The 72,089-nt window shown below is 38.4% G+C and overlaps 1 long non-coding RNA gene across 1 annotated transcript; it reads left to right on the top strand.

Annotated features, from left to right (window-relative positions):
- The first annotated feature begins 31,230 nt into the window (after positions 1-31,230).
- LOC107973707 (uncharacterized) lies at positions 31,231-63,824 on the top strand. Its single transcript, XR_001716100.4, has 3 exons — positions 31,231-33,235; positions 35,477-35,687; positions 62,784-63,824. It is a non-coding gene; the product is annotated as an uncharacterized LOC107973707 (long non-coding RNA).
- The last annotated feature ends 8,265 nt before the right edge of the window (positions 63,825-72,089 follow it).

Below are 72,089 nucleotides of genomic sequence, written 5' to 3'. Positions count from 1 at the left end.
TCTTCTCCCAATATATTTGACTAGGAAGCAACTACTTAGTGCTATAACCTGGTTACTTTTGTTGTTCTGTACATCACAACTTGCCTCAGAGCACAACTGCCAATTTTAAAATGTGGCTCCTGGATTGAAGGTCCTAGTGTCAGAGGCGTTCAAACCAGAGAAACTCCATCTTGAATAGGGGCTGGGTAAAATGAGACTGAGACCTACTGGGCTGCATTCCCAGACAGTTAAGACATTCTAAATCACAGGATGAGATAGGAGGTCAGCACAAGATACAGGTCAGAAAGACCTTGCTGATAAAACAGGTTGCAGTAAAGAAGCCAGCTAAAACCCACCAAAACCAACGTGGTGACGAGAGTGACCTCCGGTGATCCTCACTGCTACACTCCCACCAGCGCCATGACAGTTTTTAAATGCCATGGCAATGTCAGGAAGTTACCCTATATGGTCTAAAAAGGGGAGGCATGAATAATCCACCCATTGTTTAGCATATCATCAAGCAATAACCATAAAAATGGGCAACCAGACCCCTCAGGGCTACTCTGTCTATGAAGTAGCCATTCTTTTATTCCTTTACGTTCCTAATAAACTTGCTTTCACTTTCCTCTAGAGACTGGCCCTGAATTCTTTCTTGGGCAAGATTCAAGAATGGTCTCTTGGGGTCTGGATCAGGACCCCTTTCCTGTAACGCTAGGACATCTATTCTGGTCCAGGATCCAATCGCATGCAAACCTCTCTTCCTGGCCAATTACCAGACCTTGCTAGTGGATGGGGCTGGTGCCTGCTTCATTGCTTTCCATTCCACTTGCCTGACCTTCTTTGTTGTGAGTAATCTGGCCTTCATTGTGAATGACACCCAACTACACCAACAGACTTTTCCTACACATGGGAGTGTTATTCTACCCATTCTACAGGTATAGGAAACAGGCTTAGAGAAGTTTTATGGTTTCCTCAAGATTTTAAAGGTTTTTTAAAGCTCTTTTGGAGAAAACTGGAAAGAAGATTATCCTGTTTATAGGCCTACAAATGACATTGAAAACTAAACATGCTCAAAGAAGACATTTATCTCTTTGAAGACACTGAGGTCTCTGATTAACAATTTTTAAAGACTAATCATGAACACTAATAGCTATGCTCCATCATCACTCAGCTAACATATCTGGGCCCCAAGTTTAAATAGTTAACTGTGATCCTTCCCTTGTATAGTATGTGCCTGCTCAATAATGCTTAATTCAAAGTGCTCACCCCTTATATTTGTTTCAATATTGTTTGAGATGGGAACTCAGGAGGGCGATTTTTGTTTTTGATGGTGGTAGATCCTCATCATGGAGTTGTTCTATTGTGTTCTCCATATAACCTGTGGCTTGGGTTTGTTTGCAAGAATAGAGTTTATCAAAAACTGATCCTCCTACTTCTCTTTATAAAGAAGTATTTATAAATAAAGATTCTGCACAGAATATACTGGTCCTCTAGGGCAGTGCCAATTCTTCTAATATAGTAATTATTTGAAGCCTTGTGCCCTGGAGTCAACATGTTCTTGTGGGAATTGCTACAGTTGAGAAAGCAAGATGAGTTTATAGGAAAAATGTGTTAAAATGTAAACATATATTAACAACTTCAAAAAGCTGGAGCACATAGTAACATCCTTAAAATCACTTTTCCCTTATTTCCAGATGCTTATGGCATTTATAAAAGGGATATAAAATCATACAGTAAGAGCACTGTGGGCGGGTACATTATTTACATGTTATCATGTGTTGGCATTTTTTACTCAGGGCCCTGATAATTGAAGATGAAACTGATAAAAATGTAAAGCCATAACTTGTTTTGTTGTTGTTTTTCTTTTTAAGAGACAGGGTCTTGTTCTGTCACCCAGGCTGGTGTGATCAGCGATCGTAGCTCACTGCAACCCCAACCTCCTGAGCTCAAGCAATCCTCTCGCCCCAGCTTCCTGAGTAGCTTGGACTACTGGTGCATGCCATAATGTCCAGTAAATTTTTTTTTTAATTTTGAAGAGTCAGGGTTTTGCTATGTTGTGTAGGCTGAACCAGAACTTTTGAGTCCCCATTTCCTAATTTATGCAATCACTTCACACTGGCACCCCCTCATCATTGCATAAATTGACATCCTTCAAGTGAAATAATTATATATAAGATGTTTCCAACTACCTTCACCTGCAAATAATAGTAAACCTGATGTGTGGATAAAGAATTGTATTTACCACATGTTCCAATTTGCCCAATGGATTGATGGGTATTCAATCATTTTAACCATTTTAAGATTTTGAAGAGTGAACAGTCATTGCATATCTTATAACTTAACCTTTAAAAACTGTCGATTTTGAACTTTACCTTTCAACTTGACTTAATGTGATGTTTTAGAAGCATTCTTCGAAGAATAAAACACTAACTATGCAGAAAAGATTGGGGGATCATCATGGCAGGTGGGAGGCAGAACTAGATTGCAGCTCCAACAGAGCAACATGCCAAGACTTACGTTGTGAATTTTAGCTCCAGATCGACTGCAAGAACAAACCAACAATCTCGAGAAGACCCATAGACCCTCTGAAGGAAGCAGACTGCTCCTGCAGGACTTGGAAGATACCCCAAATACTGTGAGTGCCCCAACTACAGAAGTGGGAAAGGGATACCCTTCTCTTCCGAACACACACCCCTACTGGAGAAACTGTAGGTTTCTCTCTTTGCAGGAGAAGTTTCTGACTTTACCCGAAGCTGAGTGCATTTAGAGAGCTGAGCGAAATACAGGGGTAGAGGAACTAGCAGAAAGGCCCTGGGAGCTCGCTGCGTCCCCAAGCAGTCCATTCCTGTTTGGCACCACAGGGATCCATCAGGAGGGTGGCCAGAGGAGGAAGGGGTAAAACTCCACAGGGAGAAGGAAATCTCTAGCTGAACTTTGTAACAATTTGAACAGGGCAAGAAGCCTCCTGGCCGGAACTCAGGGGAAGGTGCAAATCTGATGTGCGGACTCCACAGGCGGGGGAAGAACCAGCCCTTTTCTTATGCAGCTGGGAGGTGGGTAGCCTGAAGCAAATTTTCAAGCCCGTCTTGCCCTCTGCCTGGAAACAGACTTGGGGTTATTGGTGGGGGTGTGGATGGTGGGAGTGAGACCAGCCCTCTGGTTTGTGTGGGAGCTGGGTAAGGCCTGTGACTGCTGGCTTTCCCCCACTTCCCTGACAACATGCATGACTCAGCAGAGGCAGCCATAATCTTCCTAGGTACACAACTCTTGTGACCTGGGAATCTCACCCCCAATCCCCACAGTAGCCCCAGCAAGACTTGCCTAAGCTCAAGTCTAAGGAGAGCCTGAGCTCAGACACACCTAACCCTGCCCCCAACTGATGGTCCTTCCCTACCCACCCTGGTAGCAGAAGACAAAGGGCATATAATCTTGAGAGTTCTAGGGCTCCGCCCACTGCCTGTCTCTCACCATACTACTACAGCTGATGCTTTCTGGAAAGAACCACCTCCTGGCAGGAGGCCAACCAGCACAAAAATAAATAGAGCATTAAATCACCAAATCTAAGAACTCTCATGGAGTCCATTGCACCCCCCTGCCACCTCCTCCAGAACAGGCATTTGTGTCCATGGCTGAGAGACCCACAGATGGTTCAAATCACAGGACTCTGTGCAGACAACCCCCAGTACCAGCCCAGAGCTGGGTAGACTCTCTGGGTGGCTACACCCAGAAGAGAGACAGCAATCACTGCAGTTCAGCTCACAGGAAGCCACATCCATAGGAAAAGGGGGAGAGTACTATATCAAGGGAACACCCTGTGGGACAAAAGAATCTGCACAACAGCCATCAGCCTTAGACCATTGCTCTGACAGAGCCTGCCCAAATGAGAAGGAACCAGAAAACCAACCCTGGTAATATGACAAAACAAGGCTCTTCAACACCACCAAAATACCACACTATTCACCAGCAGTGGATCCAAACCAAGAAGAAATCTCTGATTTACCTCAAAAAGAATTCAGGAGGTTAGTTATTAAGCTAATCAGAAAGGCACCAGAGAAAGGCAAAGCCCAATGCAAAGAAACAAAAAAAAAAATGATATAAGAAGTGAAGGGAGAAATATTCAAGGAAATAGATAGCTTAAAGAAAAAACAATAAAAAATTCAGGAAAGTTTGGACAATTTTTAGAAATGCAAAATGTTCTGGGAAGTCTCAGCAATAGAATTGAACAAGAAAAAGAAAGAAATTCAGAGCTTGAAGACAAGGTCTTCAAATTAACCCAATCTGACAAAGACAAAGAAAAAGAATAAAAAAATATGAACAAAGCCTCCAAGAAGTCGGGGATTGTGTTAAATGACCAAACCTAAGAATAATCTGTGTTCCTGATGAAGAAGAGAATTCTAACAGCTTGGAAAACATAGTTGGGGGACTAATCAAGGAGTACTTCCCCAGCCTTGCTAGAGACCTAGACATCCGAATACAAGAAGCACAAAGAACACATGGGAAGTTTTTTGCAAAAAGATCATTGCCTAAGCATGTTGTCATCAGGTTATCCAAAGTTAAGATGAAGGAAAGAATCTTAAGAGCTAGGAGATAGAAACACCAGGTAACCTTTAAAGGAAAACCTATCAGATTAACAGTAGATTTCTTGGCAGAAACCTTACAGAACAGAAAGGATTGGGGCCCTATCTTCAGCTTACTCAAACAAAATTATCAGCAAAGAATTTCGTATCTGGTGAAAGTAAACATCATATATGAAGGAAAAATACTGTCATTTTCAGACAAACAAATGCTGAGAGAATTCGACACTACCAAGCCACCACTACAAGAACTGCTAAAAAGGAGCTCTAAATCTTGAAACAAATCCTGGAAACAAATCAAAACAGAACCTCTTTAAAGCATAAATCCCATAGGACCTATAAAAGAAAAATACATGTTAAAAAGCAAAACCAAAAAACCAAAGTACACAGGCAACAAAGAGCATGATGAATGCAATGGTATCTCTCATTTCAATACCAATATTGAATGTAAATGGCCTAAATGCTCCACATAAAAGATACAGAACAACAGAATGGATAAGAACTCACCAACCGACTATCTGCTGCCTTCAGGAGGCTCACCTAACACATAAGGACTCACATAAACTTAAAGGGGTGGAAGAAAGGCATTTCATGCAAATGGACACCAAAAGTGAGCAGGGGTAGCTATTCTTGTGTCAGACACAACAGACTTTAAAGCAACAGCAGTTAAAGGAGACAAAGAGGGACATTATATAATGGTAAAAGGCCTTATCCAACAGGAAAAGATCACAATCTTAAACATATGTGCACCTAACACTGGAGCTCCCAAATTTATAAAACAATTACTAATAGACCTAAGAAATGAGATAGCAACACAATAATACTGGGGGACTTCAGTACTCCACTGACAGCATGAGACAAGTCATCAGGATAGAAAGTCAACAAAGAAACAATGGATTTAAATTGTACCTTGGAACAAATGGACTTAACAGATATGTATAGACCATTTCATCCAACAACTGCAGAATACACATTCTATTCAACAGCACATAGAACTTTCTCCAAGACAGACCATGTATTAGGCCAAATGAGCCTTAATACATTAAAAAAATTGAAATTATATCAAGCACTCTCTCAGAGCACAGTGGAATGAAACTGGAAATCAACTACAAAAGCAACCTTCAAAAACATGGAAATTAAATATTCTGCTCCTGAATGAGCATTGAGTCAAAATCAAGATGGAAATAAAATTTCTTCAAATTGAATGACAATAATGACACAGCCTACCAAAACCTCTGGAATAAAGCAAAGGCAATGCTAAGAGGACAGTTCATAGCCCTAAAAGCCTATATCAACAAGACTGAAAGAGCACAAACTGACATTCTAAGGTCACCCCTCAAAGAACTAGAGAAACAAGAACAAACCAAACCCAGACCCAGCAGAAGAAAGAAAATTACCAAGATCAGAGCACATCTAAATGAAGTTGAAACAAAAACAATACAAAAGATAAATGAAACAAAAAGCTGGCTCTTTGAAAAGATAAATAAAATTGACAGACCATTAACAAGATTAACCAAGAAGAGAGAAAATCCAAATAAACTCACTAAAAAATGAAGCAAGAGATATTATATCTAACACCACTCAAGTATAAAAGATCATTCAAAGCTATTATGAACACCTTTACACACATTACCTAGAAAATCTAGAAGAGATGGATAAATTCCTGGGAAAATACAACCCTCCTTGCTTAAATCAGGAAGAATTAGATAACCTGAACAGACCAATAACAAACAGTGAGATTGAAATAGTAATTAAAAAATTATGGACAAAAAAGTCCAGGACCAGATGGATTCACAGCAGAATTCTACCAGATATTCAAAGAAGAATTGATACCAATGCTTTTGACACTATTCCACATGACAGAGAAAGAAGAAACCCTCCCTAATTCATTCTATGAAGCCAGCATCACCCTAATACCAAAGCCAGGAAAGGACATAACAAAAAAGAAAACCAATATCCTTGATAAACATAGATGCTAAAATTCTTAACAAAATACTACCTAACTGAATCCAATAACATATCAAAAAGATAATTCTCCATGATTAAGTGGGTTTCATACCAGGGATGCAGGGATGGTTTAACATACACAAGTCAATAAATGTGATACACCACATAAACAGAATTAAAAACAAAAATCACATGATCATCTCAATAGATGCAGAAAAAGCATTAGACAAAATCCAGCATCGCTTTATGATTAAAACTCTCAGCAAAATCAGCATACAAGGGACATACCTTAATGTAATAGAAGCCATCTATGGCAAATTCACAACCAACACAATACTGAATGGGGAAAAGCTGAAAGCATTCCCTCTGAGAACTGGAATAAAACAAGGATGCCCACTCTTACCACTCCCTTTCAACATAGTACTGGAACTCCTAGCCAGAGCAATCAGACAAGAGAAAGAAATAAAGGGCATCCAAATTGGTAAAGAGGAAGTCAAACTGACACTGTTTGCTGATATGATCATTTACCTTGAAAACTCCAAAGACTCCTCCAGAAAGCTCCCAGAACTGATAAAAGAATTCAGCAAAGTTTCCAGATACAAGGTTAATCTACACAAATCAATAGCTCTTCTATACACCAACAGCAAGCAGAGAATCAAATCAAGAACTCAACTCCTTTTACAATAGCTGCAAAAAAATAAAAAGTAAAAAAAATTTAGGAATATACTTAACCAAGGAGTCAAGAAACCTCTACAAAGAAAACTATAAAACACTGCTGAAAGAAATCATAGATGACACAAACAAATGGAAACATATCCCATGCTCATGGATGGGTAGAATGAATATTATGAAAATGACCATACTAGCAAAAGCAATCTACAAATCCAATGCAATCCCCATCAAAATATCACCATCATTCTTCACAGAATTAGAAAAGACAATTCTAAAATTCATATGAAACCAAAGAACAACCGACATAGCCAAAACAAGACTAAGCAAAAAGAACAAATCTTGAGGGATCACACTACCTGATTTCAAAGTATACTATACAGGCCATAGTCACCAAAACAGCATGGTACTGGTATAAAAATAGGCACATAGACCAATGGAACAGTATAGGGAAACCAGAAATAAACCCAAGCACTGACAGCTAACCAATCTCTGACAAAGCAAAAAAGAAAAAGAAAAAAAAAACCTTACAATGGGGAAAGGACACCCTTTTCAACAAATGGTGCTGGAATGATTGGCAAGCCACATGTAGGAGAATGAAACCGGATCCTCATCTCTCACCTTACACAAAAATCAACTCAAGATGGATTAAGGACTTAAACCTAAGACCTGAAACTATAAAAATTCTTGATAATAACGTTGGAAAAACCCTTCTAAACATTGGCTTAGACAAGGATTTCATGACCAAGAACCCAAAAGCAAATGCAATAAAAACAAAGATAAATAGCTAGGACCTAATTAAACTAAAGTGCTTTTGCATGGTAAAAGGAACAGTCAGCAGAGTAAACAGAAAACCCACAGAGTGGGAGAAAATCTTCACAATCTATACATCTGACAAAGGACTAATAGCCAGAATCTACAGTGAACTCAAACAAATCAGTAAAAAACCCCAAACAATCCCATTAAAAAGTGGGCTAAGGACATGAATAGACAATTCCCAAAAGAAGATATACAAATGGACATCAAACCTATGAAAAAATGCTCAACATCACTAATGATCAGGGAAATGCAAATCAAAACCACAATGTGATACCCCCTTACTCCTGCAAGAATGGCCATGATAAAAAAATCAAAAAGCAGTAGATGTTGGTGTGGAAGTGGTAAACAGGGAACACTTCTACACTGCTGATGGGAATGTAAACTAGTACAGCCACTATGGAAAACAGTATGCAGATTCCTTAAAGAAGTAAAAGTAGAACTACCATTTGATCCAGCAATCCCACTACTGGGTATCTACCCAGAGGAAAAGGAGTCATTATTTGAAAAAGACACTTGCATACGCATGTTTATAGCAGCACAATTCACAATAGGAAAATCGTAGAACCAATCCAAATGCCCATCAATCAATGAATGGATAAAGAAACTGTGGTATATAAAAATGATGAAATATTATGCAGCCATAGAAAGGAATGAATTCACAGCATTTCGAGTGACCTGGATGAGATTAGAGACTATTATTCTAAGTGAAGTAACACAGGAATGGAAAACCAAATATTGTGTGTTCTCACTGATATGTAAGAGCTAAGCTATGAGGACGCAAAGGTATGAGAATGATACAATGGACTATGGGGTCTTGGGAGGAAGGGTGGAAGTGGGTGAGGGATAAAAGACTACAAATACGGTGCAGTGTATACAGCTCAGGTGATGGGTGCATGTAAATCTTACAAATCACCACTAAAGAACTTAGTCATGTAACCAAATACCTCCTGTACCCCAATAACTTACAGGAAAAAACACTAACCATGCCAAAAAAAAAAAGTTCAACCAGTTTCTTTATAGTTTCTTGTCTGCGTATTTTGGCATTTTTAGAGACACATATACAAGCCTTCTAAACAGTTAAATGTCTGCCCAGACTGTGAAGCTCAAACATGGTTTAAGTGCTCCAGGGATGTGATTACCAAAAATAATAACTAGATCACAATAATTAAAATGAAAAACTAAGCATATGATGGGGGAAATTATGCAAAGAAGGGCAGGGCAGTAAAGCAAATACATCTCTTTTTGTAGATTGGATGTTTTTTGATCTTCATTTCTGTTTTATCAACAGCTGCATATCTTATTAGGGCAATTGAGGCTAAGAAACCCTCTTCAAAATATATTAATTATGTGATGTTGATCAGACAATGAATTATCACAGATTATGCAGCTCTATTACATTCAGTAAAGCTAAGTAGAGCATTTGAATATGTTTCATCACACAAAATGATGTAATAATAATTATTTGGGGATGGCAGTTTTGACATCATTATTAGCTTGAATATAGTCTCATTACCTCCAAGTGGCTCAGCAAAATATTAACTGAGCATCTGTGTGTACATGGCATTGTTCATTGTGGGTGGGTACTTTATACATGTTATCATATGTTGGGGCCTTCTTTGCCCAGGACCTAGTCCATAATAGGTACTCAATAAATGTTTGCTGATCCTGAAGTTGATCAGCCTTTGTCCTTCCTGGTAGAGATGGGAGGAGGGACACTTCTGTGAATTTATGAAGTGCTTTTAGGCGAATAGGGAGTGAGCAGAGAGCTTTTCTTGTATTTACTTCTTAATTGGCTTCAGTTCAAAATAATTTTTATGCCAAAGTGGCATATTTTGGGGTGGCATTTTCCTACCCTTCATGCCTAAGTTTACAACTAACATACCAAAGTTTAAAGGTGAATATAATGGTTAATACTGAGTGTCAACTTTATTGGATTTAAGAATGCAAAGTATTGATCCTGGGTGTGTCTTTGAGGGTGTTGCCAAAGGAGATTAACATTTGAGTCAGTGGGCTAGGGAAGACAGACCCACCCTAAATCTGGTGAGCAAAATCTAATCAGCTGCTAGGAAATATAAAGCAGGCAGAAAATGTGAAAAGGTGAGACTGGCCTAGGCTCCCAGCCTACATCTTTCTCCCATGCTGGATGCTTCCTGCCCTCAAACATCAGCTCCAAGTTCCTCAGTTTTGAGACTCAGACTGGCTCTCCTTGCTCCTCAAGGTTTCAGACAGCCTATTGTGGAATGCTGTGATCAGGTTAGTTAATACTTAATAAACTCCTCTTTTTATATCTATCTATCCTATTAGTTCTGTCCCTCCAGAGAACCCTGACTAATACAGGTTTTGGTACCAGGAGTGGTTCTAGAGGAACAGAATATTAAAGATGGAGTTCTTTTGTCGGTTTTGGGGTTTCTGTAGTTGGGTACTTCATATGATTGGACACCAAAATTCTAAGGCCTCTACTTCTAATAGTATGGAGAATGCTGATAGTACTTGGTGTGAACTGATTAGAGAGTTACACAAAATAAATGCATTTGACACTCCTGATTCACTGCTTGTGAGAGGCAAGGAGTTTAGTGACTCTATACATAATACCTCTGACCATATGTGGAGAATCAAGGAACATAATGGGGCTGGTTGGTTGCTCCTAAGTTCAGTAGATAATGTCATGAAAAAAATGATGAACTCAGGGATTCTATCTCCTGGATTCAGAAGCAGATACTGAGCCTCAAATCTGCTAAGATTGCCCTGAGTGAGAGTCTTATCTCCTATAGAGACAGAGCTGAAGTTGTGGAAAAACATACACAAGCTCTTATCATCCAAGTGGCTGACCTGCAATGAAAAGTGCATGCACAGCCTCGCCAGGTGTCTACTGTTAAAGTGAGGTCATTGATTGGAAAAGAATGACACCCTGCAACTGGGAATGGGGATATATGGGAGGACACTGGTGAAGCTGGGGACACTGAGTTTGTAAACTCTGTTGGACCATTTTTGCCAGAAGAAACAGCTTTCCCATCCCCAGTAATGGCAACATCCCCTCCCCGACCCATGCTGCCATCAGCTTTTCCACTTTTGTCTGAGGAGATAAATCCTGTGTTGCCTGAGGCAAAAGTGTTGTCCTCCCCTGAATCAGTTGCCAGGCAAAATAATGTTGATTCTCCTTAAGAGCCACCCCCAACACTCCTGTTTGCTTCTAAACCTATAACTAAAGTCCCAGTGGGCCCCTAGAGGTGAGATTGAGAGTGTGACCCATGAGGAGGTGTGCTACACTCAAAAAGAACTGCTTGAGTTTTCTAATTTATATAAACAGAAATCTGGAGAACAGGCATGGGAAAGGATATTAAGGGTGTGGGATAATGGTGGAAGGAACATAGAGTTGGATCAGGCTGAATTTATTGATTTTGGCCCACTAAGTAGGGACTCTTCATTTAGTGTTACAGCTCAGGGAGTCAAAAAAGGTTCTAATAGTTTACTTGCTTGGTTAGCTGAAATACAGATTAAAAGATGGCCCACCGTGAGCCAGCTAGAAATGCCTGAGCTTCCTTGGTTTAATGTACAGGAAGGGATCCAAAGGCTTAGGGAGATTGGGATGGTGGAGTGGATTAGTCACTTTAGACCTACTCATCCCAGCTGGGAGCTTGAAGAAGATATACCCTTGACAAATGCCTTGCAAAATAGACTTGTGAGGGCAGCACCTGTATCATTGAAGAGCTTTGTAATTGCTCTTCCCTGTATGTCAGATCTAACAGTGGGAACCACAGTCACTCCACTACAAAATTTAAATATAATGGGAATAATTGGATCCCAAGGTGGCAGGGGCCAAGTGGCAGCACTCAACCATCAAAGGCAAGAGGGGCTTAGCTACTGAAATGGACAGCAGAGGCACAGTGACAATCAGAATAGTCTGACTCCTGTAGAGTTCTGACATTGGCTAATTAATCATGGTGTTCCTAGAAGTAAAATTGATAGGAAGCCCACTGCATTCTTGCTTAATTTATATAAACAGAAAACTTCTAGGTCCAATGGATGAAAAGCTAATTTGAATTATAAAAACAGAGAATCATGGCCCATCAATAAATTTTTGGGCTTGAGCCAGTTTACAGACCCACAACCCTTTGAAAGAAGGGGAGGCTGGGTCACCTTGTGTAAGGACCCCATATTACGGAAATTTATGCAGTGAATCTTTCTCCCATCCTTCCCTAAGGAGACCTCCAGCCTTATACCAGGGTAGCTGTGCATTGGGGAAAGGGAAATGATCAGACATTTCAGGGACTACTGGACACTGGCTCTGAGCTGACATTGATTCCAGAGGACCCAAAATGTCATTGTGGTCCCCAGTTAAAGTAGAGGCTTATGAAGGTCAGGTAATTAATGGAGCTTTAGCTCAGGTCTGATTTACAGTGGGTCCAGTGGGCCCTTGGACTCATCTTTTGGTCATTTCCCTAGTGCCAGAATGCATAATAGGCATAGACATATTAAGTGGCTGGCAGAATCCCTGCACTGGCTCCCTGACTGGTAGGGTGAGGGCTATTATGGTGGGAAAGGCCAAATGGAAGCCATTAAAGCTGCCTCTACTTAGAAAAATAGTAAATTGAAAACAATATTGCATCCCTGGGGGGACTGCAGAGATTAGTGCCACCATCAAGGACTTGAAAGATGCAGGGGTGGTAATTCCCACCACATCCCCATTCAACTCTCCCATGTGGTTTGTGCAGAAAACAGATGGATCTTGGAGAATGACAGTGGGTTATTGTAAGCTTAACCAAGTGGTGACTCCAATTGCAGCTGCTGTACCAGATGTGGTTTCATTGCTTGAACAAATTAACATATTTCCTAGTACCAAATATGCAGCCATTGACTTGGCAAATGCCTATTTCTCCATTCCTGTCCATAAGGCCCACCAGAAGCAATTTGCCTTCAGCTGGAAAGGCCAGCAATATACCTTTACTGTCCTACCTCAGGGATATACCAACTCTCCCGCTTTGTGTCATAATGTTATTTGGAGAGGTCTTCATCACTTTTTGCTTCCACAAGATATTACACTGGTCCCTTACATTGATGACATTATTTTGATTGGATCCAGTGAACGAGAAGTAGCAAACACACTGGACTTATTGGTGAGACATTTGCATGCAGAGGATAGGAAATAAATCTGACTAAAATTCAGGGAACTTCTACCTTAGTAAAATTTCTAGGGGTCCAGTGGTGTGGGGCCTGTCAAGATATTCCTTCTAAGGTAAAGGATAAGTTGCTGCATTTGGCCCCTTCTACAACCAAGGCAGAGGCACAACACCTAGTGGGTCTATTTGGATTTTGGAGGCAACGTGTTCCTCATTTGGGTGTGTTACTCTGCCTCATGTATCAAGTGACCTGAAAGGCTGCCAGTTTTGAGTGGGGCCCAGAACGGGAGAAGGCTCTGCAACAGTTCCAGGCTGCTGTGTAAGCTGTTCTGCTCTGCCACTTGGGCCATATGACCCAGCAGATCCAATGGTGCTGGAGGTCAGTGGCAGATAGGGATGCTGTTTAGAGCCTTTGGCAGGCTCCCATAGGTGAATCACAGTGGAGGCCTCTAGGATTTTGGAGGAAGGCCCTATCAACTTCTGCAGATAACTACTCTCCTTTTGAGATACAGCTCTTGGCCTGTTACTAGGCTTTGGTGGAAACTGAACATTTGACTACAGGTCATCAAGTCACCATGAGACCTGAATTGCCTATCATGAACTTGGTGCTTGCTGACCCATCTGGCCATAAAATGGGTCATGTACAGCAGCATTTCATCATCAAATGGAAGTGATATATACGTGATCAAGCTCAAGAAGGTCGTGAAGGCACAAGTAAGTTACATGAGGAAATGGCTCAAATGCCCGTGGTCTCCACTGCTGCCACCCTGCCTTCTCTTCCCCAGCCCGCACTGATGGCCTCATGGGGAGCTCCCTATGATCAGTTGACAGAGGAGGAGAAGACCAGGGCCAGGTTCACAGATGGCTCTGTATGATATGCAGGCACCACCTAAAAGTGAACAGCTGTAGCACTACGGCCCCTTTCTAGGACATTCCTGAAGGACAATGGCGAAGGGAAATCTTCCCAGTGGGCAGAACTTTGAGCAATGCAACTGGTTGTGCACTTGGCATGGAAGGAGAAATGGCCAGATGTTCAATTATATACTGATTCATGGGCTGTAGCCAATAGTTTGGCTGGATGGTCAGGGTCTTGGAAGAAGCATGATTGGAAAATTGGTGACAAAGAAATCTGGGGAATAGTTATGTGGCTGGTCCTCTCCAACTGGTCAAAAGCTGTGAAGATATTTGTATCTCATGTGAGTGCTCACCAAGGGGTGACCTCAGTAGAGGAGGATTTTAATAATAAAGTGGATAGGATGACCCATTCTGTGGACACCACTCAGCCTCTTACCCCAGCCACCCCTGTTATCGCCCAATGGGCCCATGAACAAAGTGGCCATGGTGGCAGGAATGGAGGATACGCATAGGCTCAGCAACATGGACTTCCACTCACCAAGGCTGACCAGGCTATGGCCACTGCTGAGTGCCCTATTTGCCAGCAGCAGAGACCAACACTGAGACCTTGATATGGCACCACTCCTTGGGGTGATCAGCTAGCTACCTGGCGGCAGATTATATTGGACCTCTTCCATCTTGGAAAGGGCAGAGGTTTGTCCTCACTGGAATAGACACTTACTCCAGATATGGGTTTGCCTATCCTGCAGGCAGTGCTTCTGCCAAGACTACCATCCGTGGACTCATGGAATGCCTTATCCACGGTCATGGTATTTCACAGAGCATTGCCTCTGACCAAGGCACTCACTTTACAGCTAAAGAAGTGAGGCAGTAGGCTCATGCTCATGGAATTCACTGCTCTTACCATGTTCCCCATTATCTTGAAGCAGCTGGATTGATAGAACGGTGGAATGGCCTTTTGAAGTCACAATTACAATGCCAACTTGGTGACAATACTTTGTAGGGCTGCGGCAAAATTCTCTAGAAGGCCATGTATGCTTTGAATCAGCGTCCAATACGTGATACTGTTTCTCCCATAGCCAGGATTCATGGGCCCCGGAATCAAGGGGTGGAAGTGGAAGTGGCACCACTCACAATCACCCCTAGTGACCCACTAGCAACATTTTTGCTTTCTGTTCCCATGACATTATGTTCTGCTGGCCTAGAGGTCTTAGTTCCAGAGAGAGGAATGCTGCCACCAGGAGACGCAACAATGATTTCATTAAACTGGAAGTTACAGTTGCCACCTGGACACTTTATGCTCCTCCTACCTTTAAGTCAACAGGGTAAGAAAACAGTTACAGTATTGAGTGGGGTGATTGACTCAGACTATCAAGATGAAATCACTCTACTACTCCATAACTGAGGTAAGGAAGAGTGTGCGTGGAATACAGGAGATCCATTAGGGCATCTCTTAATGTTACCATGCATGCCCTATGATTAAGGTCAATGGGAAACTACAACAGTCCAATCCAGGCAGGACTGCAAATGGTCCAGATCCTTCAGGAATGAAGGTTTGGGTCACTCCACCAGGAAAAAAACCATGACCTGCTGAGGTGCTTGCTGAAGGCAAAGGGAATACAGAATTGGCAGTAGAAGAAGGTAGTCATCAATGCCAGCTATTACCATGTGACCAGAAACAAGGACTGTAATTATCATGAGTATTCCTCATTCTTTTGTTAAAAACATGTTTGTGCAGGTATACTCTTGTACTAAGAAAATATCTTCATTTTATTTCTTTTATCCTTTACATGTGACAAGATTTATTGAGTTTACATCAGCATTTAAATATCATTAACTTTACGTAATAGTATTTGAGTTGGGGATTGGTGTGTTTCCGGTTGTATGAAAGATAGTTGTATTATAATCTTATTGTTGTCTTTATTTGAAGATTATGTATGATCTGAGGAGATGTGTGTGGGTTCAAGTTGACAAGGGGTAGACTTGTGATGGTTAATACTGACTGTCAACTTGACTGGATTGAAGGATGCAAACTACTGATCCTGGGTGTGTCTGTGAGGGTATTTCCAAAGGAGATTAACATTTGAGCCAGTGGGCTGGGGAAGGCAGATGCACCCTAATCTGGTGGGCACAATCTAATTAGCGCCAGCAAATATAAAGCAGGCAGAAAAATGTGAAAAGCAGAGACTGGCCTAGCCTCCCAGCCTATATCTTTCTCCCATCCTGGATACCTTCTGCCCTCAAACATCAGACTCCAAGTTCTTCTGTTTTGAGACGCAGACTGACTCTCCTTGCTCCTCAAGCTTTCAGACAGCCTATTGTGGGAACTTGTGATCATGTGAGTTCATACTTAATATACTCCCCTTTATATATATTTATATGTCTATCCTATTAATTCTGTCTCTCCAGAGAACCCTAACTAATACAGTGAATAATCCTTGACTAGGGATAATTATACTGCAGATTAGCGGTCAATACCTCAAGAATCCTTACAGGCAACAGACAAAAATCTTTATTTGGCATCTACCATGTTTAAAGTACTGTGTCAGTCCATTTGGGACAAGGGATGGAGTGGTAGAAAGAAATACTCCTTATTACCTAATTTCATGTAAATTTTTCTGCTAGTAGAGTTTGAAGTATCCCACAGACACACTAAATTGAAGATCTCAGGCTATTTTCCCAAAAGTGGCTATCTGAGTTCTCTATCTCAGCAAATCATTTTCCAAGTGTCTGGGCCAAGTGTCTGGGAATTTTCCTAGACTCCCCTCTCTCCTTTATTGCCCATATCCAATTGGTCATCCATCTGAAATTCAAATGATTCCTTCCCTTGAGTGTAGACTGTGCTAATAATGTATTATTTTCAGTCTTCATCAGGTTTTGCCTAATTGTTAAGATAACCTTTTTACTTCTAGCTGTCCTTAGTTTCATACCCATGGTCCTTCCACACTGGGTCAGAGGGAGTTTTTCTCAAAGCCAAGAGCCATTACCCCTCTTAAAGTCTTTCTGAAACTCTTAAAAGCTTATAGTTGCTATGCTTACATTACTTTAGCAGGCAAATTCCATCTAACTCAGATATAAACACTTCATCAATTACTGGGCATTCACTCTTCCTCAGGCCACATGGTCACCAAACTAGGGTGGGCCATACATCCTTGTTTGCCCAGAATGATCCCAATTTATGCCCTCTGTCCCTGAGTAATTATTAGTAATACATCTGAAATGTTTCGATGATAAATTATGTGGCCACCCTAAGTACTATAGACTTGTTAAAAGAGGTTTTTGAGAACTATCCGGTAAGGATAGCCTGGAGACAAATAAACCAGAGTTCTATATCTCTTATCTAAAATTCTTGGATGTGTCATAAATTAGAATTATTCTTATTTTAGAAAGGAAATACAATGCATTATTATGTATTACATAATATCCCCAGCAGGGTCTAAGGAAGTACTCCTTAATCAAGCATATGACTATTGCTGTAGAGAAGTATATGAATGTAGGAACTTTTTTCCCTAAGAGAGCAATATAAAGACTGTTTAGGGCAAGATTTGATGCTAAACAATTATGAAAAACATATTTGGTTTTCAGAACTTTTCAGATTTGGGAATACAGAAATTTTGGACCTGTACTTAGTGGTGGGAGCTAGAAAGGATTATTTGTCCTCTCTAATCTTTGTTTTACTTATTTGTAAAATAATAATAATAATTGTACTTCTAATACAGTTGTTGTGAGAATAAAATGAGATAGTTACATAACTGGGCTTAGTGAAAGGCCTGATACAAAATGCTCAATTAATTGTAGTTATTTTTATGAACTGCATTCTGTTCTTACCTAATCCAAAGGTAGGAATGCCAAATTATCTGAAGGCACACAAAGCAAGTTAAGAAAATGTGATGACTGTGGGATCGGAAGCCTGATGTTTTTCATCTGCCTAACCTAAATTATTTTCCTCAGAAACTGCTTATATCTCTCCACTGCATTATAAATAGAACAAAGGCTTTCTATTCACCATTGTATCTCAAGGGCCTAGTACTCTTTCTGGCACATAAGTAGTATCTCAGTAAATAGTGATTGATTGAGTGAATAAAGCCTATGAGATCCCTACAAAATATCACATTCAAAGATGCTTTGAGCATAGACATATTTGGGAAAGACCAAAATATATCAGGCCACAGTATTTTTCATCATAATACTCAGGAAATTCTACCACACTGTTGTGTTTTTTTTTTTTTGAGACAGAGTCTCACTCTGTCACCCAGGCTGTAGTGCAGTGGCATGATCTCGGCTCACTGCAATCTCCGCCTCCCAGGTTCAAGTGATTCTTCTGCCTCCGCCTCCCGAGTAGCTGGGATTACAGGCACATGCCACCACACCTGGCTAATTTTTGTATTTTTAGTAGAGATGGGGTTTCACCATGTTGGCCAGGCTGGTCTCAAACTCCTGACCTCAGGCGTGATCTGCCCGCCTCAGCCTCCCAAAGTGCTGGGATTACAGGTGTGAGCCACTGCACCTGGCCACACTGTTCCTTTTTGTTTTTGCCACATGAAACCTTTGCATCTATTCCTCCATTTACCTGCCGCACTCCCCAGCAGGGTGTGCTAGTGCTGAAGGGCCCTGGCAGGTCCTATAGGAATGTCCCTGCTTTTAATGCCATCTAAAACAGAGGAGCGAATGCTCTAGGAATTAAGCTCACCCATTACTCGCTGTAGTTTTTAGGAGCTAAAATGTCAATGATTTTTTAAAAAGTCTTATTTTCCTTAATTTCCAAAAAAATAAATTTTCTCAAATTTTCCCTTTCAAATCTGTAAAATGTTTTAAAAATAATTTGGCAAACCAACTTTTATTCTCACTTGAAGACTTTTTCCTTCAATACCTTTAAAATCATCATCATGAACTAAAAGTCATCCCTTACGTGTTCAAAGAACAATGGCGTGACTGGAAATAATATATGCCCTTTTATAATTAAACAAGTGGCTTTAAACACAATTTGGATCTTGCCCATGAGCTGTGTAAATTTTTGCATATAGTAACTTAATAGGATTTAAAACTCCCTAAGGGAAGATATGTTGTGTGTCTTCAATAGTTTACTTATAATTCTTAAAGTCAAAAATTCTGAAAACTCTTAAGTTTTCTCATTTGGTTTTGAAACTTGATTTGAGCTTATTTTATGGCATGAATTAAATGTGAGGCTCTTTTGGCCTTTATCTCATTCATATGAATGTTTACATATTAAGTGGTGGAAATATTAATATGTTTGAACATGAATGCTTCCCAGACCTACTGGGGTGTTACTTAATACAACGTAAATGGGCGGTATTACCTCCATAAAATTAGAAAAATTCTGCATTCTGAAATACATCAGCCCAGTGGGTGTCAGGCTGTGGCCCTATGTTACCATTAGGTTTATTTTGGGAAGTATTATCAATGAGAGAATCATGTGTGCAATTTCCAAATATATTTTTATAACAAGGGCTGGGTCTAAATGTGACTAAGGTTGGAGCTAGCTGCACCATTCTGGATTATTTTCTTGAAGTTTTCTATGTATTAAGGGAATGGTGTACCTGTGTTGAGCCTTGAAATCTGTTCTAAAAGTATTTTGGATGCTCAAACAAAAAAGTTAAGAGCTAAGTTCAGAGATGTGTCCAATATTTATTGGCTTCTGGACTGAATTAACAGAATTAACGTTTACAGTTGATTGTAATTACAGCAATGCTGTATCTTTACATATTTTTCCTTATTGTAGATAGAGTTTATTAGTCCATGTCCTCACGAGATAACCCACCCACTGCAATCCTTTTTCTTTTTTAGTTTTGGAGACATAGTCTCGCTCTGTTGCCCAGCCTGGAGTGCAGTGGTGCAATCTCGGCTCACTGCGACGTCTGCCTCCTGAGTTCAAGCAATTCTCCCACCTCAGCCTCCTGAGTAGTTGGGACTACAGGTGCATGCCACCATGCCTGGCTAATTTTTTTGTATTTTTAGTAGAGACAGGGTTTTACCATGTTGGTCAGGCTGGTCTCAAACTCCTGACCTCAGGAGTTTGCCTGCCTCAGCCTTCCAAAGTGCTGGGATTACAAGCACAAGCCACTGTGCCTAGCCCAGTGCTTTTTCTTATACCAAGATTATCACTGGTAAGAGAAGAAGGATTCAGAGTATTTCAGACCCAATCTAGAGAACTCTTCCTGGCATCATGGTTAAAAGGTGGCAGGGAAGAGAAAGGGGAAAAGAACTAATATAACTGAGCATCTCCAATGGGACATACACTTTGTCTTATCTGCCGCTAACAACATAATCATTTAAAGGAAGAATCATTATCCTTAGTTTACATCTAAAGGAAATGGAGGTTCAGGAATATTGCATAACTTGACCAATTTCCCGGAGACATAAGCTAGAGTGCCTGGACTAGAATCCATGTCTGTATAACTCCAGAGCCCGTGCTCTTCCCAAAGCTCATGCAGCCCTCCCTAGAGAAGAAAAGCAACCCAAAGCCAGAAATAACTGAAACTATCACAACACGGAGGTACTTCTCACTAAAACTTAATTAGCCATTTTTGTCCTTTGCTAAGGATGTAATATTCTAAAAACAGACAGAAATGAAGACTTTTTAGGACACCTACATTGTCAACCATAAGTGCGGCTCTTAGCAACCTCTATCTCAACAATATCCGACACTGCTTCCCTGCCTCTTTGTAAAGCAAGACTAATTTAAAACAAAAACTTAGGGAGAGGAAATGTGATGTGCCAAATCTAATGCATTTTGAAACAGAATGTGGAACACATATGCCTAGGGTTTCCTTAAGAGTTTATATTATAAAGTGTTTATATTTTAGTCTTTGTTTTCTGGCACTTGTTAAATAACAATCAAGCTATAGCTGCTCTAGGAAAATGAGATGGCCAGAAGAGAGTCACATACCAGAAAAAGGAAAGTTAAAAGTATCACCTGTTTTATTTTTCTTGCTCTGCAATTTATGTAGAAATGTGCCTCATGCCAAGAGAGACAAATTATAAAAACATTGCCCCTTATTTAGCAACTCAAGGAGATAGGTTTGTGCATCGCCTTCCCTCCCTTCCCCTGCCACCCAATACACAAACACATCCACTTATACACACACTGCAACAGTTTCTCTTTAGTGCATAGGTTTTCAAAGTTAATTACATCAGAATCACCTGGAGGACTTGCTAGAGGATAGGTTGCTGGACTTGACCCCTCATGTTTCTGATCCAGTGAGTCTGGAGTCTGGGGTGGGACTGAAGAGTTGATATTTTTAACAAATACCTAGGTGCTATAGTCTGAACATTGGTGTCCCCCCAAAATACATATGTTGAAGCCACATCCCCAGGGTAATAGTATTAAGAGGTGGAGTCCTTAGGAGTTGATCAGGGCTCTGCCCTCGTAAATGGGGTTAGTGCCCTTATAAAAGAGGCCAGAGGGAGCTTATTTGTTCCTTGTTGTGTGCGAGGACACAGCAAGAAGGCGTCACCTATGAATTAAAAAATGGTTCCTCACCAGACGTGAAATCTGCTGGTGACTATCTTGGACTTCCCAGCCTCTAGAACTGTTAAGAAATACATTTCTATTGTATATAAACCACCTATGGTATTTTCGTTGTAACAGCTCAAACAGACTAAGTCACCAGGTTGTGCTGATGCTACTAGTCTGGGAATCACACTTTGAGGACAACTGCTTTGGTGAATAGTGTTTAGCTTGCATTGTGCTGAGCCTCAGAGCAGCAATTCTAGACTGGTAATGAGCATCTGAATCACCTGGCAGCTTGTGAATGTGCAATTGCCCCCTTCTTGATTCTTGACCCTGGCTAAACATTAGAATTATCTGGGGTGATATCATGCTCTGATCCACCACAGAACAACTGAGTCAAAATCTTTGAAGGCAGGACTCAGGAAGGGTAATTTTTTTTTTAAATTTCCCCCAGTGATCTTAATACCCATGGAGGAATCATCACCATTGTAGATCAGTTCTGAAAGCACATGAGTGTCCATGGGGGTGTGTATTGAGAAACATGTCCAAACAGTTCTCATGCAATTTGAGAAACAGTGTTTTGGGCTGAGGCTCAAAACTTCCTCAAAGGCTTATCACCACCCCTCTATGACACCAAGGCCCACACTTTCACGTACAATCTTAGGCTTTGCACTTGCTCCTCCCTGCCTAGAAAGCTCATTTTCTCTTCTCAGGCAGTTAAATCCTTCATGTCCTTTAACACTGATCTCAGGGGGCCAGACTTTTTTTTTTAAAATAAGTTTATCCTAATTCTTTTTTTTTTCTTTCCAACTTTTATTTTAGGTTCAAAGGGTACATATGCAGGTTTGTTACATGAGTGAATTGCATGTCATGGGAATTTGGTATACACATAATTTTGTCATCCAGATAATCAGCATAATACCTGGTAGGTAGTTTTTCAATACCCTTCTCCCACCTTCCACCCTAAAATAGGCCCCAATGCCTATTGTTCCCTTCTTTATGTTCATGTGTACTCAATGTTTAGCTGCCACTTATAAGTGAGAATGTGCAGTATTTGGTTTGCTGTTCCTGCATTAATTTGCTCAGGATAATGGCTTCCAGCTCCATCTCATGTCGCTGCAAAGGCCATGATCTTATTCTTTTGTATGGCTGCATGGTAATCCATGGTGTATATATATATATCACATTTCCTTTATCCAGTCCACTTTTCATGGGCATCTAGGTTGATTTCATGTCTTAGCTATTGTGAATAATAGTACTGCAATGAACATCCACGTGCATGTATCTTTATGGTAGAATGATTTATATTCCTTTGGGTATATATCTGGCAATGAGTTTGCTGTGCCTCTTCTGTGCATGATGAAACCCTCTGTTCTCCTTTACCTTTGCACTGATTGTACCACATAGCAGAGTTTCTTTCCGCTTTTCTATAGGTCTCTCCCACTGAGTGCTGAATAGAGGAAGGATCATTTCAGTTATTATTTCACCTACCTTTACTGAATATAATTTTTGACAATATAAGGTGCTCAAGAAAATTAAATAAATTGATATTAATTAAATCCTATAAATAGGGAAACAATCCTATTTTCTTTTTAAAATGTGAATCAAGAAATATGGCTTTCTAGGATAGGATAAGACAGCTTATTCAGATGAAAGAAATGACCTATATTAATAAATAAAGTCAGCAATAGGACATGCAATAATCATGAGAAAAGCCTCATTATTGTTTTCTTGCCTCAAATGAGGTCTGCTCAAACAATATAAAGCCATTACAAAAAAAAGTTTTATAAAAAAGCTACACTTGAATGAATGCCTGCTGCTTTAAATCTTCTCATTGAAGTTTATCCTGAATTTTTAGTTTGTGTTTTCTGAGAGAGTAACCATATGTCCAAACAATTGTTGTTTTCATGGTGTGAAATTCCTTCATACATTCCAAGGATCGATCGCAAAATACTGAAGTGGCAGGTGGGAATCTAGGCTGATATTATTGATCCCTTTGAAAATACTTGGAGTATCAGACACCTTGGGACAAGCTTCAGGCATCACCAGCCTTCAGAACCATTACACATCACAAATTTCTACCTTATTATAACAGTGTAAAGCTGTCTTGCTTAGTAACTTATATTATTACTCCTTATATTGCTGAGTTTGTTTGTGGTTTGTTATAGCAAAGCACAAGTCTTTGAGCTTGGGTTAGAAGACATGGTGAGATATGTTTTGTTACTCTTCAGAGTCTGGAATGTCCTCTGTGCATAGCACAGCGTCTATGTAGTTTATTATGTATTTCTCAATCTGTCATAAAAGGCAAAGCTTTACACAAATTATACAATTTACTCTATATCTGGCTAGGAAAAATAATAAATAAAAAATAATACCCTATAGCTAGGATAAAAATAGTATAGTATAAAAAATAATACTGCATATCTGGCTAGGAAAAAAATGAATACTAAGGAAAAAGGAAAACAAATGTTTTGCTTAGTTCTGTGATTTTTTAAAAAAAGACATATGCTATATAAGCATATGCCTGTTTGCTGCTTTAAAGGACTTGAACATTTCCATATTCCTATATATGGTTTTATTGTCACGCTATTACATACAAATTGTTGAACTAGAATCTGTTGTCAATCTACACTCCTTTAAAAGACTGTATCAAGGGCCATTATTTAATTTTCACGTGAACAGATGCTCATCTGTTTTAGAATTAGACTAAAGATTTTGGACTTGGTCTACAGTGTTCCAGATTGAATGCAAAAATTATCTTTAGACTTTTGAGATAAAAAGGTCCCTATTGAGGAGGATTGATACTTTTCCTAGAAAGATGGGATCAAACATGAAATTTTCCTAGAAACATGAAATCAAACATGGAATTTTCTTAGAAACATGGAATCAAAAAATTGAATTTTCAGGGCAAAACTTGAACATTACTTTGAGAGTATCTCAATCAGGAAGAGCAGGAAGTGCTTTGGTCTCAGACTCTTAGGGTTGCCACCTTCTTGACATTGCTTAACCAGGTACCGTATAGACCTACAGCATCTCTCTTCTATCTTGGTATCCAGTGTCCATGGTATGTGTGATTATTTGTGTTTTATTTTAAAGTATCCCTTTGAACATAATCTGATTATGGACATAAGAAAACAATTCAGTGAGAATTGCACTATCTACTTAAAAATTTTATTTTGTGAGATAAGGCCTAATATATAAATATATGGCAGATTCACTTTTCATTTTTATAGTTATCTCCTAGGTGTTCCTATTCTGTGTCCTGTACCATACACCTCTTCTCTTTCTTCCAAAAAGTTGAAGTATCGCTGGAAATCTAGCTACACTTAGTTTCAAAATCTACTAACATGGTTTGAGAATACACATCATCCCGCTCTATTTTCCACTGGTTAAGAGAGCAGTTCATTTTAAACAAGCACTTCATTCTAGATCTACGGTTCCATGTTTCCATCCAGAAATGGAATCATGGATCAGCGTATGTCAGGGAAAAAAAACCCAACAGCCTGACTCAAGGTACAGCTAGTTTTAGAGCATTCTGCTGGCTCTATTCATTTTACCTACGCCCTTCTGCAGACAGAGTTTTGGATGACTGCACCTTCTTGTGACATTTGGAGGGAACATTTCTTTCTTCTCTGGCATCTTCCTCGAGTCATGCTGCCTGATTTTTTTTCTAGTCCATAGGTCAATTCTGTGATTATGCCATGAAAGTTGCTAGATGCTTATTCTATGTCTAACTCCATGATAAGTGATTTTACTGATGATCTCCCACTAAACATATTGTAAGATAGGTATTATTATTTCAATTTTACATTTGGAAGAAATAAGGTAGAAAGAAATGTAATATATTTTCTGTTGCTCCACAGCTACTAAGGGACGATAGTAGATTTGAAGTTCTCAAGTTTCTGATTCTGAAATCCATGTAAGTTCTTAAACCACAGATTCTAAAATTTGAGCTTGTATAAGAATCACCAGTTTCTGCCCATTTAATGAATCAAGAAGTTGATTTAGGTTAAGGCCCAAACAGCAATTAACAAAGAAACAAACAAACAAAAAAAAAAAAAGAAAGAAAGAAAGAAAGAAAATATCATAGTACTCCTTTGATAGTAAAAGCTAAAACTTTTTGTGTAAAACTTTCTGTGATTTCAGTTATATAGGTATATTTTGGGTTGCGAAGTAAAATGTTTTTATTTTCTTACTATTGATCATGTTCAAAAAGTTTAAAAACCACTTGTCTAGGTATTTTGTTAAAAGTATATATTTTGGTGCCCCTCTCTGTGAGGTTCTCAATCAAAATATACATTTTTAACAATCTTGGTGGTTCTTATACTAGTGTTTCTTGAACAGCACTTTGATAAAATTTGGCTTAAACTATACAATCAAAATGGAAATTGCTCTTCCTCTGTTTTTGCACATACCACCTTCATTTTAGCACTTCTGACATTGAAGTCATATTGTCAGTAGGTTTTTCAAGGCTAGGATTTTCCTTCATATTACAATTTTGGTGCCCAGTTGGGTGTAGGCACATAGTAGGTGCTTAATAAGTAGCTGTTGACTATTTTCTGTTTTCCTTAGTTGACTAGCATTTTCTTTTCTTTTTTTTTTAACTTTAAGTTCAGGGGTACATATGCAGGTTTGTTATACAGGTAAACTCGTGTCATGGGAGTTTGTTGCACAGATTATTTCCTCACCCAGTTTGAGACTTAATATTTGCAATAACGATATTTTTTGAAATCAAAAGCACAATGAGATACTTAAGATATAAAGGACAAAATAAATTTTGTGATTGACACAAGTAAGTTCGGAGAAATAATAATTATTTGGGGTTTCCTTCAATGTCTTATTCTTTGAATCCTGTATACGTTTTGAACAGTTGATTAAAACCTAATGTGGAAACTCAGGTGATATTATGATTGTTGACTTGGGGAGAGCTGGATAAACTTGAATCAACAGAATTTCTTATACAACAATGAGAAATAATTCAAGGCAGAATAGATATACTTTATTTACTTATTACATTCAGTTCATTGTTGTAAAATTAAAAATTATAATTTTTTAAGTTAAAGGATCCAATATGATGACAAAATGTTTTTAGGAAAATCAGATTTTAGTATGGAGAGTGTTGAATAGCCAATATTTTAAGAAAACGGGGCATGGCAATGGATATTAATGATGATCAATTAATTATTGTGTCTGGACAAGGGCTGAAGTGTGGGGATTGCTGATTGGTTGAGAAGTGAGGGTTGAAGTCAGGGGGACAGAGAGATGAAGAAACCTCATTTTTGTGCTGAGTCAGTGAGACGGTTCCTTGGTAGGGGTCTTCAGGCTGGTTGGTGTCAGCCATTCTGCTGGAATTCAGGATCTCAAAAACTCCTTAAGGAATTCTTAAACACAAAGGTCTTATGATTCTAGTGTCAGATATTCTGTCTACAGAAGCAATGGGGTAGAGTGTAGCAGGGGGTCAGCATGCTGACTCTTGGTTTGTTGTTAACCCTCTCGTTGAGGTGATCAAGTCTCCAGAAGATGATTGAGTGCAGACTTGAGAAAGCCTCCATTTAAGAAATGGAAATGGAAGCAGAGTAAGAAGAAACTCAGATGTTCTCAGAGGTGACAGGAGAGCATGGAGAGAAAGTGTTTTGGAGAAAAGGTAAATGTTGAAGAGGTGTAACAGAGAATGGCAGAGGTGTCTGTGAGATAATGGCAGCTGAGCAAAGACCCATGGATTAGGCAACTGAGGAGTCATTGAGGACTTTATGTAGAGAAAGAGCTGGAGGCATGGAAACTAGGTTGCAAGGAATGAAAGTATGAGTGTTATTGAGGCAGCAACTGCAAACCTTTTTTTTTTTTGGAGACAGAGTCTCGCTCTGTCACCCAGGCTGGAGTTCAGTGGCATGATCTCGGCTCACTCCAAGCTCTGCCTCCCAGGTTCAAGCAATTCTCCTGCCTCGGCCTCCCGAGTAGCTGGGACTACAGGCATGTGCTACCATACCTGGCTGATTTTTTGTATTTTTAGTAGAGACAGGGTTTCACCGTGTTGCCCAGGCTGGTCTTGAACTCCTGAGCTCAGGCAATCTGCCCACCTCGGCCTCCCAAAGTGCTAGAATTACAGGCATGAGCCACCGTGCCTGGCCTCAAATGCAGACCTGTTTTTGGAAAAGCTTACTGAATAAGGAAGGAAAAAGATAATATCTGTTACTATTAGCTGATCCTTACTGGGCACTCCAAATACCACTTTTAAAATTTCACTTCTCTGTTCTCTACTTGTATCCTATGCCTCCAGGAAAATGAATGAAATTTATTTATCTTACTGTGTCGTAATTTTTTTTTTTTTTTTACTTATCCTATCTTTATTTATGCCCATCTCCTGCACGAATCTATGAGCTTGCAGGCAAGAATGCTATATTACCTGGCTTTGTATCCTCAGGACCTAACACTGTTCTTGTGTAAACTGTGTGCAGTGTATGTCTATTGAATAAAAGAATGGCTGGAGACTTCTTAGAAGTCTACCCACCCAATTTGCCACAAATTGCATATCTTCAACTCCATCCCTCTGTATGATTTTTCTTCTTTGCCTGTATCTATAAACTATTTCAAAATGCAACTGGCAATTCATTTCCTCCAGAAGTCTTTTCCCAATTAACCTAATGTAAACTAAACAGTAAATTTGCATATCCTCAGTGCATAAATGAGTTGGTATGTATTTTCTTTGTATGAATTTAAATAGTGCTTAATAAAATTCTGTTCTGCAAGTATTTTTAGGTCATAATATGTGTATAAATTTTGTCTTTAAATATAACAAGACATTGTGCATGCTGAGTAAATGTTAACAGGCATGAATAAACTATAAAATACATCTGAATATACAAACATCATAGATCAATATCATAGATCTGCTACTTCGTGACCTACTGGACAGAAGTTTTAACCAAAAACAATGTTTCACCAGTGTTACTCTTTTGGATCACATAAAACAGAATTTTATGAATTGATGACCTTCAAAATGTTGAAATAACGCTCTAAAGATATGTATTTTGCAATTTATGTTAACATTCTGATTTGTCATTTGGCAAAAATGAAATGGCTAGTAGAAGTGTTCTAGTTATTTAATTGTGAAAGATATTGTTTCTTCATCATGGTTATTGTTTGAATTTTATACATTTGGTGAACTCATTCATATCATTTTTATAAATACCTAGCAGGTAACTTATTTGATTGTCATTGGAAATTACAAGCTGACTTAGAGATATTCAAGGGGGAGACAGGAATTCCCATTGGAATGAGGATGCAAAACCCACACTGAAATTGTTGTACATGTAAAAGGAACTAGAGAAGTAGAAAGAAACACGAAACTGTTGTACCGTACAAATGAAGCTGCAGATTTTCTAACAGGCTATAATTTGTATACCTATTATGTTCAGGGCTTACACTGCTATAATATTATATTTACCTGTCTGCTTCACCTACTAAACTGAGAACTTCTCAAGAGCAGTATCTGTGTATTATTCATCTTTTTCCATAATATCTAGCATGAAGCCTGGCATCAAAAATGTCCTCAGTAAGTATTTATGAAACCAAATTAAAAATGTACAGCCACCAGGCCAGGTATCTGTTAACCTTTATGCATCTTCACATTTATTTATTTATTTATTTATGATAATGTAGATTTCTATTTATTGATATGAAAAAATGATCTTCATGCCTTATGGAAGGGGAAAAACAAGGTTTAAAACATTTGGAGAACCCAGTTCACTTGTATATATGTATATGCATACTTTCATAAGTTAAGAATGCATAGAGATATATCTGGAAGGATAATTAATCAGATAGGATTTCATATGATTTTAATTTGTATATCTATATTTTTTATGCATTGTCTGAGTCATAGTGAGCTCAGTTTAACTTTAAAAGAGTGAAGCCATCTTTCAGAATGTGGACAGAATACAAATTAAAGCTAAAAGCCTCAGGTACCAGGCCTGCTGCTTACTAGCTGTGGCAAACTACTTGTCTACATCATCATTTAATTATATGTAAAAAGAGAAAACAAGTAGGTCTGACCTTTTAACACTCTTGGCTGTTTTGAGAAGCAACATGGGTATGATCTTGGTGCACAAACCCAGGCATGCATTACTTTTGTTTGCTCATCCTTGCCTCCTAACATTATGCTTGAGTTCTGGCATCTTATATGGTGTCTTAGCAAAGATATCTTGGGGTTTGCTGTAGGGAAGGCAGGTGGTAGAGTCAATGGTTTGGGGTACACAACTGTTATTGGTGGGGTGTCCATTCTACTGGCCTGCATAGCCTCTTCAGGATCTGAGGAATGTTTTTGCTTCAGGATCACTTTTGGGGTGCCAGGATATTTTACAAGACTGCCAATAGTCCTGTTGCCTATCCAGGCTACCATTTCTTTCTGTTCTGGATCACAGGTAAAATGTTGGGAGTCTGGGCTGGAAACCTCCTCTGCTGTCAGAACCAGCAGCTCTCCTCCCTCCAGTTCGTGATCCAAAAGAATAACTTCCTTCTCTTGGGGAGGGACAGGGAAAGCTTTATGACCCCCAGCCTTCATCCCTGACCCCAACCTCCTGGGCATGTTATCTGTATCACGGAATCCTTTCCAGCCTGCCCTTACTAGCTGGAGGTGATTCCATGGCATAGATAATACATCTGTTAGGCTCACTTAGAGACTCTTAGGTTCCTTCTCTTTTACATCTTATCACAAGAGTCTCCCAAGGCAATGGGTACAGGGCCCTGTGCCTGATAAAGAGTAAGGCAAAAGAAAACAGAAATAAAGGGTGGAAAATAAAACCCAAAGATATCTCAAAATATTTTCTGGAAAGTTATGAAAATGTTATGTTCCTGGGAGGGACACAAACTAACTAGAATACATTTTACAAGGCTTCTCAATAGGCTTCTGAAAGGGAATTAGGTTCTAGAGCTCTACGGTATCTATTGAACATAATACAATTATCTTCTCTCCTGCATCTAGAATGGTATTAACCATGCACTCTCCTTGGGGGAATTGAGAAAATACTTACTAAAATTAGCTCCTAAAGGGACTATTTATCTCTCTGAACTGATTGAGAAAGGCTGCAAGCATGATAACTGTGGTGCATGCAACTGAGGAGACCCTTAAGGGAGTGTAAAAATTGTAGCAAAAATGCCTAGATACCCTACCCCAGGAAGGCGAAGACAGGGAAGGTGTTCTCTGGCAGGTATGAGGTGAAAAGGCAGGAGTCCTGGCTCCTGGAGAACATGATTGTGCCAGTCCTATAGGTGTCTTGACACTGTGGAGAGTAGCAGCTTCTGATAGAGGAAAAACAGAAACAGAAAATGGAAATTCTTTTGGCACCTCTGTTTATGCTTGTCCTACTTGTTGTTTGAATGCCTTATAAATATATGAAAATATACTGAACCCCAAATTGTGACATGCTGACCTGATGTCCTGCATCCTTTAAATAGAACTACATAGATCATGGTCAGGATTACAACGTGGAGAGGTGAGTATGATCAGACAGGTGGCCCAAGTTCATTAACTGTCTACCTCCAACATTTCCTTAGCTCCAGATACTCAATTTGACCATCCATAAAAAGAGATGGTACTATTTACCGTTTAAGGTTGTGGGGAGATTCAAATGAGTTAGAAGAGAGAGCCTAAGACAATATCTGGTATATAATAAGTGCTCACAAAATCACAGGGATTATTACTTCTCTTGGTGTTAATTGCTTCATAATAAGACAATATGCATTCTCTTAAGAAATGAAAAAATAAGAAACTAAAATTGTTTTATCCTGTCCCCCTTTCCAGCCTTGGGAGGACTACTCAGATGATAGGAACCAGTGGTTGAAAAAGAGAGAAACAAGATGAAAGGATTCGTGACTTTTCTGGGAAGTATAAAAAGCTATTTTGTGCCTCTTCTTTATTTAGTTGCCAATAGATTGTTTTATTTGTCTATTTTGTTGTGTGATAAAATGCGATATGGGAGTAATTGTTTTTCTTGTGTGTGCATGCATGTATGTATTTCTATTTTGATGAAGTGCTGACCCTGCTGATTCAGAATACCTTTAAGTTTTACAAAGATTTTATTTTCTCCTGGCTTCCTCTTGCATACGCAAAGGCAGTAATAGAGTATCATTTAAATAATATGCCTTGGTTAGAACACAGCAATGTAGTTAAGAGAAACATTTTAGAGGTTGACCTAAAATACATTAACTTTGAAATAAATATACATCTAGCATAAAGAATGAATTTTACCAAATATACATATCAGTTTTACCAACAGATACCATTTTGGGAAGATACGTATTCTGGTTTAAAAAATATTTTAGTTTGAGTTCAGTTGTATTATAGCTTACATAATACTAATTAGATGCTGGCTCAGAGCTATGTGTTAGTCAAAAATTTTGGCTAGGTTCTCATGAAATATCTGAAAGGCTAAAGAACAATGTAATTATGCATACATTTAAAATTTTGAAAGAAACATCCCATGTGCTACCTGACAGTGAAATTGTCCCTGATGATAAGGAGAAAGGATAAGAAGATGCTGGGGACTGCCCGGTTCGGAGTGGACATACTCAGGCCTAATTCCTTAAATATTCAACTGAACTAGATGATGCTCTATGATCTACAAGCTCTCTGTGCCTTGGTTTCTAATAAAACAAAATGTAGGGAGCATCAATCTCATAAATATTTCTTTTCTTTCTTCTTCTTTTTTTTTTTTATAAACTGAATGGAGATTCCTGTGCAGTAGACTATATCATAAATGCTGGCATTAGAAGATTAGAAAAACTCCTGTCTTATAAACTATTTTATATTGGGTATTTACTATTTATAGCTAATGGATTTCTAAATATATGATTTGACCTGCTACATTTAAACTAAGTAATAAAATACGTGTCAAATAATCCAAGTTAATATCCAAAGTCATGACATTATCAAAGTTACAGTTTTTTCTTAATCTGTCAAGAATTTCAGTGCTAAATTGACCTTAATTTTTTAAAAAAATAATATTTAGGTAACTTTCTGATTACTCAAAATAGTTCAGAACTGTAACTCATGCTCCTGTGTGTGTGTGATTTTTCTGCCTGTGCACTCTATAACTGTGACTTGCTCAAGGGTGCTAAGAAGAGAGAAGCTGATGTGGCTGATGTTGGAAGGTGATGAATTCATCCATGGTAAAAGAAATATCCCTTAAGGCAGGGGTCTCCAACCCCTGGACCATGGACCCACACTGGTCAGATCAGTGGCAGCATCAGATTCTCACAGGAGCATGAACCCTACGGTGAACTCCACATGCAAGGGATCTAGTTGCGTGCTCCCTATGAGAACCTAATGCTTGATGATCCAAGGTAGAACAGTTTCATCCCAAAACCATTCCCCTGCCTCCGTGGAAATATTGTCTTCCACGAAACTAGGCCCTGGTGCCAAAAAGGTTGGGGCCTGCTGCCTTAGGGCATGTCCTGTTACCAGCTTCCAGTTGCCCTTGAAGTGGTCTTCATTATCCTGGCTTTCTCTCCCCAGTCTCTTCTTCCTGCTGGCCTTCCTACGGGCCTGTCCCTCACTGGCTCTGGGTCCTGGGCCTCTACCCAGGCCTGAGTCCATGTGCTCAGAAAAGGTGTGATTTCATCCTTCTGGAGTACTGGTGTTCATGTGACTGTCCTTTGAAAGAACAGGGCAAGAGTCATCTGTTTTCTATTAAACTTTGATGACATTTGATACACACAAGACACTGAGAGAGGGGCAGAGAAACCTGGATGTGCAGATAAAATAGAGACCAAAGTAGTACATCAGGAGAGATGTGAAGATATCCCAGGTGAGTCTGATTCTACTATCATTTTATTTAGATATATGGTAAGATCTATTGCAAGGCAATTTCTTCTCTTTCACCTAGTTCTTTAAAAAACCTTTGTAAAAATGAGACTGTGTCTGATAGTCCTGTTGACTTTTTACACATCAAGGCTTAAATTATAATGACTAATTTTCTTGTCATCTTCAACAAACTCACCATTAACTGAGAGTCCATAGGGTAAACACCAGTGAGTTTTATCTACTTTTCATCAGTGTTGACACATGGTAATAAAATCATTTGTTGAAAAAATTTATGAATGAGTGAATAAAGCACAATCTGAAAGTGCTCACCTGTTCCAAAAGCATTCATTGAAACAATGCTCTCATTCACTGGTAAAAAGTAGCAATGGGACTATTTCTCATGGATACATTTATATTGAATAGTGCTCATAAACTATATATAATATTTGTGATATATATGTACATGCATTTACATCAGATTATGTAAACAAATGAGAACCAAAAGCAAATTTAAATATGTGCAAATATTTACCAAACACCAAAACCATCAAAGCAGAGGCAACTCCAATTCTAAAGAAGACATATGCACAATCAAATATGTCACTTAAAAACGTAAGAAAAGGACAATCTCTTTTCCATTCTCAGAGCTTGATTTAATATCAAGGCAGAGCTCAGCAGTTTGGCCTTTTCTTTAGAGTTGGAATGTGCTTCCCAAACCTTTTTAATTTTAATGTGATTCTGGCTGATAGTCCCTGAAATTCTAACATTCGAGTCCTATAAGCATTATTTTACTCTCGTGGCCCACTGAGCAACCCCAGAAAAAATAATTTTTGGCAACTGATCTTTACAGAAAATGAAGTGATTGCCATTTTTTTCATTTCTCTCTGGATTTCTCAAACAAGCCTGCCAATATTGAGTGAAAGCACTTTGGAAAGTAGTAACTTAGATATCAGAATAAATAAATATTATGGATTCTCCCCTGCAAGTTTTACCCAGTATCCCTGAAAGAAAAAGCTTCCTCTCACCTGTTTTGACTGTACATGTGGCTGTGCTCTCTGGCTTCAGAATTGCTTCTATAGGAAGAAATTAATCATCGATTATTCTACTAAAATAGATGTGAATATTTTCTCTTAATCAAAAAGGTACTATCTGAGCTCAATTACTTTCATGTATATATACATTCTGGTGTGAAGGCTGATCCAGTTTCTTAATAAAGTTGGCGGGAAATAGTCTGAAAACTCTCCAAAGGGAAGAAGTTAAGAAGAGTGAAAAAGGATTATATTATGAGCTTTACCCAAATTTCATAGCAAATGGTTGCCAAGCTCTATGAATCTCACTAAACCCCTTTGGCGTTAAGAGTTTTAGTCAGCACATGCCCAAGCCATTTGCATCCTAGGAAACAAATGTGGAGCACATGTTCTGAAACAAGTTAATGTGAGAGCAGCCTGGACACCAGAGCCAAGAATCTGAATCTTGGCTGGAAACAACAGAGGGTTAAAAAAATTCTACATATAGAAAGATAGCATTTGTCTTTAATGTCTGAGTTCTTTTTTTCTTTTTTTAAACAGTGTGAAATCAGTTTAATGAATGAGAGGAGCATGCCATGTTGCAGTGCTAAGTCATAGCAGTTTGGCTGCCTGTGTTCAACCATGTGACAGGTTTCGTAAACTGGAAAGTACCGTGGTACTTTCAACAGTAACTGAAGCCATAAGGCAAAGTTTCTAGTTTTATTTATGGCTTATTCATCAGGCCAGTGGACCAAATGCTAAAACAAAATAAAACAAAAAGTATTCATAGTTATGGATATGTTACCTGTTCTAATTAACCCCAAAAGTAAGGAAACATTAAAACTTATTCACAAAGACTTTAAGTATGGTATATTTTTCTTAAATTTGATGGAAGGGGTGATGCTAGAATTTTTTCATGACTGATATGACATTTTGTTAGAAGATTTGATTGGGAAATACTACCACACAGTAAAAAACACCTTACTGTGTACATTGAAATCTCAAATAATCTTGTATAGGTTTGTGTGTAAAATTAAAATATAAAAAAGAGGAACTTTTTTTCTATTTTATTTCACTCAAAGAATATTTAAGTAATATTGTAGGTGGAATATTATCTTGCTAATTCAGCTGAATATTACCTCTTTTGCATTGTATGATCAGGTATATTAGAATTTGTGGGTTAAATAACACATATTGCTAATCAACCTAAGATCACAGTTTGTTTCCCCGTTGAACAGGTAACATTCACTGTGATCCGTTTTGTGAGCAACAATGTGGAGTACTGGTATAGAGTTTCGGGAGACCTGGGTGTTAATTCTAGCTTAGTCACACGCTACGTGTGTGAACTTGCGCAAGTTACTTGATCCTGAAGCCTCACTTTTCTCCTTTGAAAATGGGAATAATACTACCACCTACCTCCTGGAATTGTAGTGGTGAAGATTAAATCAGGTAATGTGCCAAGCACTCAGTCAGCACTCAATAAATGTTAGTTATTCTCCTTCATGGTGAAGAAGGTAAGACTGGATAATTACAAAGTAATTCAAGAGGCATGCATTGCTGAATGGGATGTCTTCACACTTTATGAACAATGAATTTATATACATAAGTAGAGACATGGCCAAGGTTAAAGGTGAACAAAACTGACCTCTATCTTCCCCTTGTATCATACAACCCCCTGCCCCCCATTTCTTTCCTGCCAGTTTGAATCTCAGTGGTCTCAATTTGCTTTCCTCCAAAATAGTTCAAAACAAACAAAACAAAAATAGAATAAAGATGGATTGAGAAAAAGAGACGAACTTTGGCCCCAATCCCTTGGTGATGCCAGGTCCAATATAATTACATTCTACAAATTCAATGTAGTTTTTACCCTTTAATTTAAAATAAAGTTATTATATGAAGACATGTCTATTTATACTAAAATGTTTATAGCCAGTAGAAATATTCAATTTTTTATGTATTTTTTTACATGGTAATGAGTTGCTATGAAATCCACAGAAAATGTCATTTTTTATTTTTACATAGAACAATGACAAATGGTTACTCAGAAGTTTACTGAGTATACATGACACATTTTTCCAAGTAATAATACTTAGTGGATTTGATATAGCAATTTATTAGAAATACAGAAATGTGGATTATAACAAGAAGTACAATTACGTCAAACTGTTTACTAATATTAACACTAGTCTCTAAACAGAAATACATTTTTCCTCCTTCATTTTTTAATGGCTCATGAGTGCTACTATACAGATCACAAGATTCATGAGTATGAACTATTTTTATCTAGCTTCCATGATGAGACTATCCTCCAGGACAAATTAGATTTTCAGACAGCCTCATGGATAAGTGAAAAGAAAAAGTGTGATTTAAAAAATAATCCTCAAAGTTCAGATGCTGGGGGATCTGGAAATCCCATACAGAATAACTGTCTTGAAAAATTTATACCCTTTTCTTCCTTTGCTGAATGAAATGTATTGTGAACAAGCAACCTGTCTCTCAGAATTTTGTCACTTACCTTACCAGCTGGTCCCAATCAATGTAAGGTTGAAAATCCAAAGCTCCAACTAACCACGTGTTCATAAAAATGCAGGGCAGTTCTTAAACATTGATTAAGAGCTAGCCATGTGTTAGGTGTTAAAGAAATGGAGGTGAGTATCTTAAGGGTGTAGGTTATGCCAAAGTTTTCTTCGCAGGAATAATACATAAAAATGAAAACCCTGATGTTCAACTATGACACAATATCCAGTTGGGAGAGAGGTAACAGTTGGATAATCCTTCTGTGCTGACTGAGACACAGGCCATATGGTTTGCACAGAGGGGTTGATGGAACTGATAACACAGTTGTTAGAAAGCCTCTCCTTTTCTCGGGTTGCTTCTACATTGTTCTAATTCCTGTATTGTGATAAAACTTGCACCTACTAACACCTAGTCATGATCCTTTCTTGATTTGTTCTCTGGAGTCATTTATCATTCAACTCTTGCAAACATTTCAACCTAAGTAAGAAATAACAGGCTATCAGTACTCTGCAGGGAATATCTAACTGTGGTTCCATGGCCTTACACATACCACATCTGCTTTCTTTTTGATATAAAAGCAGAAACTTTGATTCTCCAATTCTAGTGCAATGACAAGTTTGGGGCTGAGTGTTTGTAATCGTTTTCTAATAAAGCTGACTTTGAAAAATTATGATTTTTTTTCTTAAACCTTAACTCTAAACCAAATAAACGCTTCTGAGAAACATGGTCCATAAAACATATAAAAATATGTTTCAGGCATCTCTTATTTTATTGATGCATATACAAACATGAAAGAGTGAAAAACTTGAGAAAAGTGTTATATATTAAAATGTACTTAAAAATTAACTGAAATTCTGGCTTGTATTCCTGCACATAATGCATTTGATAAATCTAAATTAGTGCCATTATTTGGTCTTAAGCTTTTGCCTATTGGTGGGCAAATGGTCATCAAAAGGGTTCAGCAAAAAGAGATCAATTTCTTACAATGTATATTTTTTTCTGCTACCTATTGATTAAGAGCTTGATCTCTGGACTCCAAAAGCCTGGAAATGAATTCCTGTTTTAGCATGGAACAGCCAAATGATCTTGGGCAAATTATTTATCTTTTATAAGCCCCACTTTCCTCCATTCTTAGAATAATGAAAACTCTGGGGTAGGAAGCCTCTAAAATAACCCTAATGACCCCTACCTCCTAGTACTCACAGACTTGCATAATTCCCTCCCCTTGAGTGTGGGCTGCACTAAGTGACTTTTTTCTAATGAATAGGATGGGACAGACATGATAGGAAATCACTCCTGAGATTAGGTTATACAAAGATATTAGCTTCCTTCTTGAGGACCCATTATTTGTTCTGTTTCTCAAATTCCTTGTTCTGTGGGGAGCAATTCACTATGTTGGGAGCAATCCTATTGTGAGACACACTTGCCAAGAAACTGATGTTTCCAGCCAATAGCCAGTGAAGACCTGAGATCTGCCAACAGCCATGTGTGTATGTGTGGAAGCAGAATTTCTGAGGCCTGCTAATAACCAAGAACATGAGCCTAAGGTCCCCAGCTAAATCGTGCTCAGTTTTCCTAATCCACAGGAATTGTGCGATAATAAATGTTTATTGTTATAAGACTCCAAGTTTGGAGTTAATTTGTTATACAGCAATGGATAACTAATACAAACTGGGACAACAATAACAACATCCTTGTAGGATAGTTTTGATGATCAAGTGTGATGATACATAAACAGACAGTTATTCTCTGCATTGAAAGGGAATTAAAATGGAAGAAAGCTAATTAAACAAAACCTGTTAAATCAGAGTAACTTTATTTTTTGTAGATAACTGTTCTTTTTCTGTTTATAAAGTCTGTTTATAAGCCACATCTTTTACTACTAAAGTCTTCTTAAATTTTCTCTTCTACAAAAGGGGAAAACCTCCTTCTGGGATTAGTCTCACAATATCATCCTTGGTTCAGATAATCCAGAACTCTTCCCGTTCTTTTTTTTAAATTTTTTTTTTTCAAGAATACGTCTAGTAATCTTTTTTTTTTTTTTTTTTTTTTGAGATGGAGTTTTGCTTTTGTTACTGGGGCTGGAGTACAATGGCACGATCTGGGCTCACTGCAACCTCCACCTCCCAAGTTCAAGCAATCCTCCTGCCTCAGCCTCCCAAGTAGCTGGGATTACAGGCGCCCGCCACCATGCCTGGCTAATTTTTGTATTTTTAGTAGAGATGGGGTTTTGCCATGTTGGCCGGGCTGGTCTCAAACTCTTGGCCTCAGGTGATCCACCTGCCTTGGCCTCCCAAAGTTCTGGGATTACAGGCGTGAGCCACCACGCCCGGCCCACATCTAGTAATCTTAACCTCCAACCTCCAACCCACACATACTGCCCAATATTTTTAGTTACCCCCAATAAAATTTTTTATCCTAGAGGAAAAAGAAAATCACGTTTGCTCTTTCTGTGCATTGGGCACATGATTGTGGAAATCTGTGCTTCATATTCATTTTTAAATCTCTCTGTATAGGGTTTTATTACAGCCACATTATATAAGTACTTTTAAAATTTTGTGTTGAGACATAAATTAATGAAAATGACTAGTATCAACAGATTTATTCATTTTTATAGACATCTCTTTTATAGCAAAAGTCCAGCTTTCCGAAGATGGAGAGCTCTGACAATTGAGAATTCTGATGGGGTCCTTCTAACTATTCAAAAGTAGGTCATATTTCAAGATAGAAATAAGATATAAGCAAGAAGAATTTCTCTTGTCTTTCCTCATGCTTCTTGCATCCTTTTATGCAGACAGGTGGAAAAAAAAGTTTCTTTTACATGAAATGGGAAAACTTGGCACAAGACCAGAATTTTTAAAACCCCCTCACGCTCTTTAAAGTGCCATATCATTATTCAAGTGCCATAAAAGTCAAGGCATGTGCCTGGGTTGTGCTTCAGGAAAGATTGTGGCCAACTTGTGGATTCCACAGCCATTAATAGTACTGTTTGGAACACTACTCAGTAGGTCAGGGACTCTTCCTCCAATAAGATTTTCATGCTTGGCTGAAAAAGAGTGAAAGCCATTAGTGCACTTGACCTTTCACAGGGAGGGTTGGAAATCATGAAGGACAGATTCCGGAGATGTATGTCTGCCAAGTCCAAACATATTGTTTAATTCAGTAGATTAACAGTGGCTAAATAATCACTGGAAATTCCAATTCATTCTTATACGATTTGGTTTAGGAGTTCCATGCACAGCCACCCTACAGTGTAGACCAGAGAAGTCACTATTTTGCCTTTGGGTGTTTTAGGTAAATCAAATTCAGACAGGCTGGGCAATATAAAAGAGAAATATTAATGAGACATTTTCAATTCTGCCTTCGCCCCCACCTTTCTGTGTAAATTTAGGCAAGTTTCTTAGTTTTTTGACTACAAGTTATAGATATCTAAGTCAAGTGAGCATAAGCAAAAACAAAAATAAAAAACATGAATTATGTTTTTTTTTAAAGGATATGAGACTTCTCACAGAAATAAAGGTTAAATTATACCTGTGCCTCAGCAACAACTGTATCCAGGAATTCCAGTACTTATTTCTTCTCTCATGGGGGCATCTTTATTCCTCTTTTGTTCCTTTGGTTTCCACTGCCTGTTTAGTTCACAAGGTAGGCAATAGAGTGGTTAATAATCGCAAGTTCTACATCCTACCAAAAATAAAAATCAATGCATGGAACTTAGTGGCTTAGCATGGATAAGGTGCATGGAAATCGATGGCTTAGCATGGATTGGATGGCTAAAAACCAATAGTAATAAGATGAGGTGTATAAGGTGGATAGTGCAATTGGGGAGGTGGTGGTAGGAGAGTGCTGGGTGGATAGCACAGTAGGGTTGTGCTCTGTAGTGGGACTCAGACCACCTGCTCAAGATGCAAAGAGAATAAAGGATAGCAAAACTTTGCAGTGGTTAGAAGTACTGCCAAATCACTTGGAGGACAGAAATAGCACCAAAGCACTGATTGTTAACCATGACTGAATGTTTAAATCACCTGGTAAGATTAAAAAAATTTTTTTACTAAAGCAAAGTTCTGTGTTTCTTGAGAATCACCTTGGGAACTTAAAAATTTCATAGCCTTCCCAGATCTACTCAGATCTAGTCATTCAAAATCTCTGGGAAATTACAACAAGCTCCCCAAGGGTTCTTTTCCACAATGAAGTTTGAGTATCATTGCTCTAGCTTCGTGATTCTCAAAGTGTGATTCTCAGACCAGCAGCTTCATTGTCACCTGGGAACTTACTACTAAAGCAAATTCTCAAGTTCACCTCAAACCTACTTCATCAAAACTCTTGGGGGTAAGGCCCAGGAATCTGAATTTCAAGGAGGCCTCCAAGTGTTTGTAATACCACAAGTTTGAGAACCATTGCTCCAGACATTTATCTTTCTAAGAATTCATCTTTATGATATTTTACGTATGTATTCATCCTGGGTTTTAGCATTTACAGTATGTAAATTGCTTTTCTTTAAACTCTAAGTGTTTGATTAGATAATAACCCTGCATCTTCATTGACACCATAATGCCATTTGAAAAACAATTGTTGCGTAAGACATGAAGAGGTAAATTATTAACATCTACAAAGCTAAGAAAAAGATAGCTTTCACCATGTTTTTATTTCCTAATTAGCTTCCCCTAGTGTCTTTGGAGTGCATTCCTCCCTTCCATATGTTGCTTCAGTATCAGTTTCATTGCTTTCAACATCTTTAGTTGTAGACAGTATAGCTATCACTTGAGCAAGTTCGTCTTTTAATTTCCCCCTCTTAGGCCAGTGATTTTTCTTAAATATAAGGAAAATATATTACAAAACTTTATTTTGAATAAAATATTATTGAATTGTAAAATAATAATTTTCAATAGAGTTTAAAAGTTTAAAAAACTTTTTAAGAAAATATTTTAAGATTGCAAAACAAGACTATAAAGTATACATACTTGTTATTATGTTTCTACACAGGGGCAGGGAACACTTTCCTTTATAATTTCAAATTCTATTTCAGATTCCAGGGATACATGTACAAGGCTCAGGAAACACTTCAGAATTTCAAATATAATGATTTACTGGAGATAAAGTGGTTATGGAGATTCTACCTGCCATAACAAAAGATAGCTAGCAAGACCACAGTAGAAGAAAAGAAAGTAGGTTAATATTTGAAAACACATGAAACTATACCCTAAACCAACTACTTTTGAAAATTTTATAAAAAGTGAGAATACACAGATCCACAGTCATCAGCCATCAGTGCAATGACAGTATCCTATGGCAGATAGGGATAGTGGCAGGAGGCAGGCAAATGCCTAGGCAAATAGGGGCTGGTCCCAGTGAAACCCAACCTTCAAGCTGAAGACAGTCCTGGGTAAATCCTCAGACCGGACTGAGAACCTGTCTTTCTGTTTGGCATGCTTTCCTCTGATCACTGCCCTTCACCTATTTTACATGTACTAACCCTTTCCTAATTGTTTTTTCACACTGCTGTGCTCACCTTTGACTGGGGCCTTTGTTTTTGCTTTTCTTTGCATACTCACAAACCAATCATGACACACTCCCCTAGTCTGAGCCCATAAAAGCCCCAGATTCAGTCAGGAGGGAAACTACCTGACTGCAGGGGGTAGGGGACCACCCTGCCATGTCCCCTCTTTGCTGAGAGCTGTTGCATGACTCAACAAAATTTTTCTCTGCCCATCTTCACCCTTCAATTGTCAGGGTATCCTCATTCTTCTTGGACTTGGAACAAGAGCCGGGGAACCTCCAAATGCAGCTACAAGCGACAGCACAGGCAGGCCAAGTGGATGGTGTGCCTCCAGTGGTAGGCCTGGGGCTGAGTGAGGCCTGGGTTGGCGGGTGTTGCTGGGCAAAGTGGCTGAGAAAAATCCTGCATCAATAGGCTCTGAGAAATTCCACTGTATAGTAATTCAAGAAGAACAGTGAAAAAGCAATGTCTTAATACTATTATGATTATAATTTTGACCCCAAAGACCCTGTAACATGGTATTTGGGACTCCCAGGAGTTCCTGAACGACAATTTAAGAATGGTGAACTGGGTTAAATTCATACAGTTAAATTCAGATGCTCCCCTCTGATAAACCTGACCAAACTAAAGTGCCACAATAATAAAAAATTTTCATGGACTCCATGATGACGGAGACTCATTATCAAGTCAATTGGGATGAATATAAGACATGTTATTTTTAATGTAATTAAAATTCTGGGGAGCAAAGAATGTGATGTGAACTTCAGAGTCATAGAGAAGAAAGGTTTGTTTTGGAAAAAGTACCAGGACCCAAGCTGTTGAAAGCAGTCTTTTCTGATTTTAGAAAACCGGCAAGGCTGAAGACCTTATTTGCTTGATATATTGGACTAAAATAAACATTTTTTTTTTTAAAGAGATCTCTGCAGCATGCTAAATAATTCTTGGGACACTATCAGCCCAGTTGGAGATTTCTGCCAAAGAATGTAGTTGAGACTGTTAGCAAAGGGAGATGAGACTAATTATCTTCCAGGTAAAATTTTGAAGACTTTAGAGAGTTACCAGCAGAGTAGCTTTGAGTGAGGGTATCACTTGGTGATAATATGTAGGTATGAAGAGTGTTTCAAATATGGAGAATCAGACCATTTAAAATGTTTAAAACAAATAATTATGTGGAGGAAGAAAATATGTAAACAGACTTCATAGGATGTGGTCAGAGAGCTAGTCACAGATACGTTAGCATTATGTGAGCAGCAGAGAAGGACAACTAATATAGTTAAACTGACAACACCTCCAGCTTCATGAAATATATCATCAAGATGGGATTAGACATGTATGAGATTTATGGAGGCCAGGAGGAAAAGGCCTAAGCAGGATAAAGACTGGGTGCAGGAGAAGGCGGGAAGAGGCTTCAGACCATGATGCAGCTCTGAGCCCAGGAAAGGAGAGAAGGAAGGAGGATTGTGTAGAAAGGAACTAAGGCTGAGCACATTTCCAAGAAAAGTGTAGCCAGGCTGATGCGAGCTCTTGAGCTGCAGTCATCCCTTGGAGGAGTCGGGCATCTGGCAGGAATGGGCCTACATTAGTGCTCCAGCTCTGCTCAGTCATTGTCTGGGCGCAGCCTGAGGGAAGCATGGCTCCAGCACAAACAAGGTGATGGGCGTAGAGGCTCTCCTAGCAGTGGCTGCAGCCATCTTTCAGTGATGCTTTCCCAAAGAAGACATCTGAAAGGTAAATTTTCATGGCTACCATAAGAGACTTCAAGAAAAAGTTCAAGGGAAGGGAAAAAGAGTCAGAGACCGGGCACAGTGGCTCACACCTGTAATCCCAGCACTTTGGGAGGCCGAGGAGGGCGGATCACGAGATCAGGGGTTCAAGACCAGCCTGGCCAACACAGTGAAACCCCGTCTCTACTAAAAATACAAAAACTTAGCCATGTGTGGTGGCGGGCACCTGTAATCCCAGCTACTCAGGAGGCTGAGGCAGGAGAATTGCTTGAACCTGGAGGCGGAGGTTGCAGTGAGCCGAGATCGCGCCATTGCACTCCAGCAGGGGCGACAGTGTGAGACTTGGTCTCAATAATAACTAACTAACTAAATAAATAAATAAATAATAAGAAATGCCTCTGGCAAGGTAAAATAGAAAGAAAAATGCAAAGGAAAAATAAAATAAATTGAATAATAAATTGGTTATGGTTGCAGGGCTGAAAATGGGCCTTCTAGGATTTAAATATTTCATTTAATCATTTGTATACCTGATGGTATACAAATAAAATTTGATGAGTATTGCACCTTGAATTTGATAGATCTTTAATATTTCTTAAACTTGGTGGTGCACAGAATCACTTGGGTTGTTAAACTGGATTTCTAGGCTTCTCGGTGACCTACAAATTAGATTTTGTAAGAGCTAAAATTGCTAAAATTGAGACTTTATACTGTGAAGCATCTCATATGATTATTATTCAGCCAGCCTGGCCTGTTAGCTAACTGATATTTGGTAATTAATGATCTAGTACAGCTGTTTCCAAAGACTGGCAGTCACCTGAGTAAGAGGAGCAAGACACATGAGCAGTAGATTCTAATTTAAAAAGTTTGGCCCAGTGCGGTGGCTCACGCCTGTAATCCCAGCACTTTGGGAGGCCGAGGCGTGTGGATCACCTGAGGTCAGGAGTTCGAGACCAGCCTGAACAACATGGCAAAACCCCGTCTCTACTAAAAATACAAAGTTAGCCGGGCATGGTGGCGGGCACCTGTAATCCCAGCTACTAGGGAGGCTGAGGCAGGAGAATTGCTTGAACCCAGGAGGTGGAGGTTGCAGTGAGCCAAGATCACGCTGCTGCACTCCAGCCTGGGCAACAAGAGGGAAACTCCATCTCAAAATCCAAAAAAAAAAAAAAAAAAAAAAAAAAAAAAAAAAAAAAAAAAAAAAAAAGTTTGAGTGAGTCCTCAGCTTCTTAAATGTGTTAACAATTTTCTCAGGGGATTCTAATGGACATCAAAGTTTTCAAACCACTAGTGTAGTCCAGAGGTTTCAAGATAGGATAGATAAGACTACAATACGTATACAGAACATATAAACAAATTCTATTTATTTTTATCTAATTCTTTAAAAAGTATCATTTTTGGGATATAATTGACCATGTATGTATTAAATGTATAAATGTTAAATATACACATGTTGGATATGTACATTTAAAGTTTTTGCTATTAGGGTATATGAAAAAGGTGTGGATTCCATTGGACCGGTTAACTATTACTGTTATGGAAGCAGGATCAGCCTCAAATTAAAAAAAAGGAAATTCATATTAATTCTAAATCAAATGGCCTTAAAAAGTTGAAGAAGACCGGTAATAAGTGTCTCTCATTACTACTGGCCAATAGAATAATGATTACTTATTTATTCAGATGCTCATTAAAAGAGTAGTGCTCCCAAATCAGGAAGAAATTGAAAAATGGTTTAGTGAAGCCCTAGAGTATATTGGAAAGCTATTGATTTTAGAATATTTAATAAAATACTGTAAAGTTGAAGTTTTTAAATGTTTACTGATAAGGAAAAGAGATTAGAGATACCTGTCTTGAAAGAAAAGGACTTGAATATCTCTACAGGAGGAAAGGCTTTAGAGGCTGAGGAAGTGTATTCAGGGTTCTCCACGGGGACAGAACTAATAGGATATATGTATATATAAAAAGCAGTTTATTAGGGAGAATTTGCTCACACGATTACAAGGCCAAGTCCCATGATAGGCTGTCTGGAAGCTGGGGAAGAAAGAAGCTGGCAGTGGCTCAGTCAGAGTCCAAAAGCCTCAAAAGCAGGGAAACCTACAGTGCAGGCTTCAGTCTGTGGCTGAAGGCCCAAGAGCCCCTGGCAAGCCACTGATACAAGTCCCAGAGTCCAAAGGCTGAGGAACCTGGGATCTGGTGTCAAAGGGCAGGAGGAGTGGAAGGAAGCATCCAGCACGGGAGGAAGATGAAGGTCAGAGAACTCAGCTAGCAAGGTTATCCCACCTTCTTCCAACTGCTTTGTTCTAGCCACACTTGTAGATGATTAATATGGTGCCCACCCACATTTAATGTGGGTCTTCCTCTCCCAGTCCACCCACTCAAATGTCAATCTTCTCTGGCAGCACCCTCACAGACACACCCAGAAACAATACTTTAGCAGCTATCTAAGCATCCTTCAATCCAATTAAGTTGACACCTAATATTAATCATCACAGGTACTATAATTTTAAAAAAACTAAAGGAGAAAGAGATAAAGATTAATTACAAGATCATATAGGAAGATCAACAGAAACATACAAAGGAAAATTATGAAACAATCTGAGGCAAAGGAGTTAAAATAGTGAGTGGGGTGATGCAGGAAAGATTGAAGTAAATCTCAGATTACTAAGTAAATAACATATGAACATGTCACAAATAAGCATTTGTGATGCAGAGGCAACAAATTAAAAGTTAAACCTAATTTAATGAGTCCCCGAAAGAAGAGATGCTCTATATAATTTTTAAAGAAAGGAGATATTTTAGTCCATTTTATGCTGCTGTAACAGAATACCTGGGAGTTGGTAATTTATAATGAACAGAAATTTATTGGACTCATGGTTCTGGAGGCTGAGAAGTCCAAGATTCGAGGGGGCCACATCTGGTGAGGGCCTTCTGGCTGTGTCATCATAAGATGAGAGGTATCACATAGAGAGAGAGAGGAGGGGGTAAAGGGGGCCAAACTCAGCCTTTTAAACAGAAATCCACTCCCAAAATAACAGCGTTAATTCGTTTGTGAGGACAGAGCCCTCATATCCTAATCATCTCTTAAAGGCCCCACCTCCCAACGCTGTTGCATTAGGGATTAAGTTTCCACTGTGAACTTTGGGGACACATTCAAACCATAGCAGGAGGCAATATAGACAGAGAAACATTTGGCTCTGAAACTCAACCTGGAATCCTTGGGACTGTCAGGGGGAGAAATACTTGATTGAAAGTTTTTAGTGTAAAAATGACAATGTGAATTTTTTTAAAAAGGTTGTAAAGTTTGGATGGGTCAGTGAATGATTATCTTTATGAACAGATGGAGGAAAATTGGGTTTATTGAAATGTGTGGCTATCACTGAAGCAATTGGGAAAAGAAAAAAGCTTTTCAAGAATTGGTTGGTCTTCCTATATCATGAAAAGTTGATTTTGAAACTTTATCAGCCTCAGAAAACATATTTCTGATTATGGCATGTTCCATCTCCAGTGCCTTCAATGGCCCTCAATTGCCCGAGCCTGGCCTTCAAGGCCTTCCATGTAGTGCCCCTTACTGCTGTAGCCTCATGTGTGTGACCCTCCCCTAACACAACTCTGAAGGACCTGGAAGTAAAACACAACAGCTTGTGTAACAATAGGCTGGAGTTTAGTTTTGGAATTTTCCAAAACAATGAAAATCCAGATTATTTGTGTGACAAATTTTTGATGTATGAGACTTTTTGTGGTCAGATAATCTGTCAACAAATATCATATAGACCAATTTTCTAAAAAATTATTTAATTGCTGAGAAGTCAATTGTCTCTTTCATTAGACTTAAGGTTACTTGAATTTTAATTAGTTATATAAAAGATCTAACATATAGGTGGTTTTCAAGAAATCTTAGGTCCTGCTTGGTTATCTATTGCTTTAGAACAAACCAAACTGGAACTTAGTAGCTTCGAACAATAATAATGTTTATTTTGCTCCTGTATCTCAATCTGGATAAGGCTCAACAAAGTCAGCTCTTTGTTCCATATGGTGTAACCAGGGGTGGCCCAAAGTTTAGGGGCTGAAATTGTCTGAAGGCTTATTCACTTATATACCTGGTGGTTGATGCTAAACTTCACCTGGGGTACTAAGCAGGGCTGTTAGCTGGCAAACCTCCATTTGGCCTCTTCATGTGGCTTGAATTCCTCACAGCATGGTGGCTGAGTTCTAAGGGTAAACATCCAGAGAGAGAGAGAAAGCCAGGTGGAAGCTCTTCCACTGTATTTAGCCTACCCTTGGATGTCACACAGCATCACTTCAGTCTCATTCTATTCCTTAGAGAGAAGCCACCAAGGCTAACCCATATCTAAGGGGAATGGAAGTAGTCTCTACCTTTTAGTGAGAGGATTATCAAAAATTTTGCGTTTTAAAAGTGCCACATTCCCTTTTTTTCTTTATGCACCGTATTTGAATAGGCTTCACAAGAAGTGACCTTCTCTAGGTGGAGAAATTTTATAGCACTCCATAAAACAAATGAAATTACTTTCAAACACAAGTAACAGAAAAAACATAAATTCAAATACAGTGGTTCGTAACTAGATATAGCTGTACTTTCAGTTATTTTATATAGTAACAACTATAGAGAATGTAAACATTCAATTTTTCTTCTTTCAGCTTAGGGCATCCAATGACAAAGACTTTTAAATTCTCACTGTGTTGAATTCATAGGAGTTAAGTAAGGAGAATTTGGGATAAATAACTGATTGTCTATATCCATAAATCTTGGCTGAGGATTTCCAATCTCTGGTTTTAGTTTTACCTCCATAACTGTCATCTTTGAACATCGTTGCTTTTGTGTCCCTAAAATCTGACTGGCTTGAGCAGAGAATTGTGCTATCCATTGTGCAACGGAGCCACCTTGGAGCAGAAAATTAGGTGTGAAACAGTGTAAGCTCTGATGTTCTAAACCCAGGAAACTACTGTTGTGTCCCATTGATTGGATTCTTGAATATAGATCACATGGTCTATTTAACAGAACGAAAATGCCATCTTGTAGTAATCCACTATGAGGATTTTATTTACTTATTTAGAGACAGGGGTCTTGCTCTGTTGCCCAGGGTGGAGTGCAGTGGCACAACCATAGCTCACTCTCAAACCTCTAGGCTCAAACGATCTTCCCACCTCAGCTTCCAAAGTAGCTGGTATGACAGATGTGCACCACCATGCCCAGTGATCCACCATTGATGTTGCAAGCTAGTAAAATATGGCCTTCATGATCCACTATAGTATTCTTTTCTTAGGATTTATCAAAATGATCTCTCAATGATGGGTGTTGATATACACTCAAGAAAATATTAGCCACGCATGGCAGTGTGTGCCTGTAGTTCCAGCTACTTGGGAAGCTGAATCAGGAGGATTGCTTTAGCCCAGGAGTTTGAAGCTGTAATGAGCTGTGATTGTGCCACTGTACTCCAGCCTGGACAAAAGAGTGAGACCTTGTTTCAAGAAAAAAGAAAAAAAAAGAAAAAAGAAAAGGAAAGAAAAGAAAATATATCCTTATCTTCATTTAAAATATATATGCATATAGGAATCAAGTTCTAAGGGTGTTTTATTTTTTTCTTGAAAACACTTAATTATTTGGAATCCAAATACTTCATAATCTAATATCCAACTTAGACAAATAATTTAACTATAAAAAAATAAGGAACGAGTTTTCTTAAAAACAAGGGCAAGAAATAAAACCATATGGCCTTTTGTTACATAATCTTGGGCAATGTTTTAGTTTTTAATTAATTTTATCACCTTTCTTGGTTTTTAAATTGCATGTTTTTGTGTTTTTTTTCTTTATTTCGTCTAGAAAGATGGGATACACATGCAGAACGTGCAGGTTTGTTACATAGGCATATGTTTGCTGTGGTGGTTTGCTGCACTTATTGACTCGTCCTCTAAATCCCCTCCCCTCACTCCCTACCCCCCAACAGGCCCTGGTGTGTGTTTTTCCCCTCTCTGTGTCCATCTGTTCTCATTGTTCAACTCTCACTTATGAGTGAGAACATGTGGTGTTTGGCTTTCTGTTCCTGTGTTAGTTTGCTGAGGATGATGGCTTCCAGTTTCATCCATGTCCCTGCAAAAGACATGATCTCATTCATTTTTATGGCTAGATAGTATTCCATGTTGTATATGTGCCATATTTTCCTTATCCAGTCTATGATTGATGGTCATTTGGGTTGGTTCCATGTCCTTGCTATTGGAAATAGTCCTGCAATAAACATACGTGTGCATGTGTGTTTATAATAGAATAATTTATATTCCTTTGGGTATATACCCAGTAATGGAATTGCTGGGTCAAATGGTATTTCTGGTTCTAAATCCTTGAGGAATCGCTATACTGTCTTCCACAATGGTTGAACTAATTTACATTCCCACCAACAGTGTAAAAGCATTCCTATTTCTCCACAGCCTCGCCACCATCTATTGTTTCCTGACTTTTTAATAATCGCCATTCTGACTGGAGTGAGATGGTATCTCATTGTGGTTTTGATTTGCATTTCTCTGATGATCAGTAATGTTGAGCTTTTTTTCATGTTTCTTAGCAGCATAAATGTCTTCTTTTGAGAAGTATCTGTTCATATCCTTTGCCCACTTTTTGATGGGGTTGTTTTTTTTCTTATAAATTTGTTTAAGCTCCTTGTAAATTCTGGATATTAGACCTTTGTCAGATGGGTAGCTTGCAAGAATTTTCTCCCATTCTGTAGACTGTCTGTTCACTCTGATGATAGTTTCTTTTGCTGTACAGAAGCTCTTTAGTTTAATTAGATCCCATTTGTTAATTTTGGCTTTTGTTGCAATTGCTTTTGGCATTTTTGTAATGACGTCTTTGCTCATACCGATGTCCTAAATGGTATTGCCTAGGTTTTCTTCTAGGGTTTTTATGGTTTTGGGTTTTACATTTAAGTCTTTGATCCATCTTGAGTTAATTTTTGTATAAGGTGTAAGGAAGGGGTCCAGTTTCAGTTTTTTGCATATGGCTAGCCAGTTTTCCCAGCACCATTTACTGAATAGGAGATCCTTTCTCCATTGTTTGTTTTTGTCAGGTTTGTTGACGATCAGATGGTTGTAGATATGTGATGTTATTTCTGAGATCTCTGTTCTGTTCCCTTGATCTATATATCTGTTTTGGTACCAGTATCATGCTGTTTTGGTTACTGTATCCTTGTAGTATAGTTTGAAGTCAGGTAGTGTGATGCCTTCAGCTTTGTTCTTTTTGCTTAGGATTGTCTTGGCAATGTGGGCTCTTTTTTGGTTCCATATGAAATTTAAAGTAGTTTTTTCTAATTTTGTGAAGAAAGTCTCTGGTAGCTTGATGGGAATAGCATTGAATCTATAAATTACTTTGGGCAGTATGGCTATTTTCATAATATTGATTCTTCCTATCCATGAGGATGGAATGTTTTTCCATTTGTTTGTGTCCTCTTTTATTTCCTTGAGCAGTGGTTTGTAGTTCTCCTTGAAGAGGTCCTTCATGTCCCTTGTAAGTTGTATTCCTAAGTGTTTTATTCTCCTTGTAGCAATTGTGAATGGGAGTTCATTCATGATTTGGCTCTCTGCTTGTCTATTGTTGTTGTATAGGAATGCTTGTGATTTTTGCACATTGATTTTGTATACTGAGACTTTGCTGAAGTTGCTTATCAGCTTAATGAGTTTTGGGGCTGAGATGATGGGATTCTCTAAACATACAATCATGTCATCTGCAAACAGAGATAATTTGACTTCCTTGCTTCCTATTTGAATACCCTTTATTTATTTCTCCTGCCTGATTGCCCTGGCCAGAACTTCCAATACTACGTTGAATAGGAGTGGTGAGAGAGGGCATCCTTGTCTTGTACCAGTTTTAAAAGAAAGTGCTTCCAGCTTTTGCCCATTCAATATGATATTGGCTGCAGTTTTGTCATAAATACCTCTTATTATTTTGAGATATGTTTGTTCCATCAATATCTAGTTTATTGAGAGTTTTTAACATGAAGGATGTTGAATTTTATCGAAGGCCTTTTCTGCATCTATTGAGATAATCATATGGTTTTTGTCTTTGGTTCTGTTTATGTGATGGATTATGTTTATTGATTTGTGTATGTTGAACCAGCCTTGCATCCCAGGGATGAAGCCAATTTGATCATGGTGGATTAATTTTTTGATGTCCTGCTGGATTTGGTTTGCCAGTATTTTATTGAGGATTTTTGCATTGGTGTTCATCAGGGATATTGGTCTGAAGGTTTGTTTTTTTGTTGTGTCTCTGTCAGGTTTTGGTATCAAGATGATGATGGCTTCATAAAATGAGTTAAGGAGGAATCTCTTCTTTTCAATTGTTTTAAATAGTTTCAGAAGGAATGGTACCAGCTCCTCTTTGAATTTCTGGTAGGATTCAGCTGTGAATTCTTCTGGTCCTGGGCTTTTTTTTGTTGGTAGGCTATTAATTATTGCCTCAATTTCAGAACTTGTTATTTGTCTATTCAGGGATTCGACTTCTTCCTGGTTTAGTTTTGGGAGGGTGTATGTGTCCAGGAATTTATCAATTTCTTCTAGATTTTCTAGTTTATTTACGTAGAATGTTTATAGTACTCTTTGATGGTAGTTTGTTTTTCTGTGGGATCAGTGGTGATATCCCCTTTATCATTTTTTATTGCATCTATTTGATTCTTCTGTCTTTTCTTCTTTATTAGTCTAGCTAGTGGTCTATCTATTTTGTTAGTTTTTTCAAAAAACCAGCTCCTGGATTCTTCTATTTTTTTGGAGGGTTTCTCATGTCTCTATCTCCTTCAATTCTTCTCTGATCTTGATTTGCTCCCGCGCCTGGAGATGTCACTGAAGGAGGCTGGAGAACAGCAAAGATGGGTGTCTGCTCCTTCTTCTGGAACCTCTGACCTTGAGGGTCACCAACCTGGTGCCAGTAGGATTGCTCCTGTATAGGATGTCTGACAACCCCTTTTGGAGGGGCTCACACACTTGGGTGGCACAGGGGACAGTACCTATTTAACGAAGCACTTTGTCACTTGGTGGAGGGGGTGTGCTTCTCTTGAGGGAAACCCACTTGTCTGGGCTGCCTGGATCCCTCAGAACTAGCAGGAGGAAAGGCTAAGTCTGCTGGTCTGCAGAGACTGCAGCCAATCCCTCCCATTAGGAGCTCAGGCACAGAGAGATCTGGGTTCTGTCTCTGAGCCTCTGGCTGGAGTTATTGGAGTTCCTGCAGGAAAGCCCCACCCAGTGAGAAAAGATGGGTCAGGGCCAGGCCTGAAGAGGCACTCTGGCTGCAGACTGCTACAGCTGGTGTGTTGGGTTATGGGGGACAAGTCTTGGGACCAAGCCATCCAGACTCCCTGGCTCCAGCAGGGGAACAGCACAGCCTAAAGCTGTAGAGAAGGATGCTGCCCCTTCCCCACCCAGGGAGCTTAGTGTGTTAGGCAGTTGCAAGTCCCAGTGATGGCTGCTGCCCCTCCCCTAAGTAGCCCAAATGGCTTAGACAGCAGGCACCCTCAGCGTACGCGTGCTGGTCGCCCCTACCCCCAGGATTTTGGTAGGCTTAAGCAGATTCCAGCTGAGAGGCTGTTGAGAATCCGTGCATTCCAGGGTTGGGATTCTAGGCCCCGGTGGCGTGGGTTTGCGAATGGGATCTTCCAATCCATGGGTTGCACAGTTCCATGGAAAAAGCACGGTTTTCCTGACTGGGCTGCACACTCACTCACTGCCTCCCTTGGCTGGGGGAAGAGGACTCCCCTGCCCCCGTCCCCCACAATGACTCTCTGATGGGCTGCCACACCACACTGTTCTTCCTTCTCTCCCTGGGTTATGCCAGCCTCCTAGTCAGTTCTGATGAGAGAACCTGGATACTTTGGTTGCCAGTGAAGGATTCACATGCTTATTATGGTTTTTTTCGATGGGAGCCTCTGTATGCCACTGTTTCTAGTCAGCCATCTTGACACTGCTCCCCCCCATATTTTTGTATTTTTACTTAGAAATTACAATATGCACCCTTAATTTATTACAGCTATTTTGAATTACTATTATATTACTTTAAGAACAATGTAAGAACTATGTAATTCCATTTATTTCCTTCTACACATGGTGTTATTTTTGCCATATACATCTGTATATCTTATAAACCTCATAGTACATTGTTGATTTTATTGCTTAATCAGTAAAGTGAATAAGTTTACAAATGGTACTGTATATTCATTTCCTGGGGTCTTCTTTCCTTCCTGAAGGTCCAGACTTCCATGTGGAATAATTTCTGTTCATTCTGAAATTCCTTTAATATTTCTTGTAGTGCAGGTCTGCTAGTGACAAACTGCCTCAGATTTTGTTCATCTAAAAATGAATTTCTTTGTTTTCAATTTTGAAGGACTTTTTGGATAATTATAGAATTTTAGGTTGAATTTTGTTGTTGTTCTTGTTGCAGAAGTTTAAGACACCAAATCACTCTTCTGGCTTCCATTTTTTATGATGACAAGACAGTAAGCTTTAATTCTTATTATTGTTTCCCCAAATTAAATATGACTGTTTCTTTTCAGAAATTGTGACTATTATATGCCTCAGTACAGTTTTCCTAGTATTTGTCCTGCATGAGATTCTCTGAGCTTCTTGTATATGTGGGTTAATGTCTTTCATTGACTTTGAAAAAAATTCCAGTCATTATCTCTTCAAACAATTCTTCTGCCTGATTTTCTTTCTTCTTTGTCTGGGACACAAATTGCATACATATTAGGCCATTTGTTAGTGTGCCACATGTCTCAAAAGCTCTTTTTTCATTCTTTTTAAAATTTGGTGGTTCAATTTATATCATTTCTATTGAGCTAAGAGTTCTCTGATACTTTCTTTTACTAAATTTAGACTACTGTTAAGCCTATCCAAAAATCTTTAATTTAGATAATGTATTTTTTACTTCTAGAATTTTTAGTTGGCTCTTTTTAAAGTCTTCATTTCTATGCTGAAATTCTCCATCTTTTTCTCTAAATTCTTTAAAATGTTATGATTTATTTAAAGATCTTGTATGTTAATTCTGTATGTATAGTTTTGCTTCTATTAAATATATATATATACACATATATGTGTATATATAATTTTGATTATGGGTCAAATTCTCCTATTTCCTTGCATATGTCTTTTTTAAAATTGCATGGCATATATTATGTTTAAGAGGCTCATAGAGACTAAACTAAGTTTTCTTTCCCCCAGAGAGGGGCTACTGTTTCCTCTGTCAGATAGCTAGACAGAGATCCCTTTGATCCAATCTGCAGCTGAGCTAGGTCTGAGGTTGGGTTGCCACTTTACAAAGTACAGTGCCCCTCCTGTGTTAAATGACTTGAGGTTAAGATCTGTTCTAAGTGTACTGCAAGCATTTCTCTGTAGTGGGACTTAGGAATATAAGCACCACCAGGACTTCAGGAAATAATTCTTTGTTTTCCAGCGTAGCACTGTGCATCCTGAACTACTGCAGGCTTGTGGGGAAGAATCAGTGGCAGTTGGAAGGAACTGTTTCTGATGTCGGAACTGCCGCAGATTCCAGTCTTTCAAGCAGGTTCATGTGATAGCTAAAAGCTTTGCTAATTTCTCCTTACTCCAGCATACCAACCCTCTCTTCCCCTGACCTATGGCTGGCAAGATACTATACTTACCTATGACCAGACTTGGCACTTGTATCAATGGAAGAGAGTAGTACTGACCTCAGGTCACCGACCAAGGGCTTATCATTTTCTGAAATTCAGTATCTTAAGGTTTCTTTGACTACACAACTTTCCATTGGCTCAAAAAATAAAATAAAATGAAACAAAATAAAATAAAATCTCTTTCTCTCTAGACATATAGATACAGATATCAATGGTCTGTTGTTACTGTCTATATCCTTGAACTCAATTTCAATAGAACAATTTAACAGAGAAACAGATAAAATATTAATGAACGATTTTCAATCTTTTTCATTTTGAGTCCATTTGAATGATTAATGATAGTGCTCTCATCTCACTTGCTTTTTTTTTTGTAGACCTTTTTTGATTACCTAAATGCCCTAGACAAAATATTTCTAGAAATATTTTTGAATTAGAGATTGTAAAAAAAATTTTTGCTAGCAATATTCACTTTCAAAGCTTTTTCCTTTGGTACTCCACTGGTATTTATGGGTCTTTGGAGTCCCTATGCCACAATTTCAAATCTATTTTCAGGGGGGAAAAATTTAAATTTGACTCTAGCATTTAAGCATAAGTAAAATCTATGCAATTAGAATTAAAAGAGGGACAACTTTAGGGAAGTCATAATATTCAAAATACTTCAAAAGTAATCTGCTGATAAGTTCCCGTCTGTGTACAAAACCTCTGGATCCCAAATACTTTTCATTTTAATCTATTAGAAAAATACATAAAAACATCCTCACACTATTCATGAGTTAGACTCATAGACTCAAATTATAGCAACTAAGAGAAGATTAATTTTTTTTCCAGTGTAGCTAATTTGGAAGATTTGGAAGTTACACCATAGTTTTCTTCTTTAAACAATTTTTATTTTTTAGATGAAACTCCAGCTAAATTATAGTATATTTGTTGCTTACAGCAAGATTATATAATAAAACTATTGATAACATCAGTTCTCTGCAGGGCAAGAGACTGCGCAGTAGTAACACAGCTTTCCAAGTTCACTTTGTTCCTTTTGCATTATTAAATTATCTTCTGAACTTTAATACTCTGGCCGGCAATTATTGTTCTATGACAGATAAAAATTGTTCATGAACCAACAGGAAAAAACTCCCACATTCCTAAATCTTGCCAAATTACAACAAAGCTGTCTCAGAATAAGAGCAGCTGAGAACTCTACCAACTCTCAGTAGAGTAGAGTGCTTGCGCCCACTTCTACATATCACAATAGCAACTTTATTTTTTCATGTATTTTCTGGATTCCTGTATGTATGCTTGGAATAAAGACTCTAGCTTGGCTTTTTCTTGGGTTTGATGCAAAGCTAAGCGGTGTAGATCAAAACCTCAACAGAAGGCCTTGGGAAGGAACACAATGGATTTTCCCTGGAAATTCTAGAATGCATTGCTTGAAAGCTATGTTGTAGGTCTCCAGAGCAAGAGAAAATAATTTCTTTTTTGATATTCAATTTCATTTTTAATTGACAAATAATAATTGCATATATTTATGAAGTACAATAGGAAGTGTGGACATACATTTACAATATAAAATGGAATGATAAATCAGGCTAGTTAGCAAATCTATCACCTCACATACTTACCATTTTTTTGTGGTAAAAACATTTAAAATCTACTGCTAATTTCCAAATTTAGCAATTTGGAAATATACAATCCATCCTTACTTATTATAGTCACCATTTTATGAGTACTTGACTTGAGGGTGAGTGAGCAAGTGGGTGAATCCTCTTAGCCCGAGGAAAGAGAATTTTTCCATGTGTTACTTTTCCAGCTTGATTTCAATTTGATGATTATACCCCCTGGTATTTTAAACAGACACGGATACTGAGTTATGAACAAAATAAATATTAAACGGACTCTGGTGTTTATCACATGGCTACATATTATTATCTCATTCTCTTCTTTACTGATGAACAGAGAGAATGCTTGGAGGCAAAAGAATGAAGGTGTGATGATTTTGCATATTACGCAAAGCATCTTTCTTTCTTACTGCTATACTTCATACAATTATATGTGTAACTAGTTAGGGATGTATGGATTTAGGCCACTATTACTATGGAAACCATGGCCATGGACCACAGCCTTGGATTTCCAAAGTACTTTACTGTTTTTTTTTTTTTTTTTTTTTTTTTAAGGCTGCAGATGGCACTCCAGTAAAAAGCTTAAAAAATATAGCAGAAAACTTTTTCTCCCCCATTTGAGGAACTAGAATAAACTTTTGCTCTAATTAGTTGCCATAAACTGTAATGCAATATTCTAGTTTGTCCTAAATGGTCTGAACTTGAATAAGTAGTCACTGTATCTAATTGCTATGAAGTATTTGTATTAAGATCTGAAGAATAACTGTGGCATATTTCAAAAGATTAATATATTTTCTAAGAACAAAACTTAAAGTGCAGTGTCTGATCAAAGCAGAGTAAAGGATTGTAAAATAAATCCAGAGGCAACTTCCTTATATTTAAAAAAAATTATATTTGAAATCACAAGAATTTTTTCTTCCTTTCTTCCTCCTCTTACTTAAAAAAAATTCTTAGCAAAATAGTGTCCTGAAAATAATAGCTTAAGTTCATTGAACACTTGTTATGTGTCATGTACTTTGTTTATATGAATTTCTTAACATTTTACAAGGCATTACGAGGTAGAAACTATAACTTTTTCTATTTTACAGTTGAGGAGACTGAAGCTCAGTGACTTGAGCCGGAATTCAAACCCAGGCAATCTGGCTGCCAAGATCACACTTTTGGACTTCCATCTGTATGCGTGGTGTTCCTCACAGTGCATATTTTTTTATTTCTAGTATAATAAACAAAATTACGAGTTTTGGAAATTATTTCCCCTAAGGCCTCCAGAAGCAACAGAAGGCACATTCATGAACATCAAGGCAAATAACAACTGGAGAGAATCCAGTTACTCGCACAACATCCTTTTAGATCTGAGTGTATAGTAGCTGAACACTTCCTGACTGGCTTTTCCCCCATTTTCCCTCATTGCCAATCACCCCATTTAGTTATGAAAATACTTCATTGGTAGTAGTGGCCAAACAGGCAAATATCTATTCAGTAATTAGATGAATAAATGGAATTTTTTTAGAATAATAGAATAAGTGCCGGACAGTTCTCTGATGGCCTTGGACAAGCCCAGTTCTCTCCACTTCTCTTGCTTGTAGTTCTCAAGAATGTCTGCAGAATGTGCTGGGACTGCAACATTCTGAGACAGGGAGAACCTGCCTGAAACAGCTCAAGCCTTGTTCCCATTCCTCCCAGGAAATATAACACCTTGAGTTAGGGAGGAACTATTCTGGACAGCCTGGGCTTTGTTCCTCCCTTCTCTGGACACAATATGCCCTTCAAAGCTTTCCCCAGTGGGTCACATTGCTCCTGAGATAACTCACCCAAGGCAGGCTGCCTTTTGGCATCCTTCAGCTGTGGTGCAAGAAGAGCATGTGCAGTCAAGACTACTTCTGCCCCTGCAGCTTTTTGAGCCTTGGAGGACTGGCTGACGATGGATCCTAGGCTCCTTTTGTCCCTTGCTGTCTATCTGTAGTAATCAACCTGCTTTATATAACTTGTTTGTGAGTGTTCTGTCTCTCACTGGACTCTTCTAAGCGGGTAACCAGTACATGGTGAACCTGCTTCACAATAAGAAATTGAGAACAAGGTCAATTTTAGAGAAGTCAGCCAAAGGTCGGATTATGTTTTAAAATCCTTATTTGAAGGAAGGTTTCAGAAAGTAGCTTTAGATAACCAGGCGTGCTTTGATGATTGAGATTTTGGGATCCACATGGTGTCACCAGGGAAAAGGCATTAAGCTATTTTGTGAGGAGCATTTTGAGACCTGCTGGCTTGGCGCTACTTTGTCATCCTTGCGACTGAATCTCCGTTTCACGCATTGCAGCCCATTGAGAGCCTGCCCCATATAAAAATATGCCATAAGCATCTTATCCTCTAAGACTAGAGTTGTGGTTAGGATATTTTGCACATCTTAAAAAGATTGATAGAGTTAGAGTAGATTATGAATGTGTGCCTTGAGAACATTTTAATTTCACTGAATCAGATTCAATTTAGCAAAACAACATGGGCTGAAAATCATTCTGGAAAACTCCTAGATTTAGTGAACAGATAACCCGTCTCGTCAATAGAGCAGGTCTTAACTATAAATCTTGTGCTTGTAATAAGAGAACTATAGTAAATTCACAGGGCTCAATAGCTATGGCAACTGCAGATTTCAGTCAATACCCTTTGATCTTCAACATTAGATAGTCATGTCTGATTGCTGCACATAATCTTTTTCCCAAAAGAGGTCAATATGTTCTTTCTGAAATACTTCAAAGTATTCTAGTCCTTAGAAATGCCTAGGGCCTTTCTATTAGTTACTATCATCTTTGATCAATAGTCCTACTTGAAATGTTATGTGATGCTCACACAAACACAAACACACAAGCCTACATAGAAAATGCAACTTGTACATATGTACATTTTCCTTTGCTAAGAGGATGCATTGTTAAATATTTATACATATAAATGCATATCCAATATATGCAGACAAATATATACTTTATATACCATGTATTTTGTATAAACACAACCATACTTGAAGATAAAAAGCCAGGAAAATATTAGTAGTAGGCATTTTTAATAATAAAAAACATTTTAAATAATGACATCAAAATGATTGGTGGCAATTTAAATACTACTGTCACTGATATTATTAATTTAAGATTACAGCCAGGCACGGTGGCTCATACCTGTAATCCCAGCACTTTGGGAGGCCGAGGCAGGTGGATCACCTGAGGTCAGGGGTTTGAGACCAGCCTGGCCAATATGGCAAAACACCATCTCTACTGAAAATACAAAAATTAGCTGGGTATGATGGCATGTGCCTGTAATCCTAGCTACTCAGGAGGCTGAGGCAGGAGAATTGCTTGAACTGGAGAGGTGGAGATTGCAGTGAGCCGAGACTGGGCCACTGCACTCCAGCCTGGGTGACACAGTGAGACTCTGACTCAAAAAAAAAAAAAAAAAAAAATTACAATGACACTCTTATTTAAATGCGCCTAATTAAGAAAAACAATGACTATTTAAAAAGAGCAGTTTAAGACCCTATCTTAATTTGCTTATTACTTATTCCATTGTTATCTAATTATTCAATAACCATTTTATTGAATTCTCATTTTATGTTAGGCCAATAAAGTAGCAAGTAAAATGCAGTTTATAATCTCAAGTTTATAAAAACCTAGTAAGATTATAATTATACTCCTAAATTAAATTAGAATACCTATTTAAGGGACACAAGTCACATAAAAAGGTTGTATACAAGAATGAATGCAAGAATGAGTGCAAATCAATGCTCTGGTTTCCCAGGAAGAAGAGGTGGCTTTTTGCAAGAGAGATCAGAGAAGAATTCATGGAACAGGGAGCATCTATCTGGGCCACAGAGTATGTGTAGAATTTCAGCCGTCTTGGTGTGGAGTAGCAGTGGTCTCATTGGAGGGACTAGTGTACATTCAGGTCTTGAGGTGGGAACTCAGGCACCCACTAGAAGAGGGAGGACCTTCCGTGGGTGCACGTGGGGCACCTGATGAGGAAATCTTGCCCAATCAAATCACCTAAGAGCATTTTAGAAAAGACGTATGCTATTAGAATATGGACTTGAAGGAGGCGAGGGAGCAGAGTATGTGTGTCTTTGGGGAAAACATTCCAGGGGAACTGGGCCTGAATGTGCCTGGTATGGTTCAAAGACACGAGGAGACCAGCATGGCTGAAGCATGGTAAGGGAAGGAGAAGGTGGACCTTGTAGGGTTTGGCAGGCCATTGTAAAGACTGGCTTTTTTTCTGAAAGAACTGCCAAGCTGTCAGAGGACACTGAGAAGAGAACCATGAGCTGGCTTGTGTTTTAACAGGATCATTTTTGCTGCTGTGTTGACTAGCAAGGAGACCAGCTAGGATCTATTGTATTGAGCCAGGTGAGAGATAGCTGAGGTATGAATCAGAGTGGTGCTGAAGGGAGGCTTGAGACGGGCTTGCAGAAATTCTGGGTATAGTTTGAAGGAAGAGCTTACTGAATTTGCTGATGAATTAGATAGGGAATGTGAAGAAAGTATTCAAGAATAACAATAAGGCTTTTGGCCTGAGCAATTGTAAGGAGGATATTAATAACTGAGAAACTTTGAGGAGGACGAGTGTAAGTGGGCTAGGTTAGTGGAAGAATAATAGAGTTTCAGTTTGGAACATGTGAAATTTGAGATAGCTGTTCATGGAGATAGTCATGTGAGTGCTGGGTCTGATCACTAGCAACGTGAAGATTCTTGTTGACCCTGAATAGAGCCATGTTTAGGGTGAACTTAACCTTTGTTAATTTTTAAATTATTAGCTCAGTACCTATCTAGTATTACACAAGAGGCAAACATCAATTTTAGGACTTTTCGAAGCAAATGGTACCCAGAATAAGGGAAGCAGGACATCCAAGTATGTCCTGTTGAAGTTGGGCAGTGGCTGGAGCAATTAAATTTTATAGGGCATATTAGTGATCTTGGGGTTGTGGCCTGTGAGAAATGGGAATGAAATAGTATATTTAGACTGGAAAAGAGTGGTGTCTGAATGGAATTTTATGAGGAGAAAGTATTTTCCAGAGGGCAAAACTTAAATGAAGGGTAAGAGGTAATAAGATGTAGATATTTTTCTTAGAAGAAATAGAAAAGGGAGCCATGACCTGCCAGAAACTGAGATATCTGGTGAGTACGCAGGCAGCAATCATTTTCCTGAGTATTCAATTGTTCATCGATTTACACTTACTGCATAATCTCACTGCATAAATGAGTGATGACTTTCAAAGGTGTTTAAGTTTTGGCTTGTGGGTGGAGGCTCATGTGGGTGGGATGATAGATCAATACTGTCCAAAACTTGGTTTCAAATATATTTTTAAAAGTATTACACTCAGGAGAGGCCCTATCAAAGTCAGATTGAAAGAAAAGACAAAGGTGGCCCTGAGAGGGAACTCATCATAAGAAAGATAAAGTGTGGCCTAGACTCAGTAATCGGGTCTGCATGCTGGAAGGCAATGATAGTTTTAGTTACCTGGTTGTGGCTAATCTTGTATCTCATCTTGACCCAGCCATTCTGGCTGTGTGTTTTGCCCTTAGGAGAAAATGAACGTGTGTGAATCGAAAGACCCATCCTGCCTTAACAATTTTGGCACAGGCTGGCTGAGAGACTGAGAATAACACAGAGGACTGTTTCCTACAAGAAAGACACATGTTTCCAGATTGAGATTCCAGGGAGGGCATCCAGTTCCAAGGATAACAGTGATGGGGCCGAATTTGAGACTGGGGTTGCTATGGAAACATCCTAGGCAGGTTGGCTAGCGTGGGGAGCAAGGACTGCTGTACACAAGCACCTCTGAAGACTGTCAGGAGTTTTCTATGAAAATTGGACTTCCTGCAGTTGTGTAGGTGAGAGATTGGAAATGTTGAGGTTCAGCTATCCGTATCAAAGAACTGAATTTTCTCTCACTGGCTGGCATGATTTCTGTTAGAATCTCCAAGACTAAAAGAATGAGTAGACTGCCTTGAATGTAATGAGCCCCCCATGATGTAATACTACTTGTGAGTAGTATTTAAGGAGAGACCAGATGGCTTTATGTCTGTGTATGTTCATATTCCACTAGAAAGCCTGCATATGTGTATGCGTTGCAAATTGTAAAACAAGTTCTGCAATATAAATGCTATTATCACTAGGTATGTGTATGTTTCTGCTATGCATGTATGTGGGAAGTCTCGCTGCATGAGGGCTGACTTTCAAAGTTTCCTTTGCAACTCTTAAGAATCTATGGATTTATCAAAATAAAATAGGCAATTTTAATAAATAAAAAATCATGTTCTAATGGGGAGATGTTGGTCAAAGAGTACAAACTTTCAGTTATAAAAGGCATAAGTTCTGGGGTCTAATGTACAGCATGATAACTATAGTTAATACTGTATTGTATTGACATTTGCTAAGAGAGTAGATATTAAATGTTCTCACCACACACATATACTTATGTGAGGTAATGGATGTGTGAACTAAGTTGTCTGTAGTAATAATTTCACAATATATATGTATATCAAATCATCACATTTTACATCTTAAATTTATACAGTTTTATTTGTCAATTATGCCTCAATAAAGCTGGAAAAAGATGTCACAGAAGCAGACTTGATGAACGATCACAGCTCAAAAATAAGCAGATTGATGTCCGCTCTCTTCCAAGTAGAAAGTTTTGTAGATCTCTTATGTCTGCAAATGGTTAATAAATGTTCTTAAATAATCCAGGACAAACTATTTTTTGATACAATCTTAGATTGAAAAGTTAAGGAAACTGTAAAAAGACGAATCACAGGTAGGAGAGAAGTTGAAAAAGGGAGAAACTCATCTACTACCTGTTCATATGTAGCCATATAATCTTAATCCAGCTCCTATGCAGCCCTGCCTGACATCTTGACCCTGATTAGTAATGCACTGGAGGATGTCTTTGGTAAAATCTGCAATAGGCATGTACATATACATGTGAGTTTATATACAAATACATACATACACACCTGTATATGTGTATATATGACTTTATATTATGCAATACACAGAAGTTTATATTTGAATGTTAACATTTGCATTAAGACTACGAAACAAAATGCATTAAATAACTCAAATAGGCTGGGTGTGGTGGCTCACGCCTGTAATCCCAGCACTTTGGGAGGCCGAGGTGGGTGGATCACAAGGTCGGGGTTTCGAGACCAGCCTGACCAACATGGTGAAATCCCGTCTCTACGAAAAATACCAAAATTAGCCAGGGGTGTTGGCCCGTGCCTGTAATCCCAGCTACTCAGGAGGCTGATGCAGGAGAATTGCTTGAACCTGGGAGGCAGAGGTTGCAGTGAGCAGAGGTCGCGCCACTGCACTCCGGCCTGGGCGACAGAGCGAAACTCCATCTCAACAAACAAACAAACTCAAATAGAACTTAAAGACTTCATTCAGCTGATACACACCAGGGAAAACCTGAAGACCAGGCAACTCTGAGTTGAAGCAGGGTTGAAGTTTTACAGGGTAAGGAGAAGAGGGGAGTATGTATTTTTGTGGTTTGGCTGAGGTAGTGGCTTTCATCTTTAATTGCTGTGAAATTTACCGACGTTCTGGTTTTCTTGCTTCCGGCTCAGGATTGTTGATGTAATCCCATTGGATAGCTGTCAGAGTAGTACTTTCTGAGTGCCGTTCTTGCAAGCCTTGCCATTTATCAGTTAGTCAAGTATCAGGGGTAGGTGAGGTAGCAGAAAACAATAACAACAACAACAACAACAAAGTGTGGGAGGAGAGAAGAAAAAAAGGAGAAAGAGGCACAATTGAAGTCAAAGGGGGAAACTAAATCCTCTATAATGCCTGTTTTAGTCTTTTTACAAGACACAGTATGATTTATATCCTCTGTTAAAGTCTAATAAAGAAGCACAAATAAGCAAAATTATGTGCAGTTTTCTTAAAGATGAAGTAAAATTCTCAAGTGATCTTATAAGTATACAGTTTGAATTATTTGCTACTCTACTGCAAATACTTTTCTAAATGAAACAACTGAAGGCCAGTAGAAGGGGTATTACAAATAAAACAAATTATTGTCCCCCACTTTAGTTTAAATGAAAACAAATTATTCTTTCCATGCTGGATTATAATTCCTGCTATATTGCTTTCATCTTTTAAAAAATCCAGGTTCATTGATTTCTCAAATATCCCCATTTTCGTGAATTCTTTTTAACATGTGACTTATTCTGGCACAAATGCAAATATGCCTAAGAAGGTTAACACACAAACTTCTTAGCAGTCATGACATCCTGCTAAAAATATATTTACCAAATTGCCATTTTCTAAAATAGGAGATGTTTAGTGTTACTCGTGTTCTGGTTACCAGTAGCTGATTTATTCAGATGAAGGTAGAGGAATAGAGAGGATGTGGACTGTGGCAAAGCAGGGAAAAAGGAGCTCTGTGCTGGAAATGATGCTGAAAAGGCACAGACAGAGGAAGGAGATCATTTGTAAAATTGTTTCCTTACTTCTCAGGTTGGTCTATAGTTTGAATTTTGTTACATTCTACACTTTAAAAAAAAAAACCACAAATATATTCCCTAAGTCTCCATAACATTAACTACCCTCTTTGGGTAATTAACCCACATGCCACTTGCATCTAAGGGACTGCCCTGCTTTGATAGCTGGGAAGAATCACACCAGCTCTCAGAGGGCTACTTGCTTTATTACCACTTGGTGGCTAAAGCTCCTACCGTAGCCATGATGACAACTTTCTTTATTTTTCCCATTCCAGGCTTGTTCACACTCTTTGAATTCAACAAGAATCAAATTCTACAACTAATAAGCACCTTCTTGTGCTAAGTAGGAGAGTCTCAAATGTCTAGGTGATAATCTAGACAATTTTACCACCCTCATGGAATAATATCCAGGGAATATGGATAAGTAAACAGACAGCTACATCAAGCAGTTTAACATACTGACTTCAGACCGTGAGAAGATCCTCTCTGCTCTAGGACCTGAGTTTCACTCCCACCTCTGTCCCATTGCAGTTGCTGCTTGTGGGTGGCGTGGGGCTTCAGATGTTCCTTGCATGGCAGCCTTGTGGTCCAAGCAGTGCGACCAGGTCCTTTTTAACTCTCAGAAAGGTTCGGACAAATGGGAACTGACAAGTGGTACTAAGATTCCATGACTCTCAAAAATTCAAATTGAGAGAATCCTGTCAAATAGCCTCCTTGAATTCCCATAGGTGACCGAGGTCCTGAGCCCTCCTCTGCTATGGAAGATTTTTGGAAACAGAGTCCAAATATACTACAGCTTGCTGAAAGCTCATGATTTATTTTATCCTCTGCCTATATCAGTAAACCAAAAAGGGGATTTGATTTGCATTTCCCTATTCCTATATGCTGTCAGTTGAAAAATGTTAAAAATGTGTGGGGGCACAGAAACACAAGCAGCTGGAGGCACTCTGAGAATACGTGCCTGTTTATATGTCTGATCTCCTACACTGAGGATATTCTAGTTTTTTTTTCTTCTCATTTTTATGTCTTTGTTGGTTCCAACTTATTGCTATGCTTTTGATACTATGCTCAAATTCAATGGGGTGATAGGTATGTCATGGAAATAATATTTTAAAATAAACTTTTGTAGCCACTTTTCCTTTGTAAGTGGAAGGATTTGGTATCATTTTTGACAGTGGAGAAATAGATCTATACTGCTTCTTTTCTCTTATGGTGACTTGTGAGGAGAGAAAAAAATGTAACACACATGTTCCCTGGGGTCACCTTGCTTCAAGCATCAGGATAAGGTCAGCTCAAACCCTGCCACTGTGTTTTACGGCAAGTCCGATGCCCTCAGGATTTCTGCAAATATATCTGTGCTAGTCACCTCTGACTCCAGTTTCCTGCTTTTGTTGAATTCTCATTACTCTAAGTCTTGAGGCTGCTCCTTTGTCTCTGGCCTGGCTTCAAGTCAAATGTGGGAGCATTTGCTCCTTTATTCTGTGTTCTCCTTCTCCTCAGACTGTTCACAGGAGGCAGCTGGGAACAGAAGACATTCACTGAGATTTGGGGTTACACACCAAATGTAAAAGGGGAAGAGCATTTACGACACAGATAACTTAAAATTGCATATTACATTTTTCTGCCCTTAGAAAGTCCCTTGGCTATATTTTACAAATCAGGCTCTGACCTCTGACTTCCTTCCATGTCCCTTTGTCCTCTTTTTCTGTCCCCACCAATATACACAAATAATTGACTCGCTTTAATATGCAGAGAAATGTAACTCTCTTCAACCTAGAATATGGTCTCTCTTAATACATGTTCTGTGTACACTTGAAAAGAATGTGTATTCTGCCAATGTTGGGCACAGTGCTTTACAAATGTCAGTGGGATCAAGTTTGACAGTGTTGTTCAAGTCCTGTATGTTCTCATTGTCTTTCATTACGCTTATTCTGTCAATTATTGAAAGAGTGGAAATGTCTGACTAAAATGTTGGATTTGTTTATTTCTCCTTGCAGTTCTATCAGTTTTTGTTTTATGTGTTTTGAAGCTCTTCTATTAAATGTATATATGTTTAAGATTCTTATGTTTGCTTGATTGACCCCTTTATCATTATGAAATGACTTTCTTTAGCCCTGCTAATATTCTATGCTCTGAGATCTATTTTGGATATCAATATAGTCATTCCATTTTTCTTTTGATTAGTGTTAGCATGTTAAAAATATCTCTTCACTTTTAATATATTTGTATCTTTATATTTAAAAATGGTTTGCTGGCTATCCGTGGTGGCTCATGCCTATAATCCTAGTGGATCACTTGAGCCCTGGAGTTGGAGACCAGTCTGGACAACATAGCAAAACCCTGTCTCTACAAAAAATACAAAAATTAGCTGGGCGTGGTAGTGCACAACTGTAGTCTCAGCTTCCCAGGAAGTTGAGATGGGAGGATCACCTCAGCCCAGGGGGTCAAGGCTGCAGTGAGCTGTGATCAAGCCACTGCACCTTAGCCTGGGCTACAGAGTGAGACCCTGTCTCAAAAAAAAAAAAACACACACAAAAGTTTTCTGTAGACAGCATATAGTTGGTCCAGTACGTCATTCTCTCACTTGTATTTACAATTAATATGATTGCTGACATGGTCAGGCTTCAACCTACCGTCTTGTTGTTTGTTTTCTGTGTATGCCATCTGTTTTTATGTTCCCTTTTTTCTCTTTTTCTATTTTCTTTTGAATAACTGAGGATTTTAAAACATGATTTCATTTTATCTTTTTGTTGTCTTATTAGCTGTAACTGTTTTGTTATTTTACCTTTTGTTTTTGTGTTTAGAGTATACATTTTAAGCTATCACAGTCTACTTTAAATTGGCATTGTACTGCTTCACCTTACAACAATATATTTCTGTTTTTCCCGTTCTGAACTATATGCTATTGTTGTCATATAATTCACTTATATGTGAATTATATGGTATAAGCCCTACATATCATTATTTTTGTAAACTATCAATGAGCTTTAAATAATAAAAATTATATATCTATATTTTAATAAAATATTTAAATAATAATTAAAAATCATATATCTATATATCTCCACATTTTAATCTGGTATCATTTTCCTTCTGCCTAAAGGGCTTCATTTAGCATTTCTTATAGGTAGTATGCTGGTGATTGAATCTCTCAGCACTTCCATTAAAAAAAATTTCATTGAATATAAAATTATTGGTTGACAAGCTTCTCTTTTAGTACTTTAAAATGTTGATCTTCTGTCTTCTTACTTTCATTGTTTTTGATGAGAAGTCTTTCATCCTTATCTTTCTTCTTCATGTAATGTGTCTTTATTCTCTGGCTGCTTTTAAGATTTTCTCTTTATCACTGATTTGATGAATTTCATTATGACATCCGTTAGTGTGAATGTTTCACGTTTTTTGTCCTTGGGATTCATTGAGCTTTTTCAGTTTATCATTTCTCTCAAACGTAGAAAAATTGTGACCATTGGGTAGGTTTTATTTCTAGATAGCATTTCCTTGGAAATTGGTTTGATTTTCCTTAATGACATCATGAATTGTGTAAATGACCAAATGCCCTTTTTCTTTTGTCAGTTTAGGAAGAGATTTGCCACGTGTGTAGTCTATTCTTCTCATAGGATTTTATGGTAGGCATTTTTATATTAGCCTAATCCATGTTTTCCTACTATTAATACATCCTCATATTTATTTTCCCTTTAAAAAATTGCCTCCTTTTTTCTAATATACAACATATTTTTGTGATTATATAATCCAGCTTCTTTTTTTTCCTTCTTTTTTTTTTTTTTTTTTTTTTTGAGACAGAGTCTCACTCTGTTGCCGTGGCGCAATCTGGGCTCACTACAACCTCCACCTCCTGGGTTCAAATCATTTTTCTGCCTCAGCCTCCTGAGTAGCTGGGACTACAGGCGTGCACCATCATGCCCGGCTAATTTTTGTATTTTTAGTAGAGACGGGGTTTCACCATATTGGCCAGGCTGGTGTCAAACTCCTGACCTCATCATCCACCCGCCTCAGCCTCCCAAAGTGCTGGGATTACAGGGATGAGCCACTGCACCCAGCCAATCCAGCTTAAATATTTTTAAGAATAATGTGGAATATAAATCCTTTCAACAATTGCTTTATCTTAGCTGCAGAATATTAATTTACTAATTAAAAAATATCAAGTACTTGAAGCTACCAGTTTATTAATACAAATGGTAATAAATTAATATAGGTTTTTAAATACATCTTTTAGAATATTCTTAAAACCCCTTGTGTCAATTGAACAATATTGTGACTCAGTAGCAGAATTTATTCACAACTCTGTGATGAAAATGTCTACGCGAACCTTTGATTGCACACCCTGCTGATTGAGAACCTGTACTTCCTTGGGCCTAGAGTTAGTAAAGAGTTTTATGCTCACTCTGTACCTTGGTACTATGCCTCTTCCATGAAATTTCCGAAGTACTATCTAGAGAAAATATTTAGAATGAAACGGTTTGCAGATGTCTGTACCTTGCTTTTAGTGGAGTTGGTCAGTGTCTTCAGCTTCCCTCTGTTCCCCACATCAGTCTTTCTTCCTTCTCAACTTCCTGTTGTGTCACTCACTTTTAGCTACCTCATTGCCAAAAGAAATACCTATTTCCCTTCTCTTTAAAGAGAATTCTGCCCAGTTTTTCTCTCTCCTTTTCTTGCAGAAGCGTAGAATACATTTGAATTATTTTCCTGTTTGGAGTTTGGAAATAAGCAGAGATATGCCTCCTTGACATTCCTTTTTTCTTCTTTCCAGCTCGAATGTTCTGTCACTGCTCTGTGCTCCCAAGGTATCTTCCCATGTAGACGTGTCTTCTTTATAACATTTGAGATGCCATAATGTCATCATTTGATTATTTGTCTGCATTTCTTAGTAGATAACGCAGTCTTTTTAAGCCTTTTTTTTTTAAATCAGTTTTAGGTTCACAGTGAAATTGAGTGGAAAGTACAGAGTTCCCATATACCCTGCCCTTCTCCCCCACATGCACAACCTCCTCTGCTGTCAACATCTCACACCACAGAGATACATTTGTTACAACTGATGAAACTACTTCAATATATCATCACCTAAAGTCCATCAGTTTACCATAGGGTTCATTCTAGATGTACATTCTGAGTTTGAACAAATGAAAACTGACACGTATCTACAATTGTAGTATCATACTGAGTAGTTTTGCTGACTTAGAAATTACCTGTGTTCTGCCTCCATCCTCAGGCAACCACTAATCTTTTTACTGTCCCCATAGTTTTTCCTTTTTCCAGATGTCAGGATAGTTTGAATTACAGAGTGTGTAACTTTTTCAGATTGACTTCTTTTACTTAATAATATGCATTTAAGTTTCCTCCATGTCTTTTCATGTTTGATAGTTCATTTCATGATGAATAATACTTCATGATCTGGATACACCACAGTTTATTTATCCATTCACCTACTGAAGGACATCTTGGTTGAATACAAGTTTTGGCAGTTATGAATAAAGCTGCTATAAACATTCATGTGCAGGTTTTGTTTGTGTGGATCCCAGTTTTCAACTCATTTGAGAATACCAAGGAGAGCAATTTGCCAGGTTGTATAGTAAGAATATATTTAGTTCTGTAAGAAATTGCCAAACTGTCTTCCAAAATAGCTATACCCTTTTACGTTCCTACCAGCAATGAATGAGAACTCCTGTTGCTCCACCATCCTCACCAGCATTTGATGTTTTAGATTTTGGCAATTCTAATAGGTGTGCAGTGGTAGCTTATTGTTTCAATTTGCTATTTCATAATGACATATGATGTTGAGCATCTTTTCATATGTTTATTTGCCGTCATATATCTTCATCAGCAAGGTGTCTGTTCTGGTCTTTTGCTCACTTTTAAATTGGGGTGTTTGATTTCTTACTATTGAGTTTTAGGGGTTCTCTATATTTTGAATAACAGTTCTTTGTTAGATGTGCCTTTGTAAATAATTTCTCTCAGTCTGTGGCTTGTCTTCTCATTATCTTTCACAGAGCAGAGGTTTTTAATTTTAATGAAGTCCAGCTTATCAATTATGTATTTTATGGACAACAATGCAGTTTTTAGGGGAAAGAAAGTCATTTTCTTATTTCTATTTTCTGCTTCTGGCACAGTGATTGGCACTTTTTATGTACTCCATATTAAATGAATGGGTGAATGGATTATTTCCTGCCTTGTTCAAATAATCCTCTATTCAAAACAGGATCACCCATCTTCTTACATTAATAAAAGAGCTTAATGGATTTAACAAGAAAAACAATATTAACAGGTGATTGAGCATTTGCTTATCAAAATGACTCAGCTCTCTGCCTTTTGCACATCTTCTTCTGCTATCTTCTTTCCTTTTGCACATCTGCCTTTTGCTATCTTCTTTCC

The sequence above is a fragment of the Pan troglodytes genome, chromosome 13, assembly GCF_028858775.2.
Source record: "Pan troglodytes isolate AG18354 chromosome 13, NHGRI_mPanTro3-v2.0_pri, whole genome shotgun sequence".
Classification (NCBI taxonomy): Eukaryota; Metazoa; Chordata; class Mammalia; order Primates; family Hominidae; genus Pan; species Pan troglodytes.
Note: the sequence above shows the minus strand (reverse complement) of the source record. Positions and strands in the feature narration are given on the sequence as shown.